At 33.1% G+C, this 60,948-nt stretch overlaps 3 protein-coding genes across 7 annotated transcripts; all 3 read left to right on the top strand.

Moving 5' to 3' along the window:
• The first annotated feature begins 248 nt into the window (after positions 1–248).
• Positions 249–9,450, top strand: LOC125060498 (cytochrome P450 6k1-like). 2 transcript variants are annotated; one of them, XM_047665443.1, is made up of 6 exons: positions 249–380; positions 4,517–5,170; positions 5,540–5,764; positions 6,379–6,653; positions 8,673–8,853; positions 9,046–9,449. In XM_047665443.1, exons 2-6 carry the CDS (start codon positions 4,525–4,527, stop codon positions 9,204–9,206), a joined length of 1,488 nt encoding a protein of 495 aa, XP_047521399.1. In that variant the 5' UTR covers positions 249–380; positions 4,517–4,524; the 3' UTR covers positions 9,207–9,449. The 2 variants fall into 2 exon arrangements, with proteins under 2 accessions (XP_047521399.1, XP_047521398.1); XM_047665442.1 differs by lacking the exon at positions 249–380 and adding an exon at positions 1,696–1,815 and having other exon boundaries at positions 9,046–9,450.
• A 2,656-nt stretch (positions 9,451–12,106) lies between these two features.
• On the top strand, positions 12,107–16,544 carry LOC125060322 (cytochrome P450 6k1-like). 2 transcript variants are annotated; one of them, XM_047665180.1, is made up of 6 exons: positions 12,107–12,209; positions 13,615–14,276; positions 14,355–14,579; positions 14,752–15,026; positions 15,499–15,679; positions 16,333–16,544. In XM_047665180.1, the coding sequence occupies exons 2-6, from the start codon at positions 13,616–13,618 to the stop codon at positions 16,497–16,499; spliced, it is 1,509 nt and encodes a 502-aa protein (XP_047521136.1). In that variant the 5' UTR covers positions 12,107–12,209; position 13,615; the 3' UTR covers positions 16,500–16,544. The 2 variants fall into 2 exon arrangements, with proteins under 2 accessions (XP_047521136.1, XP_047521135.1); XM_047665179.1 differs by lacking the exon at positions 12,107–12,209 and adding an exon at positions 13,394–13,502.
• Positions 16,545–22,343: 5,799 nt separating this feature from the next.
• LOC125060321 (cytochrome P450 6k1-like) lies at positions 22,344–31,596 on the top strand. Of its 3 annotated transcripts, XM_047665176.1 has the most exons (6): positions 27,974–28,205; positions 28,575–29,255; positions 29,349–29,573; positions 29,867–30,141; positions 30,380–30,560; positions 31,421–31,596. In XM_047665176.1, the coding sequence occupies exons 1-6, from the start codon at positions 28,067–28,069 to the stop codon at positions 31,576–31,578; spliced, it is 1,659 nt and encodes a 552-aa protein (XP_047521132.1). In that variant the 5' UTR covers positions 27,974–28,066; the 3' UTR covers positions 31,579–31,596. The 3 variants fall into 3 exon arrangements, with proteins under 3 accessions (XP_047521133.1, XP_047521134.1, XP_047521132.1); XM_047665177.1 differs by lacking the exons at positions 27,974–28,205; positions 28,575–29,255; positions 29,349–29,573; ... (1 more) ...; positions 30,380–30,560; positions 31,421–31,596 and adding exons at positions 22,344–22,989; positions 23,084–23,308; positions 23,602–23,876; positions 24,112–24,292; positions 24,789–24,964; XM_047665178.1 differs by lacking the exons at positions 27,974–28,205; positions 28,575–29,255 and adding an exon at positions 22,419–22,989.
• The last annotated feature ends 29,352 nt before the right edge of the window (positions 31,597–60,948 follow it).

The raw sequence follows: 60,948 nt of genomic DNA, 5'->3' as shown, positions 1-60,948 counted from the left end.
GGATCCGTTTACGAGTCCATAAATTATTAAATTGTTTAACAGACTCACAATGTCGGCAATGTCGCCGGGTCGTTTAGAGGAGGCCATGTCCTCTAAAACTGACCATAATTTGAAGTTAAAATTTAGTTCGGTCGTTATATGAATATTTTTGTATATAATAACATTGTTACATTAATAAAATAAATTGGAAATTAATCTACTATTTATTTTATAAGTACCTGATTTAATTAGTAGTACGAAGAGCGTATCACTGGGACACCGACGATTACGTGTTTTTAGTATGTTTAAAAAGATGTAATAGTTAATTTAAACTGGCCGTCATACCATCAATTTATGGAGTAACCATGTGAATTACGTTGCTGAGCAGAAATTTAAAATATGTAAGCCTTATTATTTTATACAGTTTAATAAAAGAACAATACATGAATTTCACGTTTAATTTTATGATAAAATAAAACTTTCTACACATTATTTAAGTAACTCAAACAAAAATATTAAATATATACCTCAGAGTACTACAACTAAAATATAGTAAAAACTAATTCAAACCCACACACATAGAGCTAATTAGTAACAGTAAATATATTTAATTAGTTTATGAAAAGTATCTGTTATATAAAAATCTCAATAAGAACCTAAACTAAACAATGATGACATTTCATACATACAATGTTTACTTGTGTAAAACAGAAGAATGTTTTATAATCCAAAACCTTAATGTTATATTAATATATATATATAAATACTATATGTACCCTGCCACGCTTCGCTGTGGCACATTTTGATTGAATGGTTGAGAAACGAGAAACAAAAAAAAAATACATTTCATATAACTTTAATTTTGCAATACTTGTGTAAAAAAAATTAAACAATAGAAAATATAAAATATGATAAAAAAATAGATAAAAACAATCCTTGAATCTTGATGCGTATTATAATAATAATAATTATTATAATACGCATCAAGATTCAAGGATTGTGTGAAATAAATAATTTGAAAATGTCTGCACTTAGTGATTGATACAAATGTGATATTATTCGTCTTTGTTTTTTCAACCTTTTGGTACTCTGAAATTATAACATATATGTATATATTTTAGTATACCTACTTATAAAAATTGATATATTTTACAAAAAATATAAAATTCAAGCACTCACATTCGTGATAATGTTCCTTATCGCGTTCTGGAGACATGGGATGATCAAGAATGTATCGAAATTAGTTCGGAAATAAAAATGATAATTTGATATCTTCAAACATTCAAGGTTTCATCAATACCAATTAATTTCTGTTACCGTAGTGAAAAATTAAAAAAAAAATTAAAACGGGCCGCCCAAACGGTGACACTTGTCCGGATCGAATGAGCGGCATTTGGTCATGAACTGGTGGTAATTGGATAGATTGGAAGATTTAGTCCAAAAACTCCTAACACCCATATACTTGTCTAAAATCGCCATTTGTAGATCCTTATCCGAGACTACATAGTGATCTCTTGATTTCAGACAAGTGATCTTGGTCGATCAATGTCCGAGAAACATTTGCGCAAACAGTACAAAGTTCATATTTTTATATTTATCATGTAGTAATACTATGTAATTAAATTATCAAAAACAGTAGTCTTGCTAAACGGGTATGTAAAAAAATTACGTGTCCGAACCTTATTTTGCGTCATTTATTATTCAAGGTTTAAACTAATGTTTGAGGTGGCGGCGTTAGTTTAAATGTTGGAAATAATTTCAACAGACGCATTCATAAGATGCTGTTTGAAGTGAAACATTTGCTTTTGCTTGCGGTCGTCGTGATATTTCTAACAGGTAAACCTGAAAAATATTTTTCATTTAATATATTTTTATTTCCACAATTACCTCCTCTTGCCCTAAACCCAGAATCCAGCGATATAGTATAATACCTTTTTTCTAAAGCTCTCTTTTAAATAAATCATTCCTGGGCCCTTAAAAAATCCAGTACCGCGGCGACTAATACGTCATCATCTTCAAATTTATGGCCCCTGAGATATTACTTTAATCGGTACAAAATCTCAAGCAGCTAGGTTCAGTGAAAATGAAGGGTGTTCCATCAATTCGAAGCCAGCTCAGGAGAATGGCAGCTAGCGTAGCTCTGGATTTGTGCGCGGGGGCGTTATCTTGGTGAAACAAAACAACTTTAGCGAGTTTGCGACGCTATTGCTGGTGTTTCCTCACGCAACTTAGTTTCTTGTCCTGCGTACAAGGTCCCTGTGAAAGTGCCCCCAAGATAAAGGTATTATCGCCCCTTGGCTGTCCCAGAAACAACAGCCCATGATTATACCGTTGGATCGAATCGCCTTAAATTTCTTTGGATCGTCATCTCAAACTCCTTTCCAAGTCTCGGACTGATTTTTCGTGAATGAATCGACCTAAAAATCGATCAAGATCTTTTTGTAACAAACAACAGCAAAAGCTTTGTGAAATTCACAGTCTTGTGTGTTTCTGTGAGTCAGAATGCATTCTAGGAATGACCCAGCGCGCTGCCATATTTTTAAATACCCAAATGGTTGTGTATAATATAATAATATACATTTACAATCGAAATCTTCATTTCTTTCGTTATAAAACATTTGTTCAGTCACTAGCGACGTACGGCGTCTCGTGTAGGGGTCGTCGTTTATGGAAGTTCTTACTCGCTTGAACTCAGCACGACAACTCGCATCCGTAGATCTGTTGCTCTAAATTCTTGATTTACCAGCTTTTTCAAGCCGAGATATTTTATGAACTTAATTTTTATCCAATTTTAAATACACGTTCTAAAACGACGCAAACGATCGTCTTTTATTTTTAAAAAACAAAAACAGAATTGATTGCTTTTTTTATTATTATAATTTATACCTAATGTCTGAGGCTATTCAAGTTCTTGAGACCTAGGGCCTACTGAGAAGATTGAAAAGGATAAAACCATTAGAATTATTGAATTAGTGTGAGTGCACGTTAGTCTTAAGTGCTAAACAGTGGTAAGTAATAATTATTATTATATGGCACTACTATTTTTCCTTCTAATAAGTTCACATATTTTACCACGCTTAATGGCATGAAAAATTGTCTAAAAAGGAAGAATTTTAAATTAAAAAAAATATACATACATATATTTTTGTTTTTGTGAGCGAAAAAGGGCAATTTTAAAATGTACATACAGGGAAGAGATAAAATGTTCAACTTCTTAAACAAAATAGTTTGCTCCACAAATTGCTCTAATACATTTTTCTAATACCCTATTTGGAATTTACTTCGAAAGAATTTCCCCAAACTGTAATCCCATATCTAAGTTTGGATGAAACATATGCATGATAAGCAGCTAATAGGTACCGTATCATGGTTAACAGTTTCCCTTAGTCGTTTTAATATATTATTTATATATATATATATATACTTTGTTCGGTAACTTTTTCAATATGTGCTTTCCAATTACAAAATGTATCCAGTGTTATACCCAGAAATACGCACTGGTTGATTTTGTCTAGTTTATTGTTTTTATATTGTAAATCGATTCCCCTTAATATACACTGTAAGTAGTGTTATTGGACGCTTTCTTATGTTAAAAATCCTTTTTAGTAAATTAAGTTAGTTTAAAATGACTTATTAGTCTTAAGTTAGGCTAGATAGATCGTAATGTTAAATTGTGTCTTTATACAGAGACAATTTATATATAAAAACCAGAATGTTTTAAATTTAAATATATAAAAATAATAAACTGTGGCAGGCATAGCCTAGGCCACAGTTGATTTTTTCTTTCCGATGAGAATGTATCGCATTATCACTAATTATAGAAAAAACCCTCGTATGTTGATTCGTCAGATGATATTTTATAATACAATAAAATACTATTCGGTAGTCTTTATCCTAGCGATAAACAAACTATTATCATTACTGTTCTAGAAGTTACAAAAGCTTGTTTTTAATCTCATTAGATCTTAGCGGATTTCGAAACAAAATCGTTTTTTTATTTACATATTTAAACACAGAAGTGTATGTAGGTAAAAATCTGTGAGCTGCGTACTTAGGAATTATATTGAAAAGTTGTACAAAAAAATCTCTTCTATTAATTCATTTCTTTCGCCCACACTCTATGAATAACTAAAAACCGTGATGCAGTTTCTACTGATTGTGGAAATTAGCAAATCAAAACTGACTAAGAAAGCAAACTCAAGATATAATTAATTCATTTTAGTAACACTTTTGAACGTCAATAAAATGATTAAATACTTCTAACATTTACGGCGAGCTGTTAAATCAGAGGTGCAGAATTATTAATCGCCAAGTTTTTTTTTATGTTAGATATACCTAAATGTTTTGTCTTTTTATATTTTTGTAAGGAGCTGCTAGCATTACACGATACGTCACACGACATCTTTATCTTTTAATTCTGGTTAAATTTATTGGCTATTTATTGGATAAATCTACCCCAAACAACTTTACCCTTTTACAGGTAAAATCCAATTTTTATTATTTTTTCTCTTTAATAAATTATTCATAATTATTGCAGGACAAACAATGATTCTCGATACATATAATATCGTATTCTACGCGTCACTTGTATTGGTAGCATTTTATTTCTACTGCAGCTACAAACTCAATTACTGGAGGAGACGAGGAGTGCAGCAATTAGATAATACAAATTTATTATTTGGCGATTTCAAAAATGGAATCTTGTTCCAATCACCACCCGGATACCACATGGGAAATTTATACAGACAATCTCCACGAGACGCGCCCTTCGTGGGATTCTATATCTTTCATAAACCCTGTCTCCTTCTTAAAGACCCAGAAGTAATAAAACAGATACTATCTCGCGATTTCGAAAACTTTTCCGATCGTTCCTTCTCCGGATCTGAGCAGAAGGACAGTTCCGGCATGATCAATTTGTTTGGATTAAGGAATCCCGCGTGGAGGTCCCTACGAAAGAAGATAACTCCAACGTTCACTTTGAGCAAGCTTAAGCAACTGCTCACGTTTATGACCGAGTCTGGAGATCCGATGATGGAATTCCTCCGTAAGAACGTTGATGAGGACGGCGAAGTGAAAGTAATAGACGTTCAAGATACGTGCTACAAATACACGGCTGATTTGTTCGCGAATGTTTCTTTAGGCTCGAGAACTGATTCGTTCAATGACAAGAATTCGGATTACCTTAGATATTGTAAGTAGCTAAAGTAAAATATAGCTGCTATCACGCAAATGTTCGTAACTTATAATCATATTGCTTTGTATCAAATCAAAACACATTTATACAATCAGTCTTATAAAGAGGCCGGCAGTATCCTTAACACGTAATCATGACGTTAGCCATTTGTAAGGTTTAATTAAGTATTTAATACTGTTAATTACGCATGCGCTGAACGCAAAAAAAGAATGAAAAAAAGCCAATTTAACTGGGAGATTAATTGCTTGCTTATCAATAAAAATATGAATGACATGAATGTAGCTTAATAGATTATCTTTTTATATTCACACTAATTATTTTATCAAACGATTAAATACTAATAATTACTATTTTATATTTTTTCAGTCAAGAAGTATTTCCACTCATTTAGACGAATGATTGCTATCGTCACTGTATTTTTTATACCAGAGCTCGTTAAAGTGGTTGGATCGTCAATACTTTTTGATTCCACCTACTTACGTAAATTATTCTGGAGCGCGGTAAGATTAAGGGAAAAAAGTGGAATCAAAAGAGGAGACTTCCTTGATACACTTATACAACTAAAGAATGAGGAACAGGATCCACTTTATGGTATATTTTCTTTTTGTTAAATTCATATACACGTACGTACATTCTTATCTAAAAGAACATTGTTTCCGGCGTATATTGTAAATATAAGTACAAATTGGTAAATTGTTGTCATTTTATATAATTTATTATTGTAAATTTAAAAAGAATTGTTGTAAAAATTAATACCTGTTTCATAAACAACTCGTACCCTTCTAAAGTACTAACCAGATGCTAGAACAATAAATTTATTTCCAACACACAAGTATACAGTATTTACCATATTCTTTACCTACGTGGTAATAATAAAAACTAAAATTTGAAAATAGAAAATTGCAACAAATTTAAAAAGTTAGGTCCCGATGGCAGTGTACCTTTAACGCTGGTAGCATTTCCTCACTGTATTGCGATACTTATTCGTTGAGGAAAGCACCAGCTCTGGGGTCACCGGTACTATCTACCAGGTGCCAACTAAAATCTTTAATTAGCGCCTGTGTACTTAAATTCCACGGCTATTAATTAAAAATACAAGGAGATCCGTTTATAAATGTTTGATTATTTAAAGTGATTGCAAAAAAATTACTATATAAATACGTATATAAACTACGCAATATTCATATTAATATAAATAATTACAGAATTCAATGAACACAATCTTTTTTCACAAACCGGCACATACTTGGCTGGACTCGAGACGAGTTCAAATGTAACAGCGTTCACTCTAATGGAATTAGCCAAAAATAGTGAATACCAGGACAGAGCTAGAGAATGTATTAAAACAGCAATTGCCCAACACGGATGGACTGTGGAGGCTTTTAACAATATGAAATACTTGGATCAGGTCATAGCTGAAGGACTCAGGCTGCATCCATCCGTTTCCACATTAGACCGCGAAGCTTTGCATGATTACAAGGTATTTTTTCGTTACCTTATCGTCCTTGTAGAATGAAAACCTCGTATGTCAAAAACTGGTAATCATGAAGTAAGGTTTATGTTATTAATAAATAAGTCCTTTTTACCATCCAAAACTATGGCCAAAAACACATATTAATATTTTAACGTACATTGACGAAATTAAACATTTATTTCGTTTCCTGTAAAGTTTGGTTCTCTGCACAGACGAGGTTATCATTCTATAGCGACGTTATGTACCTACTTAGTTATCTTGTGCTCCTACTTCATTATGTATTCACTGTTGGGTTAGTATCAGTTTTTTGTTCATTTAGGGTCGATTCGACCAAACTTCAATTTATACACGAGTAACTATACCAAGAATAATCTATTCCATGATTTTAATCTCGAGTAAATCCATAGTCGTTTGTCCACGTAATCGATAGTATAATTGCGCTAGGAATAACAATACGCGAATAGCAAGAGAATGGTGAACGAAAATAAAACTCGGCAAATAAATGTTGTTCTACAACGGGACAGTGTAAGAGCATACATCATGTCAACTCGATTTTGCCGTATTATAGTGTGAAAAAGTAGCTTTTAACAGGTGTCAAACGACAACAAAAAGATTTTATTTCTTGTTTGTTTGAGGCTTTCGTCTAAAAAGGAACTTCTGTTGAGCCCAGTTGAATTTCATTCTAATATTATAGAAAATAAAAAAATCTAAAAACAAATAAATAAATAATAAATTGTTTAAACGTTTCATTATACAATGCTAGACTATTAATTTAGTGCGTTGCGTTGACTTGAAATTAAAACACAGAATACATATTTGTGAAATGACAGAAATCAGCTGATTGGACTGACTGACGCCATTAAATTATTCTAGGAATAGCTGTTATTCCGTGCGAAACGGCGGTATAGTAGCAATTCCCGAATAAGCCCACTATTCTAAGAATTTGTAGTTGGTAAAACGTAAAATTGATTTACTCTCGATTAACTCTCGATTTATTCTAAGATTAAGATTTACTCTTGTTTGGTCGAATCGACCCTAATTATTGTAATTAATTGATCCAAGGTATAATGAGGGGCTTGGTGTATTCGTGGCACTACTCAGTCGATAGTGTCGGAGACAGCTTTCAGTAAGCGCCACGTCTTTGTTAACGGGGATCTGTGCAACTGAGACTGGTTCTGGCCCTTGGTATCGCAAACAACCTTGGTCTTCGCCGTCGCACATATCTCATAAGTACAAAGAAATCGATTTCTTGGAGAACACTTGGTCAATAGTAGGCCAAGGCAAAATTTAAATAATGCAATTATTATAATTTAATAGACGACTCTGAATGAGATTGTAAAACTCCCTCGCGTTCACTATATCTTTATATATAACTATATCTTTATAACATTATTGATTTGCTGACATTGTCACTCTGCTTGTATTTTTTTTATAAATTTTGCGTGTGCCCCTAGCACACGAGCCTCCGAGACGCCCAAAAAGGGCAGCCATCGCAGCCCATAGACATCCCATAAACCATACCATCCACACAACAATTCGGTACCTGTATAGTTTTCGTATAATATTATAAATCTAAAAACAAGAACTAAAATGTCTTGGGTAGGACACTTTAGCACGATATCCTGACAACAGGTGGACGTATAAAGAGACGAAATGGCCCGGCCCAAGCGGTAATAGACGCTGGTCTGATCATGGCTGTCGCGAACAGGCAATGGACGGAAGGGTCGAAAAACGGAGGCGAATGGTATAAGTTGAAGGAGGCCTATACTCAAGATGGGGTTGCAACCCCATACTAAAGACCCAACCAAAGACTAAACTTGATGAAATGTAATATTTTCGAAATTAAATTTCATATATTTGTGGGTTTTTAAATGTTTAATTTTCATAAGGTTGAAAGTAAATAAAACATATAAATGATAAATTTAAATTAAAAAGAAAATTAAAAACTGGTTTTTAATTACTTGTTGTAATCTTTTTCAATGAATAATATTATTTCTACTTATCTAAATTCGCGTAATGTTTTAGATACCAAACACAGACATCGTTATTGAGGCTGGTACTGCTGTTTACATTTCCCTTTTTGGGACACACCGCGACCCTAAATTCTTTGATCGTCCAGAGGAATTCGATCCGGACCGTTTCACTGAAGATAAGAAGGTTTCAGACAATTACCTACCCTTCGGTTCTGGGCCAAGACAGTGTATAGGTGAGATAAATTAATACTAAGTTTGTTCCATAACGTTCGTTGCTAAAGGTTGTGTTGGTGTTAGCTTTCTTCATTCTGCCCTGTCGTTCGCCTAACCTTAGCGAAGGTCTCGTTTACACACCTAATTTCATTTCCCCCAGGATCTAAGCACACTCGAAAAATTCACATTATAAACCATAATATTCTTTTTAGGTGTAAAAGCTGGTCAACTCTACATGAAAGTCGTCTTGTCTATGATTCTACTCAAGTATAAATTGAATCATAAACAAACTGAGGAGTTGCAGCTAGACAGAAGAGCAACATTTACTACCGCGGCTAAAGGAATTAATTTAGAATTTGTCAAAATACATTAAGTTTCCTTGTTTTAGTTTGACCTTACTGTTGAAAATAGTAACAGATTGTTTACTTTTCTGGTCCGTTCTAGGACTTTATTTGAGAACTTGCAGTTAATCAACCTAAATTTAAAAGCAGTTAATTTGTTTATTCAGTACTGTGTTAGAGGCGTTACAAAATTTTTAGGTTTCTGTATCCGTTTCATGATCAGTAAATTATAAAAAAATTAAATTGGATATTTGTATTACTTAATCTGTTTCTTTAAAATAAATAAATAAAAATAAATCATATCTATCTAGCTATCTTATAGGCAAGTAGGTGATCAGCCTTCTGTGCCTGACACACGCCGTCGACTTTTTGAGTCTAAGGCAAGCCGGTTACTCTTTTCGTTCATCGTTCAAGCGAATGTTAAATGCGCACATAGAAAGAAAGTCCATTGAAGCACAGCCGGGAATCGAACCTACGACTTCAGGGATGACAGTCATACGCGAAGCCACTAGGCCAACACTGCTCTCAGTACTGTGTTACCTATATGAATAATTCATATTAGACTTATTATATAATATTTTACCCATCCTGATATTATGTTTTTATTATATTTTGATATATTGTGTATAAAATAAGTTGATTAATATTGTTTTAAACTTTCTCACAAAGTGTTTAAGCAATAGCAAGAGAAGCTTAGGTCAAGAATATTAAAGAAAATTGTGATTGTCTCATAACATGATGTTCCGTAACGGTGTATGGGGAAAAGACATTTCTGCGTTTGTTTCATGGATAATTTATCTTAATAGGCACAAACTTGACACACGTCATATGTGTTTTCGCACTTTGCATAAGTACGAACAATTAAAGTAGGGCAGATACGTTGATAATTAATTGCTTCATTTCGCATTAATAAGTTCTCATTGAATGAGGGCTATGCGAACCCCAGGAAATAATAGTTTTCGGGTTTCAAGCCCTAACAATAGAAAATAGAAGATTAGGCGGCGTTAAAATTATTTAGATCGCAACATTACACGCAGAAAAAATACAATAAAATTTGTATGCCCTTATTGAAATATACTCAATAACCTTCGTCAATATGAAATCCATTTTCTATTTTCCATCAATAAATAAATGTTAATTAAATAAAACAAAGAAAAACTCGATACAATAATAAGGTGAATTTAAAGTCAATGTATTTTTTATTCATTGGCGTTGCTTAAAATTCGAATAAGCATATTCGAAAAAAACGAGGTCACTTTCCTATTGTTTGATATTTCGAGGTACAACATGAAATGTGAAATTGATATCTTCTTAACATATTATCGAAGAAATAAATTAAAAAAAAATATATATTATTAAAATAAATAACTAACCTTAACATAAACTAATATATATATTATTAATAGGAGTCCCTTTAGGCAAGGTTCCGAAGATACTGGCAGCGTTCCCCCTTTGAATCGCTAGACTAATTCTTTATCCGAGGTAGCTGCCAGATCTTCGGTCTCCTGTGATGTCGACTAACCTTTTTGATATTTCTTTAAAAAGACTTAAAGCGCTAGGACCCCACGGACCAAGGGTCTCGACACCGAATAGGACAAAATCATATTCTGAGCCTTGACCCCTGTATTTGCATGCTTTAGTTTTTTCAGCCGCTTCACTAGCCGCACCAGCTCTGTAGTTGGTCCCATGTAGATGGATGGATATTCATAATAACATTGGCGTGCTGACTGACTACAAAAGACTTGCTTTGTGCATTATTTGTTAGGAAAGGGTTAATATTTTCTTTTTTCCGAACGAATTAGTATTATGTTGGTAAATGGTAGAAATTAAGGTTAATGTATTTTTGTTTAGTTTGTGACGATGTATTTTTCTAAGTAAAATTACCATGCGTTGATTATTTATATTTCTTTATTGTTTAAACTAATTATATATGGGAAAATTTGATAATTATCAGAATTTGATGAATATCAGATTCTGATGTTCATCCATAACGGATCTGAACTGATCACAATTGCTGTTATATTGCCAAATATCAAGTCCATTTCTAGATGCTGATGGGTTGATTAAGGTTGGTGGTAGACTTAAAAACGCAACTTAAATCTTCAGTATGATTAACAACATCCTGTCTGTTACCGAGGAAGGACAGCCATATTGATGTACTTATGTCCCAGAACCATTGTCATAACTGTCACGTAGGTCCAGTCTCTTAAATAAAGATACTCCGACAACATTTTTAGATACTATTTTGTCGTAGCGGTCAGATATACATGAATGCAACTTTTGTTTCAAAGGTTCTGTCATAATCTTCATCCTTTGACAATGCTTATGGGAAACTTCCTCACTATCGCGAAGATAAATCTAAAACCTTTGCTCATACAGCTGTTAATTACATTGGGTCATTTATGATAAATCCCTATTAAACGAAAACTTTTATAAAAGCGAATCTTTGCTATTTTGTTTGTATGGTAGTACGAGCTGAGCAGATATTACTTAAAACGATGCGTATCGCAATTTAGCTTCATAATTCGGAAAACAAGAAATTGCTGCAGCTAAAAATACATTGTCAGACGTTATAAACTTATAAAATCACAAATCGATTGCAACTGGACTTTCTAGAAATCGTATTCTGTGGAAATTAAATCCTCGTAGATATTTAAATTTTTATATTAAAAAATCAACCTCAAGCCGCTAAACAAATTAAAATATACAGGTCAACCATTTAATCAATCGTCTATAAAAACTTAATTTTCTCTTTATACAAACCCTAAAGTTTTTGTAGGCCGGGGGCACTAGGCCATCCAAGTACCAATTGTCGTATATCTAAATTTTCTGTCCCTACCGCACCCTTTCCCTAAATAGCACTCAGTCTCTCTTGCGATACTGAAGTGAAGGTGGAGGGGACCATTCTACATATGCTCCCACGTAGCTAAATAAAACTTGCAACCGCCGACGCGATGTCAAGCTTTTGATTGCTTTTACGTTTGTGCTTACGCTTTTAATTTTCCCGAGACAAGTGAAGAGACGGAGGAGTCACGGTGAGTGGTGTTTCCATATTTATACGGCACCTTCCACTTGCTCCTCGGTCTTCTTTTCTGTCTTTGCCGCTACAAATAAAAATATAACTAAATTTGAACTACCGCGAGACAAAACGTTAGTTCAGTTGTTTATAACATATTTTAGATATTCATTAGACTAATTCAAAATTACTATAAATATTTTACAGGGGAAGGAGAGAGCTCTCCCCTCGAATGAAAAACGAACGACGATAGAGTGAATTGTTTCATAATAGATAGATTGACCAACATAAACTCTATCCCAAAGACGTGACATAGCCACAATTTTGTTTGACCAGTTTTAATTAACAATAACTATTGCGCTATATTTGCGCACATAATCATTTACTTCGAACAGTTGACAATCCGTAAACTACCTGCTGCATTATATAATTGTTTTGCATATATTATAGCAAATGAGCGTATTGCTAGATAATATATGATATCACTTAAAATTACTGCGTATTAGCGAAAGAAACTCTATTTTTTATAAAAAGTTAGTTGATCGTTTTTAAAGGTAGGTTCACAGTATACTTTTATGTTAAGTAAAGTTTTTTTTTTAATAAATACATTTCTTATGAGTTGTTTTCGATTTTGAACAGCCACAAAAGCCTCATCACCTACTTTTCTATTAAAAATTAGTAATAGAATGAAGCAGAGATGAGAAGAGAAACTGCCAATTGTCCCATTCCTATAAATATCCATTTCTAACATACCCCATTTCTTTGTTTCTTCATAATAACAGCTGTTTTATTTTATGTGTATGGATTTACGTTACAAAACTTAAACAATTTGTTTACCTCAAGGCTGGTAATGAGGTTTTTGTCTAATGGCATGTTGAAAATGTATTGTTTGAAAAAATTAATTATCGGAAACTTTATCTAGAAAATAATATTATATATAGGAAACGTCTAATTTTGACATAAATGTATTACACGCTATTATTTCAAAATGACGAGTGTCTGTACATGTGTATGATTTTAACCTCAGTTTCACTTTAGAAAGAGCACAGCGAAATCTATTTAAACATTTAATAATGCTTTCAAAAACTGAAAAACAAACAGAAAATAAGTAGGTACTTATTGTCTTTTTAGTACGATTACTTCTTCTTTTTAACGGTAGCAATTTAATGTATTTAAATACCTACTTAGCAATATAAATAATATTATGAAATAAAAACATATTATAAGTTGCCAATCATTATATGGTAATCGTTAATTATATGCCGAAAATAAAGATCTATTATTTTGCAGTTTTCATCCAACAGTTATAGAAGTAAGTGTTTCAATTAAATTTTATACAAAATATAAATTTAAAATACGTCATCATTCGTCTCATTATTATTATTATATCTTCATAGCAATAATAGACCGTATATAAATTTCAGAATGGGAGCTGCATTGTATTATCCAAGCTTAGGAACTATATTCTTGCTGTTATCATTCCTCTGGCTCATTTACTATTATTGCTGCTTTAAATTGAATTACTGGAAACGGCGCGGTGTGCCACAGTTAAAGACAACGCATTTAATATTTGGTGATTTTAAAAATGGTTTCTTATTTCGATCCCCACCCGGATACCACTTCGGAGATCTATATAGACAATCGCCGAAGAACGCCCCGTATGTTGGAATTTATTTATCTCACAAACCATGTTTGCTGTTAAAAGATCCTGAAATGATAAAGCAAATTTTTATTCGGGATTTTGAGAAATTTTCCGATCGCTACTTCGCTGGAACCCCGCAGATGGACAGCACAGGAATGATAAATTTATTTGGATTGAAAAATCCCGCTTGGAGGTATTTAAGGAAGAAAATCACTCCACTGTTCACACGGAGTAAGCTGAAACAGATGTTACCGTTTATGATGGACGCCTCCAACCCCATGATGGAGTTTTTGAAAAAGAAAGTCGAAAGCAACGAAAATAAAGTTAAAGTAATTGACGCTCAAGATGTGAACTACAGGTTTACAGCGGATGTGATCGCTAATGTGGCTTTAGGTTTTAAGTCTGACTCGTTCAATGGCCCGGAATCGGATTACACCAAAAACTGTAAGTACATATATCAAATATTTAAAAAATGTAAAACATCAACTAATCTTTAAATTGAATACATTTCGTTGATTTCAGTTTTAAACTATTTCCATTCTTTTAAAAGGATGTTTGCTATTTTCACCGTATTTTTCATACCTGAAATGATAAGAATATTAGGATTCCTGATATTATACGATTCATCATACATGCGTAAAGTATTTTGGAATATAATTAACGCTCGGGAAAAGAGCGGATTTAAAAGAGGAGACTTTATCGACACACTAATACAATTAAAGAATGGCGAACAAGATCCCATTTACAGTGAGTATTCTACTTACATATCGTTAATATCACTTACTGACTCACATCGTATCAATACACAAAATAGGGACGCGATGCAACAAGGCTAATAACATTGATTCAGGTTATATATGATACATACAATATACATACCATTTACTTTATAAGCTATTGATATAATTTCATCTTTCAGAATTTGAAGGCCAAAACCTGTTCTCACAAACAGGGACGTTCTTTTCTGGCCTTGAAACTAGTTCAAATGTGTCTGCGTTTACTCTCATGGAGTTGGCAAAAAATCCACAGTATCAAGAGCGAGCCCGCGAATGTGTTACTGGAGCAGTAGCTAAGCACGGATGGACCATCGAAGGGTTAAATGCAATGAAATTTTTGGAGCAATGCGTTTCTGAGGGCTTACGGATGCATCCCTCTGTGTCGACTTTAGACCGCTACGCACTCGAAGATTACAAGGTACATTTAATTATGGCACTTGAGTGTGCGTATACGGTGTAATTATTATAACTTTTTAAGTGCTGGCCTACAGCTGATAGTGGAAAAACGTTTGCACTGCACTGGGTGCAGCTCCTTTTAAGCATCTAAATATAATATGTAATAATGTACAATAAAATTTTTTAACGATTAACGATGGTTTTAAAAGATATTTTGATTTGTGTCATAAAATTTACCTTAATTATTCAAACAAAATAACTTTTAGCTGTAATAGCTGATTAATGAAACACGCAAAAAATATCTTTGTACAGGAATGATTGAAATCGTGTAACTTATTTGTGAATGCAACAAAATAATATTATAGGGCCAGCCTCATAGAAAACAAAGTATAGACCGTAGACTGTTAATTAAATTATTACTTACTTATTTATGTAGTAAGTAATAATTGGTTTCGGGTCTTTCTAAAATACTAAAATTTTGTGAATACTTCCAGTTTCCAGACACAGATCTTGTAATTGAAAAAGGGACACCTGTATATATTTCTTTATATGGTGTGCACAGGGACCCACAATTCTTTGAAAACCCTGATGTTTTTGATCCAGACCGATTTGGTGAGGGCCGAGCGGTCTCTGATAATTACCTACCCTTTGGTGTTGGACCCAGAGCATGTATAGGTATATATTACTAACAGTTCTTTATTAAATTACAACATAAATCTCATGCCTAACTTTGACTTGCAACATACAAACACGACATTGACAGGGTATAGCACAAATAAGTAGCAAAAACAAAACAAAAAAAACATAATTATGACCATTGAAATAAAATTAATTTTATGTTAAAATATTACTTGAATTAGTTGCTTTTTGTTACAAATTAAAGTAACAATTAATTAGCTTATATTTCACGAAATAGACAATACACGAAACTGGTAAAACAGAACTACTTTTCACACAATCAAAATCTTTCATCTAGCAAGGGCGTAGTGAACTGGATACAGTTATATGCATAGCATCATGAAAATGGAGAATTTAATGAAACACCCATATTTATATATTTTAGTCATAGTTAAGTTTTTATAAATTACTGCATTATTAGTCATAAATACCAAAGCTTACTTACAACTAGTTGGGTGTATCATTAAAGATATGATTAACGTTTATTGGACACTTATTGACGGTTTAATTATATTTTGACCAGTTTTAGTTGGCCTTATTTCACTTAGAGTTTTATATGTACTTTGAATATGTTAAACAACCACACATAGTAATATAACTTTAGTTCAAAAGTTGTTTGTTAGTTTAAAATGTTTTTGCTAATATTTCAGGTTCAAAGGCCGGACTACTATTTGTAAAGGTTGTTCTCGCAAAAATTCTGTCTGAGTATCGACTTGTGTACAAGTATCCCGTTGAAGGATTAAAATTAGACAGGCGAGCTACTTTTACGACAGCTGCAAACGGTATCAATGTGGAATTTACGAAACTGACCAAATAATATTAGCTTTTATTTCTAAAAAAAAACCACAGGAATGTCGAATATTTTTAAATTCTATTCGATTTCTTGTTAATAAGCAACTGTTGCCAACACTTGAAATTCATTTGTTATATTGATTACATTATTTGAATAAATAATAAATAATATTTTTATTAAGACCCTATAACCCTAAGCATCTGCAGCGCCTGGTCTATGAACAAAAATAAGTACGACGAACTAGTAGTAAATATAAATTTAGATCTTTCTTTAGAAATTTAGTACAATTTAGTATTAAGGGTGTTCAATAAAAAGTGCTAATCACTATGATCCAATTAAATATTATCTTATTTTTCGACGTTATCACCTTTCTGGTTTATACACTTTGTATCCCTTTCTTAAGATAAAATACACTTTTAAAATGATCCCTTAAAATAAATATCTATAAATAAATGGCACCTAAAATAACCTCTTAACGCGAAAATAAAAAAACACTAGAAGCTAACTCCAGTGAATATAGAAGATGTTCCATCAAATCGAAACGAATCCAGATCTCTATTCTCAAATGGCAGCCATCCTAAGCTTTGTGTAATTCTAAGTCTCTTTGTTTCTGCGCGTCAAAAAGCATTCTGGGCACTTTTTCATTTTTCATACACAAATGGTTGTATATGATATTATAGGCACTTCCTGGAGAAATCATCCTTTCTTCTGCTATAAATAATAAAACAAACAGTAATAAGTCAATAATAATTAGAGTAAGGCGATAGCATCTAATTTAGTTTAAATGGAGACTTTTAACACAATTAACATATCTTATCAACATACATTAATAAGTGAAACTAGCAATTAACTGAAATTTAGTATGATGGACTCATATCGATCTTATAATAGCGGTAATTATTTCGCAATAAATAGTGATAACCAGTATGACGCAATTATCTTTTAGATAATGTTATCATATGTTTCGACGTAGTAAAATCTACATGTTCCTGGGTCATCGGGTGTTTTAATAGAGAATTTTATTTTTACTCTGTATTAACCACTTGCTTACAACAATAGAATTATATTCTAAATTGCGAAATAATGAAATAATGAAGGTATCTTTAGTTCTTGGGAATAAATAAAAGTCGCAGGGCGCTAGGTCAGGACTGTATGGCGGATGATTCATTATCTCGACACCTGCCATAGTCAAATATTCAACAGTCCGTTTTGCGGAGTGCGCTGAAACATTGTCGTGGTGATAGAGGATCCTGCTTCGAGGGCACTGCTGTCGAATTTTTACCAAGACAACAGGTAAACAGCGATTGACATACCAGTCTTCAGTAACTGTCCTTGCATCTTCTAGCACAACTGTCGCGAAATGACCTTTCTGACCAAAGAATGCGGCAATCATCTTTTATCCTTGACTTCTTACTTTCCTTAGTTGGCCGATCTTCGAAAGGAAACACCAACTGAGCTGATTGTCTTTTGGTTTCGGGTTCATAGCAATATATCCAGCTTTCAGCACCTGTGACGATATCAAATACAGTATTTGAGTCGCCGCCGTTGAACTGATCTAACATTTGGCGACACCAGTCCATGCGAAGGTGGTTCTGGTAGTCGGTTAAAGTATGGGGAATCCATCTGGTACAAAGCTTCCTGACGCCTAAATGTTCGTGTAATATTTTTTGACCTTGACTCATACCAATGCCTAGGCTTGCCCGTATCTGCTGATAGGTCCCTCTCTTATCTTCCTCTATCATGCGTCGCACATCACTGATGTTATCTTCAGTAGACGCTGTTAAAGGACGTCCCTCACGCGGATCATCATTGAGATTGCTACGTCCACGTTTAAACTCGCTAAACCAATTGTAAATAGTGGCACGAGATGGGGCTTCATTAAGAAATGCTAATCGCAGCCTATCATAGCTTTGTTGTTGAGTAAGCCCACAACGAAAGTAAAAAAAAAACATTGACCGATATTTTTCTCGCGTTAGGTTCAATTTCACGTGTAACAAGAGATTTAGATTCGCAGCCAATTCACAAAAACAAATGTCAAATTAATGTAATATACTACATTAGGTTACCAAAGAGTTCTAAAATTGAAATTAAAAAATATATTAGCAATGTTTCTAACTGGCCAGTTCTAAACATTTTCAGTGTTACCCACATATAAGACTAAGAAAGCCTAAGTGAGCAACTTCTCCAGCCAAAGTGCAATATAAATATGTAGTGCTTTACAAGATATATGCTTAGAAGTCTCTAATTTCTGAAATGCGAACACCTTTTCATCACGGTATTATCACCGCACTATCACTAACACTAGGACACGTACCGCATGGGCCCCCTGTACTACCAAACCGGAGTCCGGTCCCGGGTGGCTTCTCCTGAAGCCACTGCGAAACCAGCTGCTGGCTCCGCGCCGTCTCCTGATCTTTATGACCCTAATAACCTATCCACTACCTGTCTTGAGCATATTCTGAGAACTATTATTATCATAAAAAGTACATTACTGTTTTGTTGAATGCAACCATGACCTAGGTTAAGTATAATTGTTATAAAATGCAACAGTACCTCAGTAATTTGATAGCTACTTATTATCATCGTTGACGTCTTTCACAGTAGGTCAATACGCTATCTACCATGTGATATTTTGCTGAAATGGCATTCCATATATTGTATATGATATTATATTATTTATAGTTTTTCAATTTATAAAATGAATAGGTACATCTTAGCTATATTTACTTCATTATTTAATGTATAGTTTCGACAATGTATGTTATACAATAGAACTGTCATACGAAACATAGCCTCTGTTTTGTATGCTTAAAGGAATTTGTCCAGTATATAACAACCAGTCCAGCCATAAGTTCTGTTACAAATGCAGTTCTTTTAATGAAGCAAAGTAATATTATTAAAATTTATACCTACATATTTATAAATATGCTATTCGAAATTACCACCTTTGGCTTTTATTCACACTTTAATCTGTTTACACGAATCTCCATAGATTTACGCACTGTTTCCTAAGGAAATTTCGCCACTGTTTGTTCCAAAGATTTTTAAGAGACTCAATGTCATATCGTTTAGAGCCCTATGTCCTCTAAAACTGACCATAGGTTGAAATCTAAAGCTCAATCTTTTAGAGGGGCTAGATGGGGACCAGTCTTCAGCTCTTATAAAGTCCGGAACGTTGGTTTCAAGCTAGGCTTGCGGAGTTCGTGCTTTGTGCACCAGCAGTGGGATATTTTTCCACGGCGCCGATCTTCAGGAAAGACGGAGAAAAACGCGAACGCGATCAACTGACCGCCTGAGTCCCGCTATTCCCGGATAGCTTGAAGTACCAAAATGTACGATTCCTGGATCATCGGGGTACTTTGAATAATCTTATCTTTACTCTATATTCCACTCGCGATTGAATATAAGCAAAATAATGATTTTTTTTATCTCAAAAACTTCCATTTTAGCCATTTCAAAGTTTGGTTTTAAGTTGTATGTAATGTCTGCTATACGTATATATATATTTGCTTGCCAAAGAAAATGTATCACATCATTACTACTTTTGAACACCCCTCATAAAATATATGTCAATCAAATATTTAAAAATTGTTACTTTAATAGCGACAGACTATAACCACTTTGTCAACCGTTTTGTTTTTCAAATCTATTCAATGACTCCTGTTGAACATTATGTATTGCTAGGTTGCTATTCTCATTCTAGTTGACGTTTCTTAACTAATGTGTAATTATTGTAACTGAAAGATTACGTTGAGGCGTTTAAAGATGTAATTTTATATTGAGCTGATGAGACTTTTAGGATTAAAATTATTGTCTGTATTAAACCTATAGTAGATGTTTAAAATTCCTATCTGAAAAATCTAATCATATCACCCATATCTTTGAAGTCGTGACACAAAAACTTATTACGAGTATATCACGGAAATGTGATATAATAATTATAATTTTATATATAAACAAGTGTTTTCGCCGTATAATATAGTACAAACTTGTAGGTACTTTGAATACCAATTAGTATGGAACTAATTAAACATTAAACTGATAGGCATATTTTCGTCTTTTTAACACTGTTGTTTTGTTTTTATATCGAGTTAAGAAGCGAAGAATAACACACGCCTACGGTGAGCCTGCACGTGCCTCCAACTTATTACATAAAAAAAACTTTTTTTATGTAATCAGACAGGTAAAATGTTAATATTTAATTATAAATGGTATTTTTTTCAATAGGAGCAATGCTATTAGCAATAGCGTATACTCATTTTATTGCTTTATTTATTATCCTACTCTAAGTTTCATGAAGATCTGAGCTTGAGATTCTGCTTCAATTATACGAAATGAAAATGATTCTGTGGAGGTCAGGACATTAGCAAAGGCCCTAAAATTCGCAGTTCCGAGTCGTAGTTATACCCTTATGAACGTTTATCAATACGTTATACATTAAATTATAATTTCAACATTTTATTTTCCCTCCTTTTTCTTCGCAACATAGTTGCCGAAATATCATGAAGATCCACAGTTTTTGTGAAAAAGATGTAAAAATCTCAAGAGATATCAAGCCGTTGATACTAGCTCAAAAATTTATCAACGCTTCCTCATAAAAAAAAAGTGGAGGAGAGTTTAGTCCACATGTACATATGTACCCCCTCAAAGGCCGGCAACGCACCTAAAAGTGGGTGTCTATGGGCTGCGCAGACTGCCCTTTTTGGTGGTCCCGCAAGCTCGTTTGCCCCCCTATTATATAAAAAAAATGTACATTATGCTACCTTAATGATGAAATAATTTTGAATTTAGTAAATTCAACAAAGAAATGCCCAGTTTAAGAATATATCTAATTGAATCATATGCTTTAGATTTTGTAATAATGTGCAGAACAGTGCATTATCTGAGTTTTATCGTTCTTGCGATATAGAGAAAAAAATAAAGGATATTATATATTGTCTATCTATATCGATCTCAGGGCCCTCATTGTAGGATATCATATTTTATTTTCGTATGAATAGAATATTTAACTAATAGTTTTGGTGTAATACTAATAATTTTGAACTACTATGTTGTTGGGTCTGTTGGGTATTTAAACTTATTAGTTTTTAGTTAATCGGCTATACATATCATCATTTCATTTATGACTTATGTCTATAAATTCACATAATATATCCTTTTTAAAAATCAATGTTCATCGACATATTTACAAAACTTGGCTTGATCATCAATCCGAAGCACAAGGATCGTCTAACGAGCACGGCACCAACTTAAAAAAAAACCTTAAATATTAATACACATTTTATATAAATAAAAGAATATTACAATTTTGTATATATTATTTATTATTATCTATGTAAATCAATACAAGTAATACGTTTTTTCTATTTTCTAGTCGTATATTTTTGTTTTAATGGAATTTATGATCTCAATTTGATGGAATGGAAAAACGGGTTTCTTATTTACAAACCTTGTACTTTCGCGATAATATTATTCCCACCGATACTTTAAATAAATATAATGTAAATTACACCAAAGTTTTATGTTGCGTATAATAATATCAATGAAATAATAATAATACTAATTTATATTATTATATGTTGGTTATTAGAGTTTCGTATGTTAATTAGCATTATTGAATCAAGTGTCTTCATAGTATAATTTAGCACAAGAATAAACGTTTAATATTAATTACTATGGAAATATTTAGTGCATTAAATTGATAGAGTATACTTTATTTTTTTGCAAAACAACGGTGTTTTTCACAACTCTTTTGAAAACCCAAAATAGGTAAAATGCTTATTTATATCCAATTTATACTAAAAAATTACCCCCAATGTTCATTTTTTCTAGATTGTATACCTTGCATAATTGAAAAACACTATAACTATGGATTTGTTGAGCTTTTTTCTTGCCTCCGTGTTACTTTTTCTTATAACAATTCTGGTTTATATCTATTGCTACAACCGATTAAATTATTGGAGACGAAAAGGTGTACCACAGTTAACCGACACCGATAAAATATTTGGGGATTTCAAAAGGGGAATTTTATTCCGATCCCCTCCAGGATACCACTTTGGTGAACTTTACCACCGAATGCCTAAAGATGTACCATATGTTGGTTTTTACATCTTCCATAAGCCCTGCCTTCTCTTAAGAGACCCAGAAATAATAAAGCAGATACTTGTTAAGGACTTTCACAATTTCTCTAACCGACACTTCTCGGGATCACAGCAAAGAGACAGTTCAGGAATGAGAAATTTGTTTGGGCTAGTAAATCCCGGGTGGCGATACTTGAGAAGAAAGATATCTCCCACGTTTACTAGAAAGAATTTGAAGCATATGCTTACACTGATGATTGACGCTGGTAAACCGATGATGGAGTTTCTTAATAAGAATATAAACGATAAAGAAAAAAAAATAATTGATGCACAGGATATCAATTATAGATACACGGCAGATCTCATTGCCAATGTTGCGTTGGGTTTTAAAGCAGATTCTTTTAACTGTCCTGAATCGGATTACACAAAATACTGTAAGTTACCTATAACAGTATGACAGATAGTCTCATGTAGTGCAAATTTTGAAGCAGAATTTTACTTATATGCTAAATTGAATGGGATTTTTAGTTATGGACTTCTTTCACTCGTTTAAGCGGATGATCGCTGTGTTTATCGTATTCTTTGTACCTGAACTGGTCACCGTTGTCGGCCCTCGTGTACTGTATGACGCAACATTTGTACAGAACATATTTTGGAAAGTTTTTGAATCAAGAGAAAAGAGTGGTAACAAGAGAGGAGACATTATCGATACACTAATAGAATTAAAAAATAGTACCCAGGATCCAGTTTATAGTAAGCATTTTATTTTTTTGGTCGCCCACGAATCTGTCATTTTTTAACGTGATGTAAATAAAGTAGTAACTCAAAAGAGATTGCTAACATTAAAAATGCAATGCAATGCAGGCATTAAACTATCGTAAAATCATATCAAATATCACCTTCATAGCATTTGTAATAATTTAAAATACTCTATGTACAGAATATTAAAAGCTATAATATAAAAAATGCGAAGTCCCTAATCAAAAATTTTCTACTTCCACTGCAAGTGTTCAGTAAGTAATATTGTATATCAATGTATCTTTCAGAATTTGAAGGAGATAATCTATTTGCCCAGTCTTCTACATTTTTCTCTGGTTTTCAAACCAGTTCTCACGTCTGTGCATTCACTCTTATGGAGTTGGCTAAGAGTAAGGAATGTCAAGATCGTGCTCGAGATTGTATCAAGGAAGCGGTCGCAAAGTATGGGTGGACGCTTGAAGGTTTCAATGAGATGAAATACATGGAACAGGTAATATCAGAAGGCGTCAGGATGCATCCATCGGTTCCCATACTTGATCGCTACACTCTAGACGATTATAAGGTACGTACATTAAAATAGTAGTAGTCTCCTTGTGTTTTTTATGTGACCAACAATAAATCAGGAAGAAATTCTGACTTCTGTACCTGTATTCTTGATATTTTTTCTTCATAGAGTGATAAGCCTTCTTTACCTGATGTCGTCGAAATTTGTGTCTGAAACAGGCTGGTTTCTTCATATATTAAATACAACATGATGAATATTTTTATAGTTAATATTTATTGTTTATTGTGTATAGATACCAAACACTGACCTGACTATCGAGAAGGGAACTCCAATTTATATTTCTTTATATGGTTTGCATCGTGACTCAGAATTTTTCGAGAATCCCGATGTATTTGATCCAGACCGCTTTAGTAAAGAGAAAAAAATGCATGAAAACTATCTTCCTTTTGGCACTGGACCCAGGAAATGTGTTGGTATGAATAATGATTTTTAATATGATTATAGGAATAATAATAATAGTATAAATTATAGTATTAAATATAATTTAAATATTTACATATATCTCTATAATATAAGATGCATGTAATAAAATCACAGATTTAGACATATATTTGCGTTGCCGCTAAAATGGGAAAGAGAAAAATATTGGACGCGAATCTAACTAAATTTGTAAAATATTTAATTAGATTCGCGATATCATTTTTATATATGATATCAAATTTATGAATATAAACAAGACATACGTTTACAATAGTTCAATTTTAATGTACAAATTATTTAATATAAATGTATCCTTTACACAAAAATCAGATACAAAATATTCATTAAGAAATATTGATAAATTATGTTAATTACAACTTGCTTAGTTATAATCTCGTATAATTAACAAAGCTTGTTTAATAATACGAGATCTTATTACCTGTTACAATATTGAATATATAAAAGTTTTTATTTATGTTTTATTTATAGGTATGAAAGCTGGAAGGTTGTTCGTGAAGGTGGTAATATCTATGATCTTATCAGAATATGAAGTGTACCTCCAACCTTCAGAGAAAATAAATTTGGACAAACGAGCTACGTTTACGACTGCTGAAAATGGCATTAATATGACATTTACTAAAATTTAATAAAGAAATTAGAAACTATTCATAACTTTTACTGATATTTCCCATATGCATTTCGTAACTACATGTCTTCATAAATTTAATTGAAACTTTTGAGCTTTACTATAATGGTTAAAAAATCTTTTGAGGACTAGTCGGCTTGTATCCGGCGTAGAATTGTTTAGGATAGCGAGGCGAAATGGCGACACTTGCAGGAGGCCTTCGTCGATAGTCAAGCAGTTAGTGGGTTCGAAAAGTGAGTTACAGAATCGCAGGGCAGTACTCCAATTCGTTACTGAAACTCAAAATATCGTTATTCATATAGGTAAACAAGTACACTTATGAACGTCAAAAAAAAAGTTAAATTAACATACTGAATACAAATGTTTCCTCTTTATAATAATAATATAGATAGATAGATAGCTGTTTATCATATTACGCGAATTATCAAAACAAAACTTCGTCATATAATGTTTGACCTTCGTTTTGTATAGCATAATTTATCAAATATATTTATATAAATCATCCACAGACTTAAAGATGTCACGGATGGATAATTTAGTTGTACTCGTATATATAGCGTTAAAGTCTAGGTAAAAGTAACACCTGCTAATAATACTGGTGACCACTATACTAATAACCTCAAGAGATATGTCCACTTCTCTTTGTATATAGCCAAAATGTCGCATTGTATATTATACATAGTAATCTCATCTATTCCTAGTTCACGAGAATGCAGTGATAATCCCGATAAAGAGGATTTACTAAAAGCTATGGCGGATATTGTGCATGTGCACTTTCTATGCTAAATTAGGCTCACAATATTGCCATCTGAAGCACTTTTAATAGTATAAATGATTTGTTTCACAAAGTCATTTTGTGATGGTTTTAATTTTTATCTGCAGTTAATACTTGATTAAAACAAAACCGCTCCATGCCTACTTTAAACTTAAATAGTTTATCGGATTGTTTATACTGTTGTAACATTCTTACACATTTACAAAGCAAAATTAGAATTATTTCGGTCGGTACAGCATTTCTTCAGAGCGTAACATCTGCAGCGTCGGTCTCCCCACTCAAAGGTTCCTTTCGTCTGGTTCCTACCTGCTCGTGTACCATTCTGCGGGGTTAAGGCAGCGAACTTTTCTGAAAAATATGAATACGAGGAAGCCTGGCATCGCAGATTGATCGTAAGTGAACGATTTATCTAAAAATTTCTTTAGAGTTGTCCACTCTCTAAGGAGTACTTTTCAAGCTATAGATTTCAAATATTAACTATTAATTTTATTATTAGTTTTATTCTTTTTGAAATCTCGCGAGAGCGACCGCCGATGCGAAAACCGCTGTGTGAGTTCGAAAAGTGAGTTACAGAATCGCAGGGCAGGAAGCGTTTTTCCGAAACGCACGTGCCTTGGACATTCGAACAATGGAGGAATGTCCTGTTCTCCGACGACACCCGAGTGTGCCTGTACACCAACGACATGCATAAGAGAGTCTACAGGCGACCAGGGGAGCGTTTCACAGCAGCCTGCACCGTGAAAACCGTCGGTTATGGAGGAGAATCCTGCATGTTCTAGGGCGGCATCTCTATCAACGGCAAGACAGACCTCGTGTGCGTCTCCAGAGCTGGAGGTGGTCGCAGCCAGGGGTCTCTGACTGCTCATCTGTATATCACCGATTTTGGAGGAGCATGTGGTCCCATATGCTGATTTTGTCGGTGCCAACTTCGAGTACATGCACGACAAGGCCCGGTGCCACACAGTCTTGATTGTCAAGGTAGTCCTTGTCAATCAAGTTGTCCTACGTCGAGTTGGCATCAAAGTTAAGGACTGGCCAGCAAGAAGCCCCGACCTCAATTTTATCGAGCACCTGTGGGACGAGCTGAAACGGCGAGTTCGGGCCCGTGATCCAGCTGCTGCCACTCTCGATGAGCTTCGAGATGCCGTCATCGAGGAGTGGGACAACATTCCCCAGGAACACGTCGTGACGCTCATCAGGTCCATGACTGACCGCTTGGACGCTGCTCGGAGGCAAGACTATGTTTTGTATTGTTCCTTTTCTTTGTAATTTTGATCAGAATACACATTGTTTCACATTTTTCCAGAATTTTCTTTTTAAATGGACCCCCATGTGGCCAAATGTGAAATTCTGTAATAATCTTAGTACTAATAAGGTAAAATGAAATAATTGTATTATTTGTATTCATGTCTATGATAATAAAAGCCTTTTGTTAAACTTTATCTAATTTAACTTTATTTAACCAATTTCTGTAAAGTTGCATATAGTAGATCATTTTTTGAAAAGTAACGTCATAAAGAAGTTTCACTTCTTTCGTGTGTACACTAGTACACGCACACATGTTTTTTTTACTCTATATTAACCACTCGCGATTGAATATAAGCAAAATAATGAAATGTTAATATTTTTTTATCGCGAGGAATTCCATTTTAGCCTTTTTAAAAGTAACTTCGAACAAAATGGAAGTGATTGCTTTTTTGCTTTTATTATAATATGTACCTAATGTGTGGCATACGTGCCAGTATATATTTTTTTGCTTTCCAAAATAAATGTATCGCATTATCACTATTTTTTTGAACGCCCCTCATAGAATATATGTCAATCAAATATTTTAAAATTGATACTTTAATAGCGACAGATTACAACAGCTTTGTTAACCGACCAACCGTTATGTTTTTCAAATCTATTCAATGACTCCTGTTAAACATTCTGTATTGCTAGGTTGCTATTCTCATTTTAGTTGACGTTTCTTAACTAATAGTAATAACTAAGCATTATGTTGAGGCGTGTAAAGATATAATTTCATATTGAGCTGATGATGCTTTTAGGACTAAATTTATTATCTGTAAAACTTATCGTAGAAGATCTACTATAAACTTCCTATCTGAAAATTCTAATCGTTACACCCAAGTCTTTCAGTCTGTTAATAAAAACCCATATCTTTGAAGTCGTAACACTAAAACTTATTATAATATCAAGGAATTATAATTTTATATGTTATTAGAGTTTCGAATTTTAATTAGCGTCGTTGAAACAAGTGTCTTCGCTTATAATATAGTACAAACGTGTTGGTATTTTTCAATAGCAATTAGTATAGAAATAATTAAACATTAAATTGTTAGACGTATGTTTTCGTCTTTTCAACACGATTCGTCGTTACAACAACATCGAGTTAAGAAGGGAAGAAAAACACACGTCTACGGTGAGCCTGCGCGTGTCTCCAACTTTTTACATAAAAAAATCTTTTTTTTATGTAATCAGAAAGGTAAAATGTTTTAATGTTGCATATAATTATATCAATGAAATAATAATAATAATACTAATTTATATTATATGTTGTTGGTTATTAGAGTTTCGTATGTTAATTAGCATTATAAAAATCAAGTGTCTTCATAGTATAATTTAGAACAAGTATATACGTTTAATATTAATTATTTTTGAAATATTTGATGCATTAAATTGATAGCTAGAATTTAGCGTCACTTTACTAACACCGTTGTTTTGCAAAAACATTTTCGTTTTCCAACTTATTTTATGATAGAGACAACTCTTTTTAAAACCCAAAATAGGTAATATGCTATTATTTAATTATAAATAAGCTCCAATTTATACTAAGACTACTTATTTTTTCTAGATTGTATACCTCGCTTATTTGAAAACACTATAAATATGGATATCTTGAGTTTTTTTCTTACCTCCGTGTTACTTTTTCTTATAACAATTCTTCTTTATATCTATTGCTATAACCGATTAAATTATTGGAGACGAAAAGGTGTACCACAGTTAACCGACACCGATAAAATATTTGGGGATTTCAAAAGGGGAATTTTATTCCGATCCCCTCCAGGTTACCACTTTGGTGAACTTTACCACCGAATGCCTAAAGATGTACCATATGTTGGTTTTTACATCTTCCATAAGCCCTGCCTTCTCTTAAGAGACCCAGAAATAATAAAGCAGATATTTGTTAAGGACTTTCACAATTTCTCTAACCGACACTTCTCGGGATCACAGCAAAAAGACAGTTCAGGAATGAGAAATTTGTTTGGGCTAGTAAATCCCGGGTGGCGATACTTGAGGAGAAAGATATCTCCCACGTTTACTAGAAAGAATTTGAAGCAAATGCTTACACTGATGATTGATGCCGGAAAACCGATGATGGAGTTTTTTGATAAGAATATTAACGATAAAGAAAAAAACAAATTTGATGCACAGGACATCAATTATAGATACACGGCAGATCTTATTGCCAATATTGCGTTGGGTTTTAAAGCAGATTCTTTTAACTGTCCTGAATCTGATTACACAAAATACTGTAAGTTAACTATTATAACAGATAGTCTCATGTAGTGCAAATTTTGAAGGAGAATTTTTGATTATATTATGCTAAATTGAATGGTATTTTTAGTTCTGGACTTCTTTCACTCGTTTAAGCGGATGATCGCTGTGTTTATCGTATTCTTTGTACCTGAACTGGTCACCGTTGTCGGCCCTTGTGTACTGTATGACACAACTTTTGTACAGAACATATTTTGGAAAGTTTTTGAATCAAGAGAAAAGAGTGGTAACAAGAGAGGAGACTTTATTGATACACTAATAGAATTAAAAAATAGTACCCAGGATCCAGTTTATAGTAAGCATTTTATTTTTTTGGTCGCCCACGAATGTGTTATTTTTTAACGTGATGTAAATAAAGTAGTAACTCAAAAGAGATTGCTAACATTAAAAATTCAATGCAATGCAGGCATTAAACTATCGTAAAATCATATCAAATATCACCTTCATAGCATTTGTAATAATTTAAAATACTCTATGTACAGAATATTAAAAGCTATAATATAAAAAATGCGAAGTCCCTAATCAAAAATTTTCTACTTCCACTGCAAGTGTTCAGTAAGTAATATTGTATATCGATGTATCTTTCAGAATTTGAAGGAGATAATCTATTTGCTCAGTCTTCTACATTTTTCTCTGGTTTTCAAACTAGTTCGCAAGCCTGTGCATTCACTCTTATGGAGTTGGCTAAGAGTAAGGAATGTCAAGATCGTGCGCGTGATTGTATCAAGAAAGCGGTCGCAAAGTATGGATGGACGTTTGAAGGTTTCGATGAGATGAAATACATGGAACAGGTAATATCAGAAGGCGTCAGGATGCATCCATCGGCTCCTATACTTGATCGCTACACCCTAGACGATTATAAGGTACGTTGAAAAGTCTTTTAAGTTGTATATCTTCTTGTGTTTTTATGTGAGCAACAATAAATCAATAAGAAATTCTGAATTCTGTACCTGTGCCCTTGATATTTTTTCTTCATAGAGTGATAAGCCTTCTTTACCTGATATCGTTGAATTTTGTGTCTAAAACAGACTGGTTTCTTCATGTATTAAAAACAATATGTTGAATTTTTTATAGTTAATATTAACTGTTTATTGTGTATAGATACCAAACACAGATCTGACTATCGAGAAGGGAACTCCAATTTATATTTCTTTATATGGTTTGCATCGTGACTCAGATTTTTTTGAGAATCCTGATGTATTTGATCCAGACCGCTTCAGTAAAGAGAAAAAAATACACGAAAACTATCTTCCTTTTGGCACTGGACCCAGAAAATGTGTTGGTATGAATAATGATTTTTAAAATGATTTTGGGAATAAAAATAATTTAAATTTAAATTAAATATAATATATTATATAAATACAACGTACAACGTCCAATCGTTTGGAATCGTATCGTCCACGATGTGGAACCAGCTGCTCGCTGAAGAATTTTTGAAACCTACACAATATAATTAAAATTAGTATTAAATAATTCAAGTAGAAAAAATCACTATTTTTTAAGTTTTTTATTCGCGTCAGTCTGACCGAATCGTTAATAATTAAGCTTTAGACGTTTCGCAAAATCAAACCTTGATGTATTGACTTAAGGTCCAATTCCACATGTATCAATGTATCTGAGGACAGGCAAATGAATTAAAACCGTAACTTTTTAGCACGAAGGTTTATAATCCTTTAAAAAAACATCCGTCTTACGAATTTGTCCTGACGCGAGTTTAACATATTTTACCCATTCCAAAAAAGTGTACAACGCCGCTACAGAAGTTTTCACTTCAAAAATCCAGTATAAATATAATTTGTATGCACTTAATGAAATAATATATATCCCCTGAATACCTGAATCATTTCCAACGACAACCACTACGCACGTCCGTTATTTTATACAGTTTATTACTTATTTTAAAGCATTGTACAATGTTTTGTATGACTGCTGCCTCCTGAACTGTAAATATTTAAATGCGTTGCGATGCTTGCGGTTCGATAAAATGCGTGAAAAATACAAATCTGCATAATTCCATTTTTGTTTAAACAATACTATATACAACGGAATAATAGTTTTAGAAAAACCTTTTTTAATTATACATCTTACTTACAGTTACAATTTTGAATTAATAAAAAGTTTTTATATATGTTTAATTTATAGGTATTAAAGCTGGAAGGTTGTTCGTGAAGGTGGTAATATCTATGATCTTATCAGAATATGAAGTGTACCTCCAACCTTCAGAGAAAATAAATTTGGACAAACGAGCTACGTTTACGACTGCTGAAAATGGCATTAATATGACATTTACTAAAATTTAATAAAGAAATTAGAAACTATTCATAACTTTTACTGATATTTCCCATATGCATTTCGTAACTACATGTCTTCATAAATTTAATTGAAACTTTTGAGCTTTACTATAATGGTTAAAAAATCTATTGAGGACTAGTCGGCTTGTATCCGGCGTAGAATTGTTTAGGATAGCGAGGCGAAATGGCGACACTTGCAGGAGACCTTCGTTGATAGTCAAGCAGTTAATGGGTTATAACGATAATAGTAATATGTAATTAATTATTATATTACTTTTGTATTGTTATTTTATACTATCACAAGATATCGCTTTTTTTGTAGATATTGATATGCTCTTTAATATTGTGATTTTTTTTGTTCTATCATCAATAGTTTTCGCAGCGCATGCTATGAAAGATATTTTATATGCATTTTTTTAAACCTTGGGTAACATTATTGTAGTTTTAGAAGGGATCCCTATATTTTCTTCCAATTACAAGAGCCTATATAATCAGTGATAATGTAGCTACAAATGGTGAAAGACTTTTTAAAATCAGTCCAGTACTGTTTGAGCCAATTTGTTACAAACATACTCAATACAAATCTTTCCTCTTTATAATATTAGTATAGATAGATAGCTGTTTATCATATTACATGAATTATGAAAACAAAACTTCGTCATATAATGTTGACCTTCGTATTGTATAGCATAATTTATCAAATATTCATTATATCAATCATTCACAGAGTAAAAGATGTCGTATATACAGCTTTAAAGTCTAGGTAAAAGTAACACCTGCTAATAATACCTACTGGTTACCACTATACAAATAACCACAAGAGATATGTCCACTTTTCTTTGTATAAAGCCAAAATGTCGCATTGTATATTATACATAGTAATCTCATCTATTCCTAGTACACGAGAATGCGGTGATAATCCCGATAAAATGGATTTACTAAAAGCTATGGCGAATATTGTGCATGTGCACTTTCAATGCTAAATTAGGCTCACAATATCTGAAGCACTTATTTATATTTATTTATTTAGTTATTAAGCTTACGACATCACACACAGTACTAAATCTACTAATTATTTTACAAAATCTTACATCTAAAATGTATGACAATTAAAGTAAACATAAGTTTCACTAAAAAAAAATAGAAATGCAAAATAGCACTGTTTTAAGTATAAATGATTTGTTTCAGAAAGTCATTTTGTAATGGTTTTAATTACAATCTGCAGTTAATACTTCAATACAAAACCCACATCATGGGATAGTTTATACTGTTGTAAACATTATCTCACATTTCCAAAGCGTAAATCGTATTATTTCGGTCGCTACAGCATTTCTTCACAGCGTAACATGTGCCGGGTCGGTCTCCCCGCTCAGAGGTTCCTACCTGCACGTGTACCGTCCTGCGGGGTTCAGGCAGCGAACTTTGCAGAAAATTATTAATACGAGGAAGCTAGATGGACCGGGCATCGCAGATTGATCTCAAAATTTCCTTAGAGGTGTCCAATCTCTAAGGAATAATTTTCAAGCTTTCGATTTCAAATATTAACAACTATTAAATGTTTTTTTAACATTTTTTTTTAATTCTCCCATTTTTTCACGAAAAACGGTTGAAAAAAATCCTAAACTCGATAATTTTATTTTAAACCGCCTCCATTGTGTCAAATTATCAAAACTCCATAGGCCGATAGCAGCTTTCTTACAAATTGATAACCTTTTTGAATTATTTGTGTCAAATGAAAATTTCGCCCGCAGTGGTCGACAAATCAAAATCATTTATTCATTTAGGTAACACAATGTACACTTATGAACGTCAAAAAGAAATAGATACATATTAAATGCTTCTAATTTTACATTTACTGCCAGTTCTCAAATCAAGAGCTTAGAACGGAAGAGAAGATAACTGGCAATAAACTCTCCGTCACTCTTTTTTATCGCCAAGTTTTTGTTTTACACAATGTTTGTAAGGAGCTGCAATAATTACAGCATGTTCCACATAATATATTCAGTAATTATTAGTTAATTAATAATAAATTTGAAAACAAAGATTTGTCCTTTATCAGCAGTAGGCATTGTGAAATAAGAGCACGCACTTACATTCGTGGGAACAACACGCAAATACATAGTCGAAATAACTAACATCACCGTATACACCGTATACAAAAAAAAATCAGACCTATTAGCATATTATCCTAACCATGAAAAAAAAATCGCGAACAGCAGTCATTTTTCGGAGGTTCACACTGAGATGATTCCTTAAACTTCATGTTTCCACCCGCACACGGGTAAAAGTTGGAACAACAATTAATACAAAAAATTCAAAATATGGTCATCTATTTCCGGTATTACACAATATACATAACACTGTTACATTTTATTTAAATGAGAGTAATATTCGTAAACATATATTTGTAAATAATAATTTAAAAAGGTGTTGGCGGCCGCGCACGTTTTAGCTAAAAAATAAGCACAAATTCGATAATTACACAATGGTGTAATTATCGAATTTGTAATGTCAGTTTCAGTTTAACATGTGAATGATGGCTAATTATGAGTGAAACACGACATGATTTTTCTTCAAAATCACGTAACTTTATCCTAATTAGATAAAGACATGAGGATGAAGACAGCCGTGGGGCTCGAGATCAGCAAAAGTTATCAGCCTCCAGCGATGTATTACAAATATTACTCTTTAGTAATTTATTCTCTTCATACACCATTTATAAAGATATTGTTGTAACATGTAAATATCATACGGATCAACTCTAAAGTCATCTTATATTAAAGAAGAAACAAATTATTTCCTTTTTTCCCGGATTTTATTACAAGTTACAATGTACTGAAATACGTGAGACCAGATGATATCCTTATGGTTGCGTATTTGTTGTTGGATAATATATTTTGTTGATTATTCACAATCAAACCAAGCCCGCCATCCTCATGCTTTTTGTCTTTAGATTTTTTGATTTTGACTGGAACTAAAGCGTGGACTCCAACATAAATGGATTTAACATACCACGGTACCAGAAAGCAATCATTATTTTTAGGTAGTATAAAATGTGAACGCAGTTAGTTATCTAGTCGAATAATTACTAGTATAAATATAAACTTAGGAAATTATTTCAAAAGCGTCTACGTATTAATAAGTTTCTAGGTATAAGCTATGAAGTGCAAATTGATTTTCGGCTTAGCTCATTTTTATAGGGATCGATAACAAGAGATTGTTATATGAAAATCCAATGCTGTGCGCTATTTAATAATTTCTCTGATCATAACAATATGCGCACATCCGTTAATTTCAGAATAAAACCTTTAAAATATATATTTAAACTAACAATAGACTTACGTTTGTATAGTTATTCTCTGTAAAATATAACTAGACATATAACTAACTTATTACTATAGTAAGAACTTGATTTTATACTAATTAGGAATAGTGTGAGATTTATTAACGAGTCGTCTAGGTATGTGTTGCCGCGAACGACGCGACCGCAGCTAATTTGTTTTACTTGGTCCTTCCTAATTACGGCAAGAATAGCAAATATCTGACTAATATATATGATATACAGATTACTAAATCTATTGACAAACTATTAATAGTCTAATATATAGGAAATATGTTGTTGTAAGTTGTAACACTAGAACTAGACACACAGAATTTTTGGGTATTCGACATGCGAATTTTCTCAGGACGATACTTAGAAGCTGGCTGTTACTGCATGCTACTTGGAGCGCACAACTTGGGAGTTGTGTGTAGAACATTGAACTAGAAGTTAGGTCACCAATTTATAGACTATGTATGGTCTAAGATCCCGATATACAACGACCTTCACCGGGATGCTTATTCAATGAAACGTATTTTATATTTAATTTAATATGTCAATAAATATAATCCATATGGGTTGCCTAGCAAATTTCAGTCCAGAGTATTTTAATTAATATTAAAAAAAAAAAATTTTTTAAACATTTCACCGGTATGATTATTAGATAAATTCTATACCAATCGAAAGTATGAAGCCCATAGAATATGCAAACGTTAGGTTGTTTTTAATCAATTAATTATTTATGTGTATATTTTTTATATGACACTAAAGTATATATACATCTTTAGTATAAAATAAAGTTATAGTGATACATATATAATACTACCCTGATTAAAAATATTGATTGAAAAAAATTTACTACATGCAAATTATAAAAAAAGATTTTTTTTTAAATATTAATCAAACATACTCTAGACTTAAATTGCCTAGGCAGCCCGTATGGATTATATTTTTGGCATATTAAATTAAATATAAAATACGTTTCATTAAATAAGCATCTCGGTGAAGGTCGTTGTATATCGGGATCTTATACTAGTATATGATATAATAATAACAATAATAGCCTTTTAATTCAGATAGGTACTTTATATTTACACATTTGTAAATCATATATTTTATCTTAAACTGTATAAGACCTGGAGTTCTAAAATAGTGTAGTTGACTAAATTATTAATATTGTTCCTGCTCGTAGCCAGTACGAAACTACGAGAACTCAGTTTTGTATCACGAAGCCCGCTCAAACAACGACCACTATTTATGCCTCGGCTACGTATAGTTTAAGCTATTGTGGAATATGCTGAAAAGGAGTATTAAGAATATTAATAGCGCTAAAAACCCTGCATCACGAGGACACTCCACATACATACCCTCACTTTCACACCATCACACAACACAGCCGAATTACTTAGTTAAATGTATTTAATAATTTTTATTTATTTTTTGTAAGTTTCGTAAATATTTGAACCTTTTTGTATATATTATGTATTTCATCCTTGGCTATATGTTTAGTATAAATTTTTTTGTGATTGTTGAGTTGTACGAAAAGATAATACTCGTATAATAATCCTACGTATCAAATATCTCGTCGTATCAAGAATCGCCATGAAATGATGATATTATCTGTATATTTTACTAAACTTATTCCATAGAGAACCTTTGTATCTACATGCAAGGTTGCTGTTCAGTTTATAAAAGTAGTAGAATAATGGTCGACTCGCGATCATACCTCATTGACCCCAGGGCTATCACGCTTTTGGTGTATATTTTATAAGAAAATGGTTTAATAAAAAGTATAATTTGAAGTGCATAATATGTAAATAAAAAATTTTTGGAGATATTAATCCTTTTAAAGTATAATTTATGATTATTAAAATGCATTATAGATATTGTATTTTTTTTCCGTTTCGACTTTTAAATGACAAAGGGACTCTTAAATGATGTGCTTTATACATAGAACATGAAACAGAAGACACGAGAAACTTCTGCATGAGGGCCTAAAATCATGAACGCATTAATATTCTCTTATGTACATTTGTATGCCTAGTTTATCTACTCTTGTAAATTGAGGTTAAGACTTTAAAAGAAAAAGTTAATACTATCTTATGTATGATTATTTTATTTACAAAGATATATTTAATTGAACTACACAAATTGCGCGCCCACTAGCGAATAAAAAACTTTAGAGGTGTCAAGGGACACCCGGATGGAACGAAATTCCTTTCGATTAATTTATATGTTAATTGGTATCATAACAGTATGATAGATTTTCTCGACACCAATCTTACGACGAAAAAAAAAGCCAACATCACGAGGTGTTCTCAGGCGGTCACCCATCCAAGTACTGACCTCGCCCGACGTTGCTTAACTTCGGTGATCGGACGAGAACCGGTGTATTACAATAGCAAATAGCAAAAAAGTGTCGTGACAACTTTTCGTAAGAATTTTTTCCGTCTAGCCCCCTTTCACAACGCGCGATAAGGAACTTCGTTCCAAAAATAATTAAAATTCCTTCGAGTTACTTCTCTTCATCTTATTCTATTAAATACAATAACAACCTTCTTCAATATTTTGTAGTACAGTAAACAGTGTATTAAAAACATGTGGTGGTTTCGACGGCCCTACTCGCAAATTTTCTAGCGACGTCTCACAGTGCGGGAGCGAGTCCCTTTGACATGCAGAATTTAACCAGAAATTTTGTTACGTCTTTATAAAGCTCAACTTTATAACAATAACTGAAAAGTTTGTATTTTATAACTCGGTTGAACTCGGATCGATATTCTGGTCCCATATTATTTTTTATACATTATTATTGATATCGCAGAGATGATACTAATTCTTCACATGATAATAATAGCTTAGTTGTAAATACTCATGACGTTATAAACACAGGTGGGTCTCCAGTAACATAGCTGTGCCTCACACACAAAAGTTGTCTTATTAGTAATTAAATTATTATATAAATTGAGAGCAGAACTGCGTCTGTGCCATTAGGATGCGGACTTCAAACAAAACTCTCATGTGAAATGCCTATTCTTAATTCCTTCCTTTAAACATATAACAGCAGCGTAAATGAAGACGTAAGTGTTAAACGTGTACATAAAAATAGATATACATAATTAATGCGGATGCTTAAACGATAAAATGAGCCAATAAAATTGGGCAACTCAAAATACAGCTGTGTGACAGTAATCAGATTAAAGTGTATCTCAAGATGTGGTCATGCCTAATTAGTTTTTATATTTGGTGTTTGATAGAAATATAATAATAACTAAGCCTTTTATTTTTAATTATTCCTTGAAACAATATTTTTTACAAAAGAAACACACCGATACAAGGCCGCTTGAAGGGTGAAGGCCTCCTCCAACCAGCTCCATCCCTATCAGCATCTTCCCCAACCACTTCTTTAAACTCGTCAGCTCACTATGCACGAAGGCGACCTGTTTTTCTTTTCCCCGGTGGGCCTTTCCATCGTGTAACCCGTTTGTCCATCTGTCATTGTTAATGAGAGTGGTGTAGCTCATTCATTTCCACTAAAGATTTGTGTAATAGGGTAGTGCACCAATACACGTGCATAAATGTGTTTAAGAATTTCAATATTTATTGTCGTCACATCCTAGTTGGTCTATCGACTTCGTCATGATGCTCTGACCTTCAAAAAGATAAGGAGTAGAACCAATTAGATTTATTTTTGCACATCACCATTAATAGGATCTTGTGAATAACTGACTGTGTAACTAATGGCTAACAAAACAGAATTCATCATCATTGTTCATCATTTTCTCCATTAGCAGTTGAGGATACCTACTGGTAAAAAAACGATGTCATCACCAAGTATTGTTTAAGTATTTATCGTCAATATGCGATAATATGCATTTCCAATTAAGTTATTTAATTGTACATTGATATAAAAACAGTTTTTCAAGGTTACACCTATTATCTTTATAATACGTTCGTTTTGTATTAACCTTCGTGTTGTTTTGAGCAGAGTTAATGATATATTAATTTAATTTATGTGTAAACGATCATAACAAAAATAACCTTTAAACATTTAAAAGCCTTAAGCGAAGATGCTAAAGAGAAGGGAGCTCGGAATCAACTTATTTATTGATCGTATATTAAGTTTAGTACAAAATAATGACGAATCCTTGAGTTTTAAACTGGTCACCTATATTCCCAGGAGGTATCTTCATGAATTACATTTAAGCACAGCAAGATATAAATGTATGCAGCAGAAGTAAATCCAACTTAATTTATACCACTTTCCGGATTCATAGTGCCTCCGCCGAATGCCGAAACAGCCGAATGGTGACGTCAAAGCTGAGCTTAGAAATAATTTAAAGCTATAGTACAGCTATAGTAGTAATGGTCTACATATTGAAGCATTCATGTGTTTACTTAGAATTAATTTTAACTTTTATATTCTAACATTTGTAACAAGTAAATATGGTGTGGAAAATAATTTTGAATACAAAACTTCATAGAAGGCAATGAAACAATAAAAAAGACTGCGTCACTGAAGTAAGGAGATACATACTATAGGCCAATTCTTGAAACCAGCTGCGTCATATGGTCCCCTTATGAAAGGTATTATGGGGATATGATTGAAAGGGAGCAAAAGAAGTTCCTGAGAAGTCTGTGTAAAGGAAGGTAAAATTTATTTCCTTACCTCTACCCTACTAAGTTCTTGATGGGGGTGTTAGGGTATAATTCATTAGAGCTTCGTAGGGATTTTTCTGTGGTCAGGTTTGGTTTAAGCGTAATTAAAAACGAAACGGAAAGCGCATACTTGCTGGGAATAATCATGAGACTGTACGTTCCAGACAACTATCAATAATTATGTAGCTCTTTATATATGTAAACTTGTTAACAAATAATTAAAACCGCACACAAGAAGAAAAAATATTAAATTGAAACATTCGTTCATGACCTTGAATATTTTGAACAATAATATATACTATGTAGAAGGCAAATTACTTTTAAATTAACCAAAGATAGGAATTAAATGTATTAAGAGTTAATTATTTTATTAATATACCAGGAGCAGAGAGACCCTAGGTGTTTTAATACATAAATTAACAAAAGGAAATATGAAATGATAATTGCAAATTATTAAGGTATAAGAATCATTGCCACAAAATAGCGGTGCGATAAACAGCAGACAATTGGTCACTGGCACATTTATTTGTGTAATCTAAATGCTAATTGCAAGCGCACTAATTAACTGCACAAAACTGCATCAACATTCAACTCTATCTTTGAATTTAATTATTTATATTGTTACACCACTTTACTCTTGCCATTGCTTGATGCGTTCCTTACTTAAGAATAATATACTTTTATATATATCTGTTTTAGTTTGAATGAATCTTCCGTTTCTGAACGTATTTATAGGACATTAATGCAATAAATATATATATATACGTAACACAGCAAATGCAACTATCACTGACATTAAAATTAATTTCATAATTGATTATAATTTGTGATAGAATTAAAACTAAAGCTTGTTATGTGAGAAAAATAAACTCGCAGTAATTATATTAATTTAGACTAACAATTTAATTAAAATAAAATTATATCTAATTGCGGAAAAAGAGAAAATGCGATTGTAACAATTTATACGTTTAAATAATGACTACAATTTAGATAAGAATATAATAAGCCTATTAATATGCATATTACTTAAATTATTTGTATTTGTAAGTACATATATGTTTGGTGTAATGACAAATTCTGCCAATATCTAGAAATGCGCGACAATATCAATCAGAATATGTACCTACTACGAGTGTATACCCTTTTCTACACTCACAATGCCAGAGGGCTCGCTAGTGCGATGCCGGCCTTTTAAGAGTTGGTACGCTCTTTTAAAGGAGCTAAGTTGAATTGGTAGGAAATAAATCGGTGGGCGGCTGGTCCCACATAGTGGTGATGCGCGGCAAAAACTGCCTAAAAAACCGCGACGGACTTCGGGCGGGTGGAATTTCATATTCTGCCTCGACGTCCGACGATGAAACTTAGATGCAGGTATGTCGCATGAATGTCCCAGATAGATTTTTAAGAAAACAAGTATGGCCATTATTTTCATCCAATGTTAGGTACATCAGGTGCTTTGAGGCATGTCCTCAATAGAATGCCTCGTGACTGAAAATAATATCTCTTGAAAAAAGGAGCTCAAGTGTCTTAAAGAGCGCAGGTCTATCTGTAAAACAAACGTGGCCCTTATGTTAATAAACGGAGTAATAAGCCGGAAAATACAGAGAAAAATGTCCCCCGCGGGCACGGCGGTCGTTACATGAAGCGTTCTCGCTTGATTGCCGCACGTATCTCTACGACCACACTCTGGAGACATACAGGTGTAGGCTTGAACCGCTCACGCTTAAACTTTACGTATTATTGCACTCTTATCACAGTTCTAAATATATATCGCATGTAGTCCTATTATATGAAAGCGACGTCATTACAATAGTTAAAAATGCATATGTGTTAAAATAAATAGTGTATGCCAATGTTCTTAAATCATGAAACGTTTAAAGAAATTTTTAAACCAGGATTTGTTTAACCTATCGCGGAATATCCTTAAAAGGAGTATTAAGAATATCCATAGCGCTAAATCACCTGCATGAGCACAGCCCCTTTTGTATATAATATGTATCTCATCTTTGTCTATATGTTTAGTATAATTGTTTTTAACTAAATATTTTATAGAAAATTAAAACAAATTTAAAAAGTTTGGTCACTGTGGCAGTGTACCTTTAACGCTGGCAGCATTTCCTCGCAGTATTGCTATACTTTTTCGTTGAGCCAGGAAAGTGCCAGCTCTGGGGTCACCGGTACCATTTACTAGGCGCCAACTTAAATATTAATATGCGCCTGTGCACTTGAACCCCACTGCCCAAGAGTCTCTACTCCAAAGGGAACAAAATTGGAGGAAAGACTCTCCTTTGGGCCGTTTATTATTTTCTGCCTGCTCTGCGGCCGCCCCAGCTTTGTCGCTTGTCCGACGGAGGTGAGACGGGGGGAACGTGTCCACATAAGTAGCATCCCATACTGAAGCCCGTCCCTTTTTCCAAGGGATCAACGACATTCCATCCGGCCGCTTGCCATCGTCTCTTGCGATGCCTGTTGGCTCCAAATTGCTGGAACATTGACGGACAGTTATCTTATCTTATCTTATTATTATTACTATTGTTTTTTGTTTTATGTCTTAAATTGTATATAAAATTTCTTAATTTATTAATACACTGTTTCATTTTATATTGTAGAGAACGTATTTTCACCGCGCCTTACCGCGTCACGTATGTTTGCAAAGCCTTTAAATAATGACATTCGTTGCTGCCACTGCGTAGAGACGCGTCCTCTGTATATTAACTGCACTGCTCTTCATTTATATATGACGGGACATTTAGGGGTTAACCGCCACGTCAATCTTAAACATATTCATGAAAAATACGCATAAAAGATAGCAAGAGCGTATCACCCACGTCATACCTAGAACTTCGTATCAAAGATAAAAATATTTATAAAAATGCTACGCTATGTAGAGGGTAGATGATGATGATGATGATTGTAAACCTACCCTATAGGTAGGTTTACAATCATCTACCCTCTACAGTTAGTTTGTCAACTCTTGTTTTAGTCAGGTTTATTAAAAGTATAAAAGTTGTTGTTGTTGGTTTATTACGTATTTATAAAAAAACAAACCAGTGGCACTAAAACCTTTTTAGGTCTAGGCCTCAGATTTCTGTATTTGTTTCAAGATCATTTGTCAATCTAATAGGCAAGTAGATGATCAGCCTCCTCTGCTTGGCAAACGCCGTCGACTTTTTGGGGTTAAGGCAAGCCTCACGATGTTCTCCTTCACCGTTTGAGCGAATGTTAAATGCGCACAGTCGGGCATCGAATTTACGACCTCAAAGATGAGTGTTGCACGCTTAAGCCTCTAGGCCAACACTGCTCAGGTAATAACGTATTTATAAAGCTATAGTAATATAAATAATAATTACTTAATCTGGTAATACCAGTTTATAAATTAAAAAAGGTTTTATACAAATAAACCAAGTGAAGTCGAAGAAAATTGGCGTAATGTAATAAGACTGTCAACAAGCTCCCCGTGGATCGCCTGAGACATTTAACTGTATGCTGTGTGTATGTTATAGTATATTGTGTAGGTTATCTCTCCATCTTGGGAGGTTTCAGCGATACATAAATGTTTAAGCGTACTCAACTGTAATGGCAATTAACACTTGCACTTTCAGTTAAGGTAAACTCTGAGGAAACCGGCATATCCAAGGCTTATACAACGTGTGTCAGGGTTAATCACCAAAAAAAAAATGTTAATGAAACTGAAATTTTGTACTTAAATACATTTAAAATACTATTTAACGCGCTATCATTACGTTCGGCTAGAACGAATAAAGATTTAAATCCTCAATAAAGCAACGTTAGCAAAACAGACCGCACGACAGCAGTCGTCCATCTACCACTAAATACGGAAATATCTCCGTGGCTAGGCTTATCCCGACAAATGTGATATGACGTCACTCGGAAGTGCTATCGGTCCCTCGAGCCGGATGGATGACGTCATACTGTCAGCCAGTTTGTTCCAATTTCTAGTATAACTTCAACCTGTGGTAAGATTATACGCGGAATATAGTGTCTAACACATGTAATGGAATTTATTTGCTACTCAGTTGCCTAATACTTACTGAAGAATAAAATGCAACTACAGTAAATAAATAATATGGACACAGCTTAAACTTCGTAAAACACAAAAAAATTAAAAAAAAACGTATTCCATGTGCTTTTCAGTTTTTTTTTGTCGATGTAAAACAGATAAGAAGTACCAAGGTTGGACGCGATGGTTGGATAATATAAATTTTTCCCTCCTGAGTTTTAATATTACAGTGACTCAAGAAACAGTATAAATTGTTCAATGTCCCTTTGCTATACATACACTTATATACTTTTGGTTTCATAGGTAATCACGTTAAAATGATCGCAAGAGCTTAAGGATATTAAACCATTTTCAAAATTAGAATTAAATCTGTTAAGCCGTTTGCTCACAATAATGTTTTTTGCCAAATAATTTGTACTAAATAAATTTGTAAATTCGTTTTTCAACAGTCCCTGTATAAATAGAAGTCTGATAATGCTATACCTGTGTCAGCAATGCAATGCCAGACGATGATTAACTGTGCCAAAATTAGCCTGGTTCAAATGGTTGAATATTTATTTTAAATCATCGCATTCGCGTCGGTATGGCGGGCTGTAAGTCACACCGGAAAAATATGGCATGACATTACCGCCTCTTATTTTTTTATGGACTATCGGAAAATACTAGAATTTTTGTGGAACAAATCGTTTGACGTTCGTAATTAATTCGACGAGTTCGACTAACGCCCAAGCGATTGGGCCGCCGCCGGTACCAGCGCTATGACCATCATTTTTCATTGCGTAATAAGACCCCTGAAGAACCGCCATACTAGTACAAATGACCCACTATTTTGTGTCACTATCTCCCGGCCTATGAGTTAACCCAATTTGATCAAACGTAAACCTATTGAATGTACTACAAAGATACATCTATGACAGGTTATACGGCACACATTAGATATAGTTGAGATTTATTCAAATATTCATACGACACTTCTGATCATCTAAAAACTAAATAATAGTATCCTATTAATCTCAAATGCTATGATTTCGACACAACTGAACTTGTTGTAGGTATTCTTTTAATCCTACCGAACTGGCATTTTTCACCGATGTCTAGTGTGAATCAATTTGCAAAGGTTTTATATATTGACTCATTTTACCTCAATTTGTTTGTATGGAAAAATGGGTTTCTTAATTATTCACGTTTTCCTTGTACTTTAACGTTAATATGCATATTGACACCGATATCCTTTAAATAGAAAAATAAATGTGATTACGTTTAAAACACGTTGAATAATTGTGTATGATATAAGTTTATTATTCAATAAACGTTAATACTGTATCAGTGTAAATAGGAAGACTCTTCTTCTTTTAGTGCCTCTCCATTACAGGAGGTTGGCCGTCAGTCTTGAAGTGTGTCCTGTTCTGTGTCAGCTGCAGCAACTCTTCCGCAGTCCACGTTGCGAAGCCATGTGTTTTCCAATCCGCAGTTTAACTTGGATTTACCTATTATAATTAATTGAAGGAGGAGGTAGCGGTCATGGCGCAATTCGTGGCCAAGGTACGCAACTTTCCGTTGTTTAATGTAAACAGGTAGGATAATTAGAATATATTAAAACTGATGTCTTTCAGTCAGGACACCTTAACCTCGTTTATAGGTATGTTATTTAAAGCTGGCGGCTTCAACACATTTACACTTTGTGCTTGTGTAGTCTCTGTGAATAAGCGCGAGGCGTGTTGTCAAAGTCTGTCAAACTGAAATACAATCACAAATACATCATGAAAAGACTGTCCGTCTCTCTCGCGCTCGGTCAAGCTTATGAGTATAAAAGAGACAGTTATTGTTTTGCTTTTGCTACTGTTTATGTTGATTTTTACTATACATGTTGATCTTTTTTCAAACATTACCAGGGCAATCTCGTGAAATGGTGCACAATGTTTTTAATTATTTTAAGCATCTTAATAAAAACAGTTTAATTTAAAAATGTTATATTTCATTTGACATCAGATGCTGAAAGCTTGTTTGATTTTTTTTTTGATTTGTTGAAAGCTGGGTTCACCACCATACTCCTGAATCAAAGCAACAGTCCAAACAATGGAAAATATCTGGATCACCTACTCCGAAAACGGCTAAGGTCGTTTTGTCGACCAACAAAGTCATGGCTAGATGGAGCGTATGTCGAAAAATGTAAAATTATTTACACGAACTACTCTTTCACGTTCTTGGTCTGGCTTAGAACTTTTGGATCCACCCTCGTATGCACCTAATATTTATATGTATTTGACACATTTTTATTTATTTACAACCCACCCAACCTTACTAAAACCAGAGTGGACTAAAATATATAGCTAGGCAAAAAAATCATATTTTGAAACATACTGTATGTGAAATTGCATTAGTGTGAGTACTGTGAACCCGCCAGCTTTCGATAACCGACCTATACTCAGTTTCTACTGAATGTATAATGTGTATTGAACATTATATTAGATTTAATTACTCTTATTTAAGATGAACAGAATTTCATAATAATATGTTTTCATTGAAAACAACAAACATTATCTTAATGAGATCTGAAGAATAAAACCTAGGATTAACTAATATAGTTACATAACTATCGAGTTGAAAAGAATAATGCATTCATTTTATTTAAACAATAAAAGTTTCACTCTATCTCGTGATATTAAGGTTTACTTTCGGCTGCATTATATTGAATGCATCTACGGTGTTCTCGGCAAACAATGTGAGAAGCCGGGAGCGTTCCGTAATCATTATGAGAAGACAAACATTTCTCATTTAATTATATTTATGTGTACAAACCGCGCTCCGTCGGCGGAGAGAACATCGAAGCTTGTTATTTAGTCATTAATTAACTCTAGTTTGCGAGTTTCACGGAAAGGATAGATTCTCTAGTATCCAAAATTATATGTAAAACATTGGCAAGTCCCCAGAGTAGCATTGCCAGATTTCTTCTTTGTCAAGTCGGGATTTTGGCACTTTTAAAGTAAAAAAGCGGGATTCATTTGTCGAAAGCGGGACATAGTAAAAAAATTAAATAATCAGAAGTTTTTAAATATTTATGTTTTTAATTGAGTTCAAATCACGTTTGCGTGACAATAGATAGCGAAAATAGTCACAGAAAATGTATTTTAATCAGTTTAAACCTATTGTTAAATAGTTCTTATTCCTCTTCTGATTAAAAAACAAAAAAATCAAAATAAAAAAAGATTTATTTATTAGAAAAATATAGCGTTTCCAACAATACTCTGAAGAGCGAGTGTTTCAAATTGCAACCTACAATAAAACAGTAATTATTTATAATAATTACTTATTCATTATATTTCTATGAAGATGAGCTGATATGAGAACTTCTTTAAAAGTTTCATTTTTCTCTTTAAAAAAGACGAAGAACTCTTCACATGATAGCTGCAGATTAAACTTGATGAATAACTCTGATTTCATTAAATTTACTTAGCATTTCAAAAAGAAGGCGCTCTGGAAAGCAGTTTGATGTTGGGATACTTAATACATATAAAGTTTGAAGATACTACTGGTATTTTTTTTTGGGATACTGTTGAAAGAGTTGGTGCCATTACTGTGCGGCACCACCGTTGTACACACTTCTCAGTGCCATCGAGTTATTCCCGAAAAGCGGGACTAAGCCGGTCCCGCGCGGGACATTTCATTTTGATTTAAAAATCGGGACGTCTGGCAACGCTGCGGCTCAGACCCAATTGGAAATGCAGACTCATTTCTACGATTGTTTTATGATGGATATAATGTATATGTGGTGCAAGATGTGATCACGAAGTTTTTCTTCACCATAATAATAAAATTATTAAGGTATTTTTTTATTTTTTATTTTATTAATTCCATACTATTAAAAATTACAACATCAAACGGGAGTTAGAATACGTTAGGTATTGTTATTTCCATTACTTCGTATTCTGCAGTATGGACCCCTATTGGGTAAAGCCACTCTCTTTTCCTTCAACTTCTTCCGAGAAACCTTAACATAGCATATAAAAACCATTGGTGTAAAACCAGGTTTCGAATTTATAATCGCTAGAAGCGCTAGATTATGAGTGCTTCACACCTAGGGTTGACTTCTTAATTGCTATGAAATGAAAAACAAAACAAAGTTAAGTACGTGAATAGTTTCCTCAACGGGCCATATTTTATTAAGTAGTTATGTTAGTACTGTCACCAAGAAAACAATGTTTAATATAAGTATTTTGTCTTTTTTTCTCATATAATAGGAATTAAGCAGTGTAAGAGCAGCGTTGGCCTAGTGGCTTCAGCGTGCGACTTTCATCCCTGAGGTCGTAGGTGCGGTCCCCGTCTCTGCACCAATGGACTTTCTTTCTATGTCCACATTTAACATTCGCTCGAACGGTGAAAGAAAACATTGTGAGGTATCCGGCTTGCCTTAGGCCCAAAAAGTCGACGGCGTGTGCACAGGAGGCTGATCACCTACTTGCCTATTAGATCGACAAATGATCGTGAAACAGATACAGAAATCTGAGGTTGTAGCGCCACTGATTTATTATTTTTTTCTAGGAATTAGTATACTTAGATATTTCATTGTAAAGTAACTTTTTTAATATAGGATACTTGTATAAGAGAAGTTGCAGTGACAGAATGCAGACGTATTTAGAATTTTATGCGTATTAATTATTTTTAATACACTACACTACAAAACTTTGTTATCTATCTATTAATTTATGGATGGAAACTTTTCTAAGAATGAATGAGAGTGATAAAAGGTTGAAAAAATTGTATGAATGATGATTAAAAAGCATATTTTTCAGTAGTCACTGATTAAAGAAGTTCATATATGATTAACTTATATAAAAAGGCTAAATTAAACACTTGTGCAGATGACTGTACGGATTAAGCGACAAGTAAGAGCAACATTCAAATGATTAATGGAAGGAATTAGCTCACAAGCGTACTTAGCTCCAACTAGCTGCTAACTGCGCGCGATTATACTTACATTTAGGTGTTTGCGAGAAAAATATACGTTCCCTTTTAATGTTAAATACGATTCTCGGTTTATATTATTTTACCCTTGTACCTATTTGGAAATTGAACACTTAACCTATGCTTGTAATTGACTAAGAAAACCAGTATAATAAATTTATATTTTATGATTTCTGCTCACCATATTTTCCCAATAAAGAAAAAATAACGGATTTAGTTATATGTTACTTACATTCATTAATGTACACGCTAAACTGGGTCATATAATTATGAAAAGCCCTTAATAAAACAAGGATAATTTTGACCTATACTGTTATTTTAATTCTGGATGCGTTTTGTAAAATTATATGTTGGTTTAAAAGTATCCAGCGGCCCTTCCCGGTTTCACTAGGTTTTGCATTATTTTACAATTTTGGATAAAAATAATGAATTTCTGGGCATTTTTAGATAGTAAGTATTGCTTGTTGAAATGTTGAGTAGGTACCTACGAGGCGTTGCAACCTATTTTCAGTTCTCATGTAATTTATTTCGTAAATATTTAATACTACAACATAAATTAAATACAACAAAAACAAACTAAACATATAGGTAAAGATGGAATACCTAATAGAAAAGGTTCCAAAGTTCGAAAAAAGGTTCGAAAGGAAATAATCAATAAGAATTATTAATTGCGCAATACCTAATTCGGTTGTGCTGTGTGATGCTGTTAAAGTGAGGGTGTGTATGTTGGGTGTGCTCATGATGCCGGTGATTGAGCGCCATGGATATTCTTGAAACTCCTTAATTAAGCATATTCCGCGATAGCTTTTCACAGTATATCATTTTTTTAACAATTTGGTTGTTTGTTTGTTTCTGCTTTAATATATAGATTCGATATTGAGGGACTAAAATATTTATACGACAAAACCTACTAACCATTTTACTTAAACCACTGCTAAGAATAGCTACTCTCATAAGAGCACACTTTAATGATAGTTTTGAAATCATGATATCAACCAAAAATAGTTTGTGTTGGAATGTAAAAAAAACAATCCTAAAACTTGTTTAAAATTAATCATGTATCTTCTAAATAGTTATACTTTCTAAAACACTATTCGCTTTTCTCGTTGCCAGACAAAACAGCTTTAATAATGACTTGCTCATAATTTCTTGGCTAGTAATAAGGTGTCTATATTGTGTCAAGAAAATGGATTTCACTAGAAAAATTAAATCTCCTTTCATTTTGCGCCAACGTTCACCTACAAATACGAGTAGATTGTGTTGTGAAAACACCCTATTGAGTTATATATTTTGTTTATTATAATTAGATAAGTGCAGTTATTGCAATTTGTCATCTAATAGATTCTAATGGCTTAAAAACCTTAAAAATCTGTGTTTTAAGAGATATTTATTATTAGACTGAGTAGTACAATATTTGTTTCAATTTATTTTATATGAGTATAGCTACTTCCGGTAGCTGTAAATATTATAGTAGTTTTTGCAACTGTTGTAAGTCTACAGATTACTTCTTTGTACAATATTATAGAATAATAATAATCTAATATAACATTTGAATAATATGCAAGACATGTATGGTATCAGTATAAAATAAAATACATATACGTATATGTAACGCTTTCGACTATAAGAGAAATGTACTCTAATTATTAAGTTGAATTATAACGACTATAGAAATTACGCGCACAGAAAAATATAATAATGGAAACTTTTGAGTGACGCAAACTTAATTAAATTGACCTTTGATCTTAATCACCATAAACATTATTTCCCTCAAACACTAATTTATAAAGATTTATTATAGAAATCGGTTTTTCTGGTAACATTTTTGGAGAACTTGCTGTAGGCCACTGCTTGGTAGACTTTTTAGCGACTTAATCCGAGCGACTGGCTCTTAAGTTTGAACACTTAAGATTTCTGAGTACTCAGTTACCACATCCCACTAACATTAAGATTTATTGGGAGTCAGGAGTCAGAATTTTACCGACTCTGCCACTTTTGGGCATTTCTATCTGCCATTCGGTGCATACGTCCCAATCGCTTTAGCCTGTTGCTTCAAACGAAGGCTATAGGCGTTTTGAGAGCTTTCATAAATGGAAACGACACATCACGTCAAATGGGACAGTGTCTTTCAAACCTAAAACTCAATGTAATATAATACCACTATAGCTGTGTATAAATTTCGTAACAATAAATAAAAGAATACACAAATTTTATTACTTTCCTCTGAGAAAATATTAATCGCGTAAAATGAGAGAAACGGAAACTTTGGATGTAATATTTTGTGTAATTACGTTTCGGATGTCATGTCGCCTGTCTCCGAGTTTTTGCCTGCAGAAGCTGTCAATCTTTGAATATTTAAACTGGGTTATTTTTACATAAAGAAAATAAGGTTTTAATATAATATGCGTTGATATTTTTGTGTTATTTGTATACCAATAATAACACAAAAATCATGATCAGCGTTTTTTACAAGATACGCCTTAAAAATACGACATGGACAAAATGAGCGTCCATATTTATGATACAAATACTAGACACGATACGACTGATCGTGATACGTCAACATGCTACAAATGTGGACCCGGCTTAAGGCGTATCTTGTAAAAAACGGGTCCATAATTATCAAATGCTGTATCATGTCAGTGTATCGGCTTTAACTTTACAAATATAGACGCTTCACTTTTCTTCCGATGTATCCTGATGCGCGTGTCTTTCAGTGCACCTTTCCCTTCTCGTACGGTTCAGTCATGTCTTCGTCAATGTGGACCCGGCTTAATATTGTTATGATATTGATAATTATCAATCGTGACTTACTTCACTTAAAGTCCTATGGGGCAAGTGGGGCAGAGAGCACCCAGCGTAGAAAACCAGTCTGATCGGTCCTGGGCAGCTCTCTTAATTTTACTCCACGTCATTCCAGCTTCCTTCGCCTCTGCAATGAAGCTTTGTTGCCAGGTTTGTTTTGGGCGGCGATCGGCGTTTCCTTGTGCCATGACAGTTGAATGCTTGCTTGGCAATGTGTATTGGATTCGGAGCGTATGGCCCACCCATTTACGAGTACGTAATTAACACTTAATTGCTAAGAACGATTATAAACGAAACATTCTCTCTGGTCTGCCTCGTGCCGTTTAGGATTTACGAAACTTTATACATAGTCTGTATCGATAAATAATCGATATTATTGAACAATAATTTTCTATGTAAAGAGTAGTTATTTTTTTGTGTTATAATTGTAAATTCTTAATATCACTTAAAATAACACAAACAAAAACGTGATAACTAAACTCTTTAAAGGTAACATTTTTCAAAATGTGGAAGTATAAAACCAGCTCAAACCTGTTTAAAAATACAAAGCTCTGTCAATAGAGAGTCCCTGTCAAGTGGGAGGAAAAAGTTAATTTCCCTTCACATTATAAATTCATGAATGCCTTGTGTTCCCCAAAATAAGCTGTTTGTTTGGCAGCGCCAAGTCTTCGGATCAAAGCTGCCTGTAATTGGTACCTTTATCCCTATTCAAATTAAGCCATTTTTTCCTGGAAATTGAGGAAATTCATAATTTTATTATTGTTGCCGTTATAACATCAGTCAAAGGGTTGTCGCGTTTTTCAGTTTTTAACTTAATTGAATGTATGCATAAAACAACTATCTCTATAATATTTTTTTAAGAATAGATCGAAATTGAGAAAAAAAAGCCATTGCATATCGTACATTGGAAATACTAAACATATTACCTATATATTTTTTATTCTTAATACCAGATTAAATAAGAACTCGAAACACAGATTTTTATTTGTATATTTACATTGTTTCCATTAATTAATCCATAATCCCCGGACCTCGCTCCAACAGATTACGATTTTTTTTGGATTTTGGATAACTTCTTCAAAGATTTTATTGATTCCTGTCCGAAAGGGTTTTTTTAGTAAAAGGATCAATGAACTAGGTACCTTTAAGATGCAATATATATGCAGATAGCAATGGTAAATACTTTGATTAATTAAATATATTCGATTTAAAAAAATCTACTTTTTCCCCTCCCATACAAAACGCCAATTACATATGTAAGGATCTAATATTAATATATCCTTGTGATCAGGTTGGCGAACATCATGGGCAGTTTAATTTTGAATGCCGCGCTTCTAAACAATGACTTGGTGCTTTATCCAAGGTTTTTCAACCAAGACGTGCGTCTGCGGCCAGGTCTCCTATCTGCCACTTTGCCTTGTATTGTTGTAAGTTGAAGGAGCTCGTAATGTTTAGTGTTACGTAAAACGTGTCCAAATACTCACGTTTCTTTTTCTTAACCGTGTGTTGGGTTATTATTGTAAAATAAAACCAAATTAGCACAGGATATTTATAAAACGAACCACAGTCAAGTTAGCACAATACAATAACTAAAATATACTAAACTAAATCTTATAATTAACTTAAAGATATAAAGCTGGGCGTGGCGACAGGTTGGTTTTGGTTTATCCTACCAAACCTATTATTGTTAAATTGTATTATTTTATTTTTACATTTAAGGTACAAAAACAGAAAACAGATTGGTTAAATATATACAGTTATTACACACTAAACAACATTTGTAAACCTGACGTCCAATTAGATCTGTACACAGCATTTTAAATAATCGGACACCTAATTTGTGGGCATTTCCCAAAGCTAAAAAACGAAAAACATTTCAAATACCTTCACAACAAAATAAAAATAAACCCTAAAATACTAATTCAAGAAAACATACCCCTCAACAAAGTAATAAAAAAAAACTAAATTTCATACAACACTTTATAACTCAAAAGCGTCCAATACACGGCGATCACCGTCCGTGTCTGTTGTTTTGTCCTTACCCTCATCCTATTATAACCGTCAGAAGCACTTCTTTTTTCTTCTGCATACTGTGCTTCTACATCCAGCACGGTTGTATTTTGTATGCGGTATGTCCAAGAGATTAAAAGCATACGTCGATAAACCCAGATCTCGATCGCTTCCAGTTTTTTGGACATAGTCTCTGTCAGCGTCCAAGATTCTACGCCGTAGAGCAGCACAGAAAAGACGTAACACCGCGCAATGCGCGTTCTAAGCTGTATGTTTGGGCGCTTGTCACAAAGTACTTTTTTTAAAAGGCGTTCCGCGCTTGTAATTCTACAGCGTATTTCGATGCAATATGCTATGCTTAATATATATGAAGCAAATACATATACGTAAATTAGCATGATAATGGCTATTATCTCATTGTTAGACTTAATAACAAGATTCTCTAAGATTAGAGATAAAAAAGTTTAACAATGAACAGCTAACTACAGAATACACTAGGCATTAAGTTCATTGAATAGCTTAGCGACAAAGTGGCAGCTAAGTGACTACTCGTGAATGTTTAACCCCTTCACTGTCCAACTTGAGATCTTAACTTGTACAATAAAATTAAGTACGCAAGACGTGTGGGGCTAAACTTGAACGTTTATAAACGTTAAGTTATTTATATCGTTGTGTATTGTTTTTGTCCAGTACATGAAACTGAAAGTTACCGGTAACTATCAAGAAAAAATATTTGTAGTCACCGACTATAGAGATACATTAAAACAGCCTACAAAATAGTAATAATTTTATCCACTTTTAATTTATACTAACAAATATTACTGTACCGAATAATTTATAAGAGATAATATTTATTTATTTGGGAAACAGAACAGATACAAAATAAACTCTATAAAATAAAAAAAAGTTAAAAAATAAAACATGACAGCGCAAAATTTATAAAACCGGAGAACGACAAACAAACTAGAGCTATAATAAAGAAGTAAGATACAAGGATTAGGAAATTAATAGTTGTTTTAAATTATTTTTCAATGAAGCAGTAGAGGAATGCGAATTATTGTACGTGTAACGCATCCTAATATGTCCTAGGTATTAGATCACAAAGCATGACCGAAACGAGGTATCCCTCATATCATGACGAGCGAGTGTCGCTTTGAGATTTCTTTATCAAAAATATTGGTGACAATTATTCCATCAAACATAAAAATGATAACGATGGCAGCTACATTTTTAATTAAGAACATAATGGGTAGTTGAAATAAAATGGCAAGGCTTAGAGTATCAGTAATTATGAAGTTGCAAGCATTCGCGGCGGCTCGTTTTCGACTCAGCTGAAAGTTAGTGAAGTTCATTAGTTGCGGCCAATTTGTTAGCAAGATATTCCAACTATGGCTAGACGTAATATTCAACCCCTTGTAACTTACTTTGGAAATAATGTATACAAAGTATTATTTAAAGTACAAGCGCTTGAAGTTAAACGCCTAACGCCGTCGCTAGTTTATTAGAAAAATAATTCCTTCATTTAAAGAAAGAAACGCAGTATTCTGTTATAGTAATTGTAAGGATTCTAGTAAAAGAATATAGTAAAATAGTACTTTATTTCTTGTACGTATATAATATAAGTTTAACGAATTAAACATTATGACATCATGACACAATCTGGTGAATATATTCTTGAAACCTTGTTGTTTGTACAAAAAATATAAACGATTTTAAAACAAATGGTGACTTTCACCAGTATAATACTCGAAACAGAAGAAATCTAAGCGTACGACCAACCAGGCTCCAGAAGATAAACCACTCCTCATATGGAAATTGTATTCGTTTTTACAACAAACTCCCAAGCGAAATAAGAGAATTATCACTGAATAAATACTAAACTCGCGTTAAACGTAAATTAATCAATAAAGCTCTTTATAAATTAATTTGACCCTTATTTAAATGATCCTAATCCTAGGGATTGATTTGCTCCATTTCAAATATTTATAGCTGTTCTGCCTTACAAACAATTTGTAGGACTCAAAACTTGGTGATTAAAAAGAGTGGCGGAGAGTTTCTTGCCAGTTCTTCTTGCCCGCTCTACGCCTTTAACTTGCGAACTGGTAGTAAATGTAAATTTAGAATCAATTTAACATCTTTTCTGTTGATGTTCATAACGTGTACTTGGTTATTTATGCGGATAACGATATTTTGAGTTTGAGTTTGAGTATGTATACATGAATTTAAATATAATATGACGCTGTATGCTCAGATAAACAGTTCCACACCACTTAGTTGCTTCCCACGCCAAAATCTTTACATACTTTATAGGATAGGATTAGGTTTCGGATAAAAATATGTTTCAATTTTCCGACGATTAAGCATAAACTTAGAACCATATTCCTAATTTTTTTGCCTACATTTGCCATAACAATTTTTTAATTCTTCTGGTAAAGGCTGTTAGCTGATTATTTGTCCATCTACACACATCTTTCCGCTTTACACATTTTTATTCATTAATTATTATTCGTACTATTATATCTTAATATTGTATATACATTACGTGTCAATTTGTTTGTCCGCTATGGACTCCTAAACTACCAAACCGATATCAATCAAATTTGCACACCGTGTGTAGTTTGATCGAACTTAAAAGATAGGATAGCTTACATCTCAATTTATACCCGCAATGTAATTTTATTGCAAATTATTTGTTTATTATTTGACACAATTCTAACAGATCGCGCTGTGTTGAAAGTACCAACGTTTCATATAAGCTACAATTTAATGGCATAGCCACCAAAAAAGCATGGTGAACCCATGACTGTTGTTCTTCTGCCGTTTCATTTGAATAGTTTACTACTATGTAATATAACAAAAACTTTAGCCACAGCAACGCTTGCCGAGTCTGCTAGTTCGTATATTATATACTTTTGCCACCCTCTTTTGCATAACAATTTATAAAGCCACATGGAAAATATTCGCTCGAACGGTGAAGAAAAACATCGTGAGGAAACCGGCTTGCCTTAGACCCAAAAAGTCAACAGCGTGCGTCAGGCACAGAAGGCTGATCACCTACTTGCCTATTAGATTAACAAATGATCTTGAAACGGATACAGAAATCTGAGGACCAGAGCTATAAAAAAAAGGTTTGATTTTTCGCCATTGATTTATGATTTAGAGAACTACAATCAATTGCCACAAAAATATTTGCTCTGTCAACTGTCACGTCGAGAGCTATATTTAGGTATTGTGTATGTAATATTTATACTCTGTGTTCACTGTTACCTTTGAAATCTGTGCATTCTAGTGCATAAAAATTTTCACATTGTATATTAAAACGTTTTACTACGGAGTCGTATGTTTTAGTTGTAGATTTTTCAACACAAAAAAATAAACCGAATAAATTACAAAATGTGCGTTTGTTTTCATTTATTCTGTAAAACATTGCGGTTATAATATTCGAAACAAAACAAACTTAATTTTTCAGCAAACTCTGAAACAATTGATAACTGTCTGCACAGTGACAAGAACAATAACAGAGGGATGAGGGTATATCTCGAAAATGTCGATACATAGCTATTAAATTATTATGTCGGAAGAAACTCTTGAAACAAAATGATAGGTGGAAATAAAGAATACAAAAAATACGGTCGATTATAAAATAATGAGTTGTCATAGTTACAATCGCGATATTTTCCAGAAAGTCGTATTAGTTTCTTCTTCTCTACTACAGGTTATTGAGAGGTATTTTTAGTTCCTTCTACTTGGAACTGCCAGCGCGTTTAGTACCCATTGGACACGGCTGCTAGGATGGTATATGCCTGCGAATACAAGCACTTTACATTATGAAATGGGAATTGGAATATAACAAATATAGTTTGTGGTTTAACTCCGTAATAGGTAAGGGAGCGTTCAAGTATTATGTAACGAATTTTGGGGGGGCGTAGTACCCGTTACGTATTGTTAATATTATTTTCAACTTTCCGGTACTTTACACCACATAAATGTTAACTTTTAGGTATAAAGAGTCACTGGGTGGTAACGAAACGTTTTAATATTGGGTACAGAAAAACGTTACGGCGCGTTACAAGAATCACCAAAAATTTCGTGACGTAATACTTGAAGTTTGCTTCTCTATCCTAATCAAACTTCGTACCGACATTGCTTATTTCACAAATGCTAATTCTTCATAATCTATTATGATTCTTTAATCACAAAACATACATGTGAACTACGTTAACATCCTAAATTATGAGTAACTTCAAAATACAGCTTAAAGAGCAGAATGGTATTCGAATGTATTTATCGTACGACCATTAAGTTTTGCATATTATATCTCTATATATATAAAATTCTCGTGTCACAATATTCGTTCCCATACTCCTCCGAAACGGCTCGACAGATTCTTATCAATTTTTTTATGCATATTCAGTAAGTCTGAGAATCGGCTACTATCTATATTTCAAACCCCTATGTAATAAGGGGTGTCCACAACAATTTTTTTTTTGTGGCATTAAATAATACATACAACCCTTAATTTTCATCCCTCTACAATTAACCCCTATTTTTTATTATAGTAGATAGTTATTTTTATTGAACTTAAAATGTTTCCTAAAAATAATATACATGGCAAAAAAACGCTTGCCGGGTCAGCTAGTATATACGTATATATATATATATATAAAGCGTACATAAACATCGACACGAGCCAGCACTAACAATGATCTTCGCTCAGTACAAACGAGCTAACTTTTTCTATTTCCTGAGATCCACAAACAAGAGAAGGTACATACAGTTGAATGATGACTGCCGTAAACTCATTGTGGTGGTTACAACTTGGACATTAACTCACTATACAATATAATCGTCATACAATTATCATATATATACATTATACATACTATATTTCTGTTTTTTAAAAGACTTACTTTTTAATATACTAAAAATAAAACAATAAACCACTTAATGGCAGAGTAAACAAAGATACTATTATCTTATATTTGATTTTTTTATTTTCATAAATTATATTTGAAATATAACAGTCTGGTATGTAAAGTGAATTACTAAGTTTAGTTTTACCTAGCGTTCCAGATATGAAAATGCTTAGGAACAAAATATTAAAAATTGTGTTTCTATTATAGGGTATTTGTATTATGTAACTGAATTCAAAATAAGGAGGTTATCAGTTTTTTTAGGCTACCAAGCTCGTGTGCTAATCACATGTACAATATAGGAAGGTAGGTAAATAATGATGATACGTATACAGGAAGTCGGTTTAATTTCTCTAAATTACTTCAGTTATATGAAAATATTTTAATTAACTAGGTTTTTAATAATCAAACGACACATCAAACTCATAATACCAAATTAAGCTTAAAGAACAACACGGTAAGACCTGAGCCTTTACTATGTAATTAAATAAATATATATTATGCGATATGTTTTATTTGTTTTAAATTAATCAGAAAAAAATATTTCATTGTTAATTGGTGCTTGTATCATTAATTGTTTTATGTAATAGGGGTCAATGGGCAGGAGGCTCATCGGATGTTAAGTGATACTGCCGCCCATGGACACTCACATTGCCTGAAGGCTCGCAAGTGGGTTGCCAACCTTTTAAGAATTGCTCTTTTCTTTAGGGGCTTAAATACGAATTGGTTCGGAAATACTGCCTTAAGAAACGTTCAGTTGTGGAACGCCGGACGTCCAGGTGATAGGAATGGTATTTTGTATTCTGCCTTGACGTCCGATGATGAAACTGCAGGTATTAGGTCCGAACAATTCCTCTGAACACTCTCCGTGGTTAATGCGGTAGAAGATGTAGACCCCACATCTCTATGCAATGCCAAGTAATCAAGCCGCACGGAAAGTGACTGGTCTTCGACGATTTGTAAAAAAATAAGCTTAACATTGTGACATTGCTTGTTAATTTTTCTCGTAACAGGAACTCCGTAAATCTCTTTGTTAAAATACTTAAAGCAGAGAGCAATCATTATCTTATCAAAGATCAAACGGGCTTGTTCCGTATATCAAATTGCATCAAGAGAAATCACACGTACCAGTTGCTTCTATTGACACTTGTGTGTTTGTCTGTCCGTATTGATTACTGAAGACGACCGAAGGCATATGAAGCCTGTAGTATGAACTCAGAATATCAATACAGAATGTCTATATCGTATTAGTACTAGTCCAATATAACGATGTCTTGAACAACGTACGTATACGGATATTATTATGCATCTTCCTTTTGAACTATAGGTTTTGAGGTCAGTACTGGGTTGTAGACGTCTTAGTGCTAGAGGAAATTTTAATTATCAATTTATAATATGCTATAAATAATTGAACTTTATTATTATACGTAATAATATATAAAACTAAATAAAGTCTGCTTTGCGAACACTTATAACTCGAGAATGTCTGGACCGATTTTCATGGTTTTTGATTTATTGTATTTATTTCCGTCCCGAATAGCAAGATTTAAGTCATAAAATAAAAGTAGAAATTTTATTAAAAAGAGTCAAGTATTTAAATAAAGGATTCGAAGTGTTTAAATCGACAAGATATTTCTACAATATTCGGATAATGTCGTATTTTAGATTTTATAAATCTAGAACTGTCTTGTGATGTCTTTAACGAAAAAGGATTGGTTATTGGATATATATTGGTTATATTAATTATGCTAATTATATATGGCTATACTATTAAGTAAAAGACAAATAATATAAAACTTGAATAATAAAGAACCGTATTTGCCACAGCAGTTACTACATTTTCATATTAAAAACTGTAACCATAGTAGTTTTATAATACATCCAAAAATGTTATTAGTACAGCGCGAAGTCGCACCAGCCAAATAAATATTTTTTCACAGTCAGCTTAAACCGATTACAAATTCAGAAAGTAAAGTGGAATGTAATCAATAATGACGTAGGGCAATGAATATTAAATGTACAGCACGTTTCATTAAACGATTTCGTGATTTACGAATGTCCATCCACTTTGTGAGATTTACATACAAATTATAAAGCGCAGGTAGGGCGACATTCCTTGGAATTGTATGATATTGGTCAGGCCTTTTGTTATATATGTGACATTTCAGGTTGTATTGTGATATTGTATTAATAGTGTTACGTTACAATGGAGGCGTGGCAGATGATTTTCCATCTCTGATTAGGTGTTTATTAGGTAAATGGAATTAATTTGGCGATATATATATTAGAAATTACTAGTGATGGCCTAGTAGCATCAGCGTGCCACTTTCGTCACTGTGTTCGTAAGTTCGAACGCCTCGGCACCAATGGATTTTCTGTTTTAAATGCGTAAGAATACGTAACGGAAGGAAAACGTGAGGAAACCGACGTACCTTAGACCCAAGACCACGAGGGCGTACGTCGGGCACAGAATCATAAACTTGTATTATTATTATTATTGGAAAAATCAACTAATCACGAAATAGAAACCGAAAACTAAGGCCCAGACCTAAAAAGCTTGTAGGTTATATATTGAATTTAGTTATAAACATCACAAAAACCTTATAGTTATTATTAAAGGTGTTAAGAGGTAACAATCAATGTTTTATTGTAGTCCCACCTAGATGTGTTATCGTAATCAGTTATAACGTAAA

The sequence above is a fragment of the Pieris napi genome, chromosome 21 (assembly GCF_905475465.1).
Source record: "Pieris napi chromosome 21, ilPieNapi1.2, whole genome shotgun sequence".
Taxonomy (NCBI): Eukaryota; Metazoa; Arthropoda; class Insecta; order Lepidoptera; family Pieridae; genus Pieris; species Pieris napi.
Note: the sequence above shows the minus strand (reverse complement) of the source record. Positions and strands in the feature narration are given on the sequence as shown.

Coding starts and splice junctions, on each gene's coding strand:
- LOC125060498 (XM_047665442.1), top strand. CDS start 1,758: ATGCTGTTTGAAGTGAAACATTTGCTTTTGCTTGCGGTCGTCGTGATA. Junction 5,171..5,539: donor TTCGGATTACCTTAGATATT/GTAAGTAGCTAA, acceptor ATATTTTTTCAG/TCAAGAAGTATTTCCACTCA. Junction 8,854..9,045: donor TGGGCCAAGACAGTGTATAG/GTGAGATAAATT, acceptor TATTCTTTTTAG/GTGTAAAAGCTGGTCAACTC.
- LOC125060322 (XM_047665180.1), top strand. CDS start 13,616: ATGGGAGCTGCATTGTATTATCCAAGCTTAGGAACTATATTCTTGCTG. Junction 15,027..15,498: donor ACGCACTCGAAGATTACAAG/GTACATTTAATT, acceptor GAATACTTCCAG/TTTCCAGACACAGATCTTGT. Junction 15,680..16,332: donor TGGACCCAGAGCATGTATAG/GTATATATTACT, acceptor CTAATATTTCAG/GTTCAAAGGCCGGACTACTA.
- LOC125060321 (XM_047665176.1), top strand. CDS start 28,067: ATGTTTTCGTCTTTTCAACACGATTCGTCGTTACAACAACATCGAGTT. Junction 29,256..29,348: donor ATCTGATTACACAAAATACT/GTAAGTTAACTA, acceptor TGGTATTTTTAG/TTCTGGACTTCTTTCACTCG. Junction 29,574..29,866: donor TACCCAGGATCCAGTTTATA/GTAAGCATTTTA, acceptor TGTATCTTTCAG/AATTTGAAGGAGATAATCTA.